This window comes from Lepidochelys kempii, chromosome 14 (assembly GCF_965140265.1).
Source record: "Lepidochelys kempii isolate rLepKem1 chromosome 14, rLepKem1.hap2, whole genome shotgun sequence".
Taxonomy (NCBI): domain Eukaryota; kingdom Metazoa; phylum Chordata; order Testudines; family Cheloniidae; genus Lepidochelys; species Lepidochelys kempii.
Window position 1 is genome coordinate 35771063 of NC_133269.1, and position 63422 is coordinate 35834484.

A 63422-nucleotide genomic window follows, 5' to 3' on the forward strand; every position below is an offset into this window, starting at 1 on the left:
AGGGGATCATCAAGTGATCCATCCCCTGTCGCCCATTCCCAGCTTCTGGCAAACAGAGGTGAGGGGCACCATCCCTGCCCATCCTGGCTAAGAGCCATTGATGGACTGTCCTCCAGGAACTTTTCTAGTTCCCAGTATTGTTTGGGGGAAGATTTTCCTACAGTTCTCTGCTGGCTGTAATCTGACTGGTGTGTCTATGTGCCTGACACGAGAGAGTCTGTGACCTTCCAGGTATGTCCCTAAAAGAGCAGATAAGACAGGACCCTGAGGTTATGTCCACACAGCAAAGAAAAACCTGCAGCTGACCTGTGCCAGCTGACTCGGGCTTGTGGGGCTCGGGCTACAGCATAGGCACCGAATCCGGGGCTGCTCAATACCCACCAGCAGCCCCGTCGATCAGCTCCTCCTCCTCTCACCCAGCGCCTCTCATGCACCAGTGATCGTGACATGCAGGACACGCTGGGGCGGGATGGGGGAGGCGGAACGAGGGTGAGGTGCACTCGGGGGAGTGGGTGGAACAGGGCAGAGCCTTGGGGGAACGGATGAAGTGAGGGTGGGGCATTGGGCAGAGCGGGGGTCAAGCACCCCCGGGGAAACCACAAAGTCAGCGCCACTGGGCTGCAGGGCTGTTTCATTGCTCTGTAGGCTTCTGGGCTCGGGCTGCAGCCCGAGCTCTGGGACCCTTCATTTCTCAGGGTCCCAGATGCCTCCACTTCTCAGGGTCCTAGACCCCCACAGCCTGAGCCCTGTGAACCTGAGTCAGCTGGCACAGGCCAGCCACGGGTGTCTAGTTGCTGTGTAGACATACTCTGGATGACATAGGGAGTGAGAGAGGCTGGGGCAAGCAAACAAACGAAAAAGAATGAAACAAAAGAGAACTCCACAGACAGCTTAACCCTCTAATACATTAACTCTGGAAATCCTGATAGTCGCTCCCAGAGATGCCCAAACACGTAGACATCTAGGGGTGCAAATAACCCAGAAATTCCCGGGCCATCCAAACACAGACACACAGGCCCAGACTGAGCCTGGACTCACAAGATGCCTTGTGCCCCTGGAGCAGATGTGATGCTCCTGGCTGCTCAGGAGAGGGAAAGGAGGCGGCCAGGCCATGACCTCATGCCTGGTGCTAGACAGCCCAGGATCATAGAATCATAGAATATCAGGGTTGGAAGGGACCCCAGAAGGTCATCTAGTCCAACCCCCTGCTCGAAGCAGGACCAATTCCCAGTTAAATCATCCCAGCCAGGGCTTTGTCAAGCCTGACCTTAAAAACCTCTAAGGATCACGCACTGCATCTCTCCCCCTTCCCATATCAGAGTCCAGGGGCATTTTCATCAGCCCAAGTGCAGGACACAGAGTGTCTGCCACAATCCAGCCGGCACAGACGGGACATCCCCAAAGGGGAACATAGAAACACAGGATCTCACTCAGTGACACATGGTCACAGTATGAGACACAGCCTCTCCCATCCCCCACACTACCAGAGTGATTCGCACCCTGGGAGGGACATGCACCTACATGTCCTTGCTGGATAATAACAACCTGATACCTACCAGATGCTCCCAGATTCTTGCCTCTTTGGTCAGTTTCAATCCCATCAGCTTTTCTCTCTCTTCCTTCAGAGTCTGTAATTGGATCTGGAGTTTTTCCTGGCAAGGAAATAATGTTGGGTGTTCAACTTTTTTTCCCTTCTTTGGATAGCGGCGTAGGGAGAATCCAGTCCCTACAAACTATAACCCAGCTTCACGGATATGACTGTATTTGTTTAAATGCTTTGCACCTGATTTAACTCAAAAGGAGAAAATGATTCCACAGCCATGCATAGTTGGCCACCAGGTTTGTCTCCTCCAATTCATTGGATTGTTTTACTGGTTACTGATGTTACAATCTTGGACCTCTGTATAGTCCTTAGCCCCCTGGTCTCTGAGACATCCGCATGTTTGGGAACCAAGAGGTGAGTGATTCCCGTGTCAGGAATAAAAGGAGTGACACAGACAAAGGAAAAGAATGGCCGTTGTTCAGCAAAACACTGAAACACATGCTTTCATTAGATCAGTGGTCTCCAACCTTTTTACGCACAAGATCGCTTTTTGAATTTAAGATCAACCCAGGATCTACCCAGCCCCTTCCCCGAGGCCCCATGCTGCTCACTCCATTCCCCCTCCCTCCGTCGCTCGCTCTCCCCCGCCCTCACTCACTTTCACCGGGCTGGGGCAGAGGGCTGGAGTGCGGGAGGGGGTGCACGTTCTGGGCTGGGGCTGAGGGGTTTGGAGTGTGGGAGGAGGCTCTCGGTTGAGCCTGGATTAGGGGGTTGGGGTGCAGGAAGAGGTGCAAGGTGGCTCCCAGTCAGCAGCATACCGGGTCTAAGGGAGACTCCCTGCCTGCCCTGGCCCCATACCACTCTGGGAAGCAGCTGGCATGTCTCTGTGGCCTGTGGCGGGGGGAGGGGGGGTAGAGGGGCAGGCGACTTCTTGCGCTGCCGATGGCCCCCCACCCCCCCGTGCCAACTCCGCAGCTCCCATTGGCCGGGAACTGCTTCGCTTCACATGTGTGGGTCCCCACCACTCCCTGGGGGTGTGCTAGGGTGACCAGATGTCCCAATTTTATAGGGACAGTCCCGATTTTGGGGTCTTTTTCTTACAGAGGCTCCTATTACTCTCCACCCCCGTCCTGATTTTTCACACTTGCTGTCTGGTCACCCTAGGGTGCACATGTGTGGGTCCCAGCTGCTTCCTGCCCCCCTTATTGAAGCAGGTGTGCAGGGTGACTGCCCTGGGAACTGCAGGGCACCAGTGGACATGGGGCCAGCTGCAGACAGGGGCGTGGGGCAGGGCTAGCTGTAAGCAGGGGGTACAGGGCTGGCTGCAGGCAGGGCAGGGGGTGCGGAGCTGGCTGCAGGCAGGAGGGTGCAGGCTTGGCTGGAGGCAAGGGGCTGTGGGGCTGGCTGGAAACAGGGCAGGCGCTGACTGGAGGTAGGGGCTGGCTGCAGGCAGGGTAGGGGGGTGCGGGGCTGGCTGGAGACAGGGAGTGTGGGGCTGGCTGGCTTCGGGCAGGGCTGCAGGGGGGTGCAGCAGGGGTTGGCTGGAGAAGGGTGGTGTGGGGCTAGCTAGCTTCTGGCAGTGGGGTGTGTGCGGCAGGGGTTGGCTGGAGACAGGGCAGGGGGTGCGGCAGGGGCTGGCTGTGGGCAGGAGGTGCGGGGGTGGTTAGAGGTAGGAGCTGCCTGTGGGCAGAGGGTGCAGGGGTGGCTGGAGGCAGGGACTGGCTGGAGACAGGCGCTGGCTGCGGGCAGGGCAGGGGGTGAGGGGGTGGCTGGAGACAGGCGCTGGCTGCGGGCAGGGCGGAGTGTGCGGGGGTGGCTGGAGGCAGGGGCTGGCTGCGGGCAGGGCAGCGGGTGCAGGGGTGGCTGGAGGCAGGGGCTGGCTGCGGGCAGGGCAGGGGGTGCGGGGGTGGCTGGAGGCAGGGGCTGGCTACGGGCAGGGCAGGGGGTGAGGGGGTGGCTGGAGGCAGGGGCTGGCTGCGGTCAGGGCAGGGAGTGCGGGGGTGGCTGGAGGCAGGCGCTGGCTACGGGCAGGGCAGCGGGTGCGGGGGTGGCTGGAGGCAGGGGCTGGCTGCGGTCAGGGCAGGGGGTGCGGGGGTGGCTGGAGGCAGGCGCTGGCTACGGGCAGGGCAGGGGGTGAGGGGGTGGCTGGAGGCAGGGGCTGGCTGCGGGCAGGGCAGAGGGTGAGGGGGTGGTTGGAGGCAGGGGCTGGCTGCGGTCAGGGCAGGGGGTGCGGGGGTGTCTGGAGGCAGGGGCTGGCCGTGGGCAGGGCGGCGGGTGCGGGGGTGGCTGGAGGCAGGGGCTGGCTGCGGGCAGGGCAGGGGGTGCGGGGGTGGCTGGAGGCAGGGGCTGGCTGCGGTCAGGGCAGGGGGTGCGGGGGTGGCTGGAGGCAGGGGCTGGCTGCGGGCAGGGCAGGGGGTGCGGGGGTGGCTGGAGGCAGGGGCTGGCTGCGGGCAGGGCAGGGGGTGCGGGGGTGGCTGGAGGCAGGGGCTGGCTGCGGGCAGGGCGGGGGGTGCGGGGGTGGCTGGAGGCAGGGGCTGGCTGCGGGCAGGGCAGGGGGTGCGGGGGTGGCTGGAGGCAGGGGCTGGCTGCGGGCAGGGCGGGGGGTGCGGGGGTGGCTGGAGGCAGGGGCTGGCTGCGGGCAGGGCGGGGGGTGCGGGGGTGGCTGGAGGCAGGGGCTGGCTGCGGTCAGGGCAGGGGGTGCGGGGGTGGCTGGAGGCAGGGGCTGGCTGCGGGCAGGGCAGGGGGTGAGGGGGTGGCTGGAGGCAGGGGCTGGCTGCGGTCAGGGCAGGGGGTGCGGGGGTGGCTGGAGGCAGGCGCTGGCTACGGGCAGGGCAGGGGGTGCGGGGGTGGCTGGAGGCAGGGGCTGGCTGCGGTCAGGGCAGGGGGTGCGGGGGTGGCTGGAGGCAGGCGCTGGCTACGGGCAGGGCAGGGGGTGCGGGGGTGGCTGGAGGCAGGGGCTGGCTGCGGGCAGGGCAGAGGGTGCGGGGGTGGTTGGAGGCAGGGGCTGGCTGCGGTCAGGGCAGGGGGTGCGGGGGTGTCTGGAGGCAGGGGCTGGCTGTGGGCAGGGCGGCGGGTGCGGGGGTGGCTGGAGGCAGGGGCTGGCTGCGGTCAGGGCAGGGGGTGCGGGGGTGGCTGGAGGCAGGGGCTGGCTGCGGGCAGGGCAGGGGGTGCGGGGGTGGCTGGAGGCAGGGGCTGGCTGCGGGCAGGGCAGGGGGTGCGGGGGTGGCTGGAGGCAGGGGCTGGCTGCGGGCAGGGCAGGGGGTGCGGGGGTGGCTGGAGGCAGGGGCTGGCTGCGGGCAGGGCAGGGGGTGCGGGGGTGGCTGGAGGCAGGGGCTGGCTGCGGGCAGGGCAGGGGGTGCGGGGGTGGCTGGAGGCAGGGGCTGGCTGCGGGCAGGGCAGGGGGTGCGGGGGTGGCTGGAGGCAGGGGCTGGCTGCGGGCAGGGCAGGGGGTGCGGGGGTGGCTGGAGGCAGGGGCTGGCTGCGGTCAGGGCGGCGGGTGCGGGGGTGGCTGGAGGCAGGGGCTGGCTGCGGGCAGGGCGGGGGGTGCAGGGGTGGCTGGAGGCAGGGGCTGGCTGCGGGCAGGGCGGGGGGTGCGGGGGTGGCTGGAGGCAGGGGCTGGCTGCGGGCAGGGCGGGGGGTGCGGGGGTGGCTGGAGGCAGGGGCTGGCTGCGGGCAGGGCAGGGGGTGCGGGGGTGGCTGGAGGCAGGGGCTGGCTGCGGGCAGGGCGGGGGGTGCGGGGGTGGCTGGAGGCAGGGGCTGGCTGCGGGCAGGGCGGGGGGTGCGGGGGTGGCTGGAGGCAGGGGCTGGCTGCGGGCAGGGCAGGGGGTTCTCGTGGGGAGAGCAGCAGGACGCAGCCCAGGCCCAGCAGAGCAGCCGGGGACGCACCAGACAGCATCTGGAGCCCCAGGGCCAGGGGTCAGGGGAGCGGCAGCATCAGCAACAGGGCTCATGCCCAGGGCCAGGCAGCATCCCACATGGCTCCCGCAGCGCAGCACCCCCGGTGGCCAGAGGAGGGATTACATCACTTCCCGGCTGGATCCCATCAAAGCCTCAGCGCCCCATGCAGGGAAGCGGGTTAATAACCGGTTCTAAAAACTGCTTCGAAATTTAACAACCAGTTTGCGCGAACCGGTGCAAACCGGCTCCAGCTCACCACTGGGCTTGATCCTCCTCGCAGAACAGTTTCAGGGTCTCCTGGTGTTTCTCACACACTCGCTCGCCTCCTGAGCCTTTGGCTGCCTGTAAACTCAGCCGCTTGGCTATTTCGATCATTTTCGCCAGCTCCCTGTTGGGCCTGAAGTTTCTCTGCTGCGCGGTTTCTCTGCACTGAGGGCAGGAGAAGTTGGTATCCGACTCCTCCCAGTAGTCGGTGATGCAGGCCCGGCAGAAGTTGTGCCCGCAGTGGACAGACACCGGGTCTTTGAAATACTCCAGACAGATGGCACAAGAAGCTTCATCCTGGAGACTCTGTACAGGGCTCTCTGCAGCCATGGCTCCCAGCGGGGGAAAGTGACAGGTTTCATTTCACTTTCCTGCCTTTAGACTGCAGCCACAATTGGGTGTTTCTTCACTTAGGGTCTTTCTCATTGGCTGAGCTGGGGGGAAGCCTGTTTGATTTTCAGCCCCTGGAGACTGTGCAGAGAAACGCAAAGCTCTCTGTGAAGGGACCAATATTAAATTCCCCCAGGCAAAGAACAGTGCTGAACTGGGGGGAAGGTGATAAATCTCTGTTTCTTTTGGAGGAAAAACCCTGAGAGAACACTGTAGCTTTTTCAAAATTAAATACATAAATAGCCATTTAAACCTCATGACATATAAGCCCATTGGAGGTTACTGTTTATGGTTTAATATAAGAAACTGACAAACATAAGTTAGGCCCTGATCCTGTTTATACACCAAGGCAAACTCCTTCCAAAACATGGCAAAGATGAAATGCACAGTTAAGGCCATGCAAATAACTTAAGCTCTGCCCCTTCTACTTTATCTCCTACCAACCTTCCACCTCCTCTCCCACCATCCTTTCTGTGTCAGTGAGGAAGGGCCCCTAATGAAGGAAGTTTTGAGCGGGATTTCAAAGTAAAATCTTAAACCTGCTCAGTCAATCAGCTGCATTTGCAAAGTTTGCCTTGGGCGTTAAGACTCGGAGTCAGTGCGATCTGTGCCCACAGAGGCACACAAAGTGGTAGTGAAACATTCAGTGATAATTAAGGCTATGATTTTTCCACAGAGGTTGCAGAAGTAACGGAATCTGTGACTTCCAGCGACCTCCATGAATTTAGCCCTGTTGGCTGGGAGCTGCAGCTCCCAATGGCCATGGTTGAAGGGGGCCCCTGGAGTTCCCAGCTGCTGTGGGATGCAGGTCCGCAGCTCCTGGCCGCCATGGGCAGTGGGGGCCCCCACAGCTCCCGGTGGACATGGGCGGTGAGGGACCCCTTGGAGCTCCAAGCTGCTGCAGGCAGCGGGACCCCCGCCACAGCTCCTGGCCAATAGAGGCGGAGGGCCGCCTTGCAGCTCCCAGCCTCCACAGGGGGTAGGGGACCCAGGAGCTCTGAGCTGCTGTGAGCACTGGGGGGTCCTTCAAAGCTCCCAGCCGCTGCATCTGGCGGGGGTACCCTAGAGCTCCGAGTGGGGGGACCCTGGAGCTCCAAGCCCCCTCAAGCAGAGGGGGCCCCCAGAGCTTGGAGCAGCGCCTGCAGCTGCCTAACCTCTGCAAGCAGTATGGAGACCCCGCAGCTGGGCTCCCCATTGTGTCAGGGATATTTTTAGAAAAAGTCACAGATAGGTCACAGGCTTCCCTGATTTTTTTTTATTGCCCATGACCTGTCCACAACTTTTACTAAAAATATCCATGACAAAATCTTAGCCTTCATGAGAATACATCAGGCGTTTGGGGAAAGCCAATGATCCCCCTTCCCCGCATCTCCTGCCCTGAAGAATTATTGCAGAGGCCAGACAGCAGGAGCCGCGGGTCTCACCACAACCCGCATGGATCCTAGGGGATGCCCAGGAAAGCAGGGCTATCCATGTAATGTCCCGGGGCCCCTGCACCAGATCAGACCCCCCAGGCTGGAAACAATAGGGATCTCCCTTGGCTACAGCTGCCCACAGACACCCAGATGGCGCGCTCAGTGGGAATGGTACCGTAGCCCGGAGCTGTACGTTCTCCATCAGGTAAGTTCTAAAGGCCACAGTGGAGCTGATATGCATTCCCAGCCAGCTGGCCACAGCTCCACCTCGACCCCCTTGTGGAAAATGCTGATTTTTGACAAAATTTTGATTAAAAACAAATCATGAAAGAAAGCAAGTTGCTATGGTTGAAATATTTCATTTTGACCTTAGGGGAATGGAACATTTTGATTTTTTGATTCAAAATAGCTATTTTTGTTTAGAAATGTATTTTGTATTATATCATAACTTGCAGTGCAATATAATGTAAAATAATATCCAATACTATTAAAATAACAGAAAAATAAAATATCACAACATCAAATATAAAAATCAAATACAAAATAATACAAAATAAAATTTAAAAAGTCAAAATTGAAACACATTTTATTATTTTGCATCCGGTCCATCTCTGCTGTATACCAGAAAGGGAAAAAGAAATATTCCTGACCATCATTTGCTAATCGCCTTGTGCCCTGAAACATGTTGGTTGATAGCTCCTAAATACACTAGCTTGGGTCAGTTCAGGTGTGATTCCCACCTTCCAACAGATTTCTTACCATCTTGATAAGCCACTGATCTGTACAACACCCTCAGTTCTGCATGTCCTGAAATGAAGTGGATTTCACTTACCCCCCTTTTAAACTTTGGCAGAAAATTTTTTTTACAATTCACCTCCAAAATCAAGCCTTTGGGGATCATTTACATGAATGAGGGTTGTAGCAGTTGAAAGTGAGTAAGGACTGCAGGAATTTCTTTGATTCTTATCTGCAGTGTGCTAAATGGGCCAGATAAAATGTAAAGTGTTTCATAAGCTTGACTAATTACATCACTGATTATTAATTGCTAATCACTATTATGTAACTGATATTCTTAATAACTACTGTTAATGATATTGAGCCATTTAAGTCTAATTTTTGCAGGGCAGATTTATTTTCTATGCTGGAAATGTAGGCTGGACTTTTCAAAAGCAGAAAAGGGAGTCAAGTGCCCAACTCCCATTACCACACTTTGGGGGGTTGGTGCCTAATTCCCTTAGGCTCTTTGGCTCCTGTCAGGCTCTGTTTCAATCTCACCACTGCAGCTGGTCACGATTTTCCATCTAACACAATTTGGACAAAAAATGACTTTTTATCCCAAAAAAATTCAGGAAAATTTTATTTTCTGCAACAACTGAAAATGTGTTGGTGAAAAGCTTTTCTGGGTTTGGTAATAATGTTCAGTTTTTGAAATATGATTTTTTAACAGAAAGATGAAAATTTCTATTGAAAGAAGGTTTCTATACCAACATATTTTCAACAAAAGTAGTTTTTGGAAAGTGAATTTTTTCATATATTTTTTTCAACAAGCCGGGGGAAGGAATTCTTTCACAGGAAATTTCAACAAAAATGAAAATTTCTCAAAATTTCCATCAAACTATAATTGCCTTTTTGAACTAGCTCTACTCAGCACTGAATCTCTGTTCAGAACAGCCCTACACCACCGCTTAATGCAGGGGTTCACAATTTTTTTTTCCCTGAGGCCCACCTGTGCTGCTGATGAACCCGAGCACAGCATTGTCCCTGGGAGGCCTGGGGGGCCGATAATCCAGGGAGCCCGGCAGCCAGAGATTGTGGGGGGTGGCAACTCGGAGCAGGAATGGCCGCAAACCCTCCAGCCTCCTCCAGCTGCCCTGGGAGTCGCCACCTCTTGTGGCTGGCCCCTTCTTCTCGCTCGCCGCCTATCGCTTGTCATCGCCGCTTCACCCTCAGCTGGCCGCTGGAGGTGCTGAGCTCTTCCGGCCCTGGGCGGAGGCCATTGCTGGCCACCACGCCATCACTGTCCGCTTCTCAACTCCCTCTTTCCCCCCATGTCTGTGCCAGCAGACCACCCAGGACTGTGTCACGGCCCACCTTTGGGCTGCAGTTCACAGTTTGGGAATCCCTGGATTAATGGAATAACAACAGCTCTGCTAGCAAGGGAATCTGCACAGCTGCATGCACATCCTATACAGCACTTTAGAAAGATGGGAAAGCATCATTATCTTAATTCTACTAAAGGGAAACTGAAGCACGGATAGGGGATGTGACTTGTCCAAGGTCACACAGCAGGCCAGTGGGAGAGCCAAGAATAGAACCCAAGAGTCCTGATTTCTTCCCTTCCTCAGTAACCAGGGATCAGCTTTTCAAAAGGTCTTAAGTGACTTAGGAGCAAAATCCCACTGAAAGTCAGTGGGATCTGTGCAACTGCATCACCTCGATGTGCAGTATCTTCATGAATGATTGAGATAATGGCACACTTGTAAAATCTGAGGTCCCGGTGACCTCTCAAAGTCCCTTCCGGCCCTATGTTTTTATGATTCTCTGGTGTCTCACAACGGGATTCAAAAAAGTCAGCGTGCTCGGTGGCTCCTCGCTGAAGCTAGCCAATGGGGGAATCCAAGAAGAGGGTCATGTCTTAAGCCCCGCCCCACTCCTTGAGATAGGCGCCTGTGTCCAGGATGTGGGGAGGTGCCTCCCTTGGGCTGGGATTCTCAGCTGCAGCCTCTCTCTTGGTGTTTGGTGCCTATGGTGTTATCGCAAGAAGCCAGACAGGGGGCGGGGGGAGTAAACTTAACATAAATTTTAGCTCAGTGGTTAGGATATTCACGTGGGATGTGTGAGACCCCGTTTCAAGTTCCTTCCTTCCTCAGGGGGAGTAGCGGATTCGCTACCTCCTAGGTTAGTGCTCTTATCACCAGGCTGAAGAGTCATCCTCATGCTTGGTCTCTCTCTCTCTCCCCCTCTGGCCCACGGATTCTTTCATTATTTATTTACCTATAGGAGCCTAATCTGGAAGGTGAGCTCCGAGTACGCTTACCAGATCGGGCTCCTCAGGCTGGTTAGATGGAGGAAGACTAGCTTCCCCTATTTTCTGCATCACTGTGGGCTCAGATGTCCAGATACCTGGCATGAGACTGCAGCGCTCATGCTCAGAGGCAGAATCATAGGTGCCTAGGGAACTTTTTCCTGAAAAAAATTAGGTTCCAAGCAAGTTGAGGCACCCCCAGGGTTTGGCGGCAGCTGAGCAGGGTTTTGTGATTCCCAGTGGGGCCTGATTCTGGGATTTAGGTGCCTAACATGGCAGATAGGCACCTAAGTTCTTTAGTGAATCTAGCCCATGATTGCCTAATTCTCATATTTCCCATTGAAACATTTTACTTTGGAAGGTCTCTAGGGGGCAGAGACTGGCTCTCACTATTTATTTTTTTCTACTTTGCCAAGTCATGGGGGGTTCTGATCTCATCTGATGCCTAAAGGTGTTAATGTAATAATAATAAATAATAATTAATAATCCAGCTAATGTTGCCCCACAGTTAGTAGAGATGAGAGAGTCCTGCTGTGCCATTTGTTCAGCTCCTTCCACCCATTTTTTCCATTGTGATTTCTCCTGTAGAATCAATCTTTCAGTGGCTAACACAGATTGTTCTCCCACATTACATAGTTCATTGCCATCTTTGCATTATGGTCAAGGGCCACGATTGTCCCCTACAACCTGTTTTTCATTGTCCAATGCAGACTGGCTGCTGCAGTTATATATTCCATTGCCAACTTCCCTTTGCAAGTACCACACAAAATCTGTGTTAAAACAGAGATCATGTTTTACATCAGTAAATTTGGGTAAAAAGCGTTGCAGGGATGTTGTAACTATACAAAGTTAAGTGTTAAAATCCAAGAACTTCCAAGTTAAGGTTAACTTAAATCCAAACATATTAAGGAATGAAAATGCACAGTTAAGCCACCAAAACAACCTTAATTCTGCCCTGTCACAATTTCTTCCAACTTCCCATCTAGTTAAAACAATTACACATTGCAAATAGGAAATATATGAATAATCTTTTTTTTTTATTTTTGTATGGTTCATAGCAATTTTCCCACCATTGTCCTTCAAAGTTACACTAGCAGCAGTCATTAAGATGGAGTCAAGGTTTAGAGAACATGTCCTTAATTTAGGATAGAATACATTCCAAGGGTTAATTTTCCCCCAAAAGCCCACAGGAAATTCAAAATTAAAGTTAAACAATATCCATATATGTTACAGCAAGAAATGATATTAGGGCACTCAAAGAAACTTAGCACTGCCCTGTAGTGACACCCTGAAGGGGAAAAAATGAGGGGAGAGGGGATATCTAATGTTTACTTAAAACTCTTGGAGTCCAAAAAGCCAAAAAGATTTTAATCATCATTTTAAGGGGTTTTATGTGTCTTTTTTTTAATTCATGTCCTTTCATGGAAGAGTTTTCTGTTCAGCAGTTTCTACAGGGCAAATTTCACCTCCTTGGGAGGTGGATAGATCTTGCGGTTCAGAATTGGGGTGACAACATTGTATATGTGGACGACCATAATGTTCCTTTCAGAGGAGACCCCAGGGGAGGAAGTCATGTAGTTGCCAAGGGTTGGTACATAGCATGGAGACACCATCAGGGGGTGGGAGGTGCAGGTAGAAAAGCCATTGGTCCTGCTTTCCCATGATTGTCCGGAGGAAGGAAATTAAGTAGAGGTACAGCAGGAAGCTGGGGACAAAAGAACCCAGTGTGAAGCTCCCAGTGATGATTTTGAGGAGGCTCTGGTTGAGGCGGGTGCTGCAGCAGGCCAGGCTCAGCAGGGGCTTGATGTCACAGAAGAACTCGTAGAAGCAGCTGAGGCACTAGAAACACAGCCAGGAGGTCCCATGACTGTTGCATCAGCATGTTCAGGGATGAAGTGGCCCAGGTGGCTGTGTGTTTAGTTGCCAGCTTTGAATACAAGCCAGAGTAGAGATTTCGACTGAAAGAAATTTGATTTATGATGAATAATGAGAGGAAACAAGAATTACAACTAATACATCAACGAATATTCAAACGTGGCCTATGTACAAAATTTCAGTGTGTTTTAACAATAAGAGAAGTTTGAAGAGTCTGTGACAGGGCAGAGTTAAGGTAGTTTGTGTGCCTGATCTGTGTATTTGCGGACCTTAACAGGGTTGGATTTTTTTTAAGTGAACTCTTAACCCTCAATTTCCAAGGTTTGTAGCACTTGGTTTTGGAATCTATGCAATATCTCTGTAAAGTAGGTCAATGTCAATTAATCATATGTACTGTAAACCTTTATACCAATTTTCTTTGGGAATAATATTTAATATTAATCTTCAAACATTTTCCCCCGTAACAATTAGAGATGAAGAAATCCTGGGAGGACATTTTTCCATCTCCATCTTCGTCACTGCAAGAATGTCTCCTACAGTCTATTTTTCCAGGGGATAAAGAAGATAGATCCCCTACATTATAATTCCCTTGGTCAACATCTCTCCTTTTCACTCAAAACAAGAAGCAGTCATTTGATTCAGTTCCTTTCAGGGAAGAGTTTTCTAGTGACAAATTTCCTGGTGGCATATTTCACCTCACTGTTCCTCAGGGTGTAGATGAAGGGATTCAAAGCTGGGGTCATGACACTGTACACTAGCGTGATGATCATCTCTTCTCCTTTGGAGCTTCCTGAAGAAGGACCAATGTAGGCGAACATCACTGTCCCATAGTACAGTGCTATCACGGTGAGGTGGGAGGTGCAAGTGGAGAAGGCCCTTCTCCTGCTTTCCCATGACAGGACCTTCAGGAAGAGGAAGGAGATGATGTAGAGGTAGGAGAGGAGCCTGATGATGAACAGACTCATACCGATAATCCCAGTGACTATGTGGAGGAGGCTCAGGTTGAGGCGGGTGCTGCTGCAGGCCAGGCTCAGCAGGGGCTTGATGTCGCAGAAGAAGTGGTGGATACGGTTGGGACCACAGAAGTGCAGCTGAGAGGTCATGACCGTGTGCATCAGGGCATACAGGAAGCCAGTGGCCCAGGTGGCTGCTGCCAGCAGCAGGCAGACCTGTGGGCTCATGACCAGTGTGTAGCGCAGTGGGTTGCAGATGGCCACGTAGCGGTCGTAGGCCATGACAGCCAGCAGCATAGCCTCACTGCTGCCCAGGAAATGGAAGAAATGGAGCTGTGCCAGGCAGCTGGTAAAGGAGATGGTCTGGCGCCCCGAAAGGAAGCCGGCCAACATCTTGGGCACAGTGACTGTGGAGTAGAAGATGTTTAGGCTGGAGAGATTTCCCAGGAAGAAGTACATGGGGGTGTGAAGCCGGGGCTCGGCCAGTACCACAGCCACAACGGCTCCATTCCCCAGCACGCTGGCCATGTAGAGCAGCAGGAAGAGGGCAAAGAGATAGCACTGCAGACCCCTCACATTGGTAAGGCCCAGGAAAATGAACTCGCTCACCTCTGTCTTATTCTCCATCCCTGCAGGAGGAAGAGGACAAAGCAGCAGAAAGTAAAAGCAGCTTCAAGTTCCACTTCCCTCTATGTTGCAGACCCTGTTCCCAATGCAATGCATTGGGTTGGAGTCAGACATTTTGTGGTAGACTGTTTTCTTTCTGCAGTCATAGGTACATTCTGTACCCAGATATAATTGTATAGTAAAAAGAAGCAAAATAATTACTGAATTTTGCATTTCTTTGTGAAGCTGAGATAGATAGATAGATAGATAGATAGATAGATAGATAGATAGATAGATAGATAGATAGATAGATAGATGATAGATAGATAGATTTCTTTGTGAAGCTGAGAGAGAGAGAGAGCGAGCGAGAGAGAGAGAGATTTGATTTTCTATCACTGCAGGTGTAAGAGAAATGTGTAAAAGTAGACATATTAATCATACTACTTTGCAGTTGAAAAAGCATCTTCCATCCCATGTTGAAATGGGACTGCAAAGTGCCCTACTCTCATGCATTAAACCTGACCATGGTCCTTGATAAATTTATTTTCAGCAGTTCCTAAAAGGTGAAGGTTCTTCCATAAACACTATGCATATCTGATATTGGGGCAATAGCCACATGGAAAGAAGTCATTCCAGCAAAGCACAGATCTCAGGGTGTTTTAGATTTTTTGCAAAAGGGGTCCCAATCCAGATATTTTAATTGAACTACCATGAAAAAAAATCAAATATTGTTCAGAGTTTACATCCCACTGGTTTTCATTGCCCCTTCTGTGAGATTTTTGGGGGGAAATGTTTAATACTCCTGTTGTTATTATTACTATTATTAATTTATTTCTATTACCCACCACTCTCACTGGAACGAATGGGAGGGGCATGTAGAGAAGAATGGACATGCTAAGAGTAGAACTGGGGATCACCTGTAGCATCTAGGATTCATTGTTGCAGTTCAGGGCCACTGCACCTGTATTCTCCCCTGGTGGTCCACTCAAGGCCTCATTTTGGGCTCCTGGCTCCTCAGCTGTCACCTTTCTTAGGTAGAGAACCACGTCTCTCCCCTTCATGGCCAGGCTTTTTCCAGGCTGAAGTTCTCTGCCTACACTGGGATATTCCCAGCAAGCCAGACTGCCTAAACATGCCAGCTCCAGTGCTTTGTTTTCTCTCCAAAGGCTATGAACAGCTTAATGGCTCACACTTATGTTACCAGAGTAGCAGCCATGTTCATCTGTATTCGCAAAAAGAAAAGGAGCTCACGAAAGCTCATGCTCAAATAAATTGGTTGGTCTCTAAGGTGCCACAAGTCCTCCTTTTCTTTTTGTCATTACATAATTATTGTCTAACCCCCGCCCTATAAATTTCCCACAGCTGTGAACATTTAAATTGATAAAAATGTTTACAAATAAACATTGATATTATCCATCAAAAATATATTTTAAAAAAAAAACAAAATATGATTTTTTCCAAGCCTAGTTATACAGGATGTCAGACTAGATCATAACAATGGTCCCTTCTGGCTTAAAAATTCATGAATCTATGAAACCTATGCCACCTTCTTAAACATGTTGTGTTTTGAAACTCCTAGTCTAGAAGCCTACCTTAATTTACTGGAGGATAGACAAGTTTCCCAAGCATTGGCTGTTAGGGCGACTTGCATTTCTGGAGTCAGAAGCTTTTCAAAAGGCGTCTGAGGCAGTTTGAAAATCCTACCCTTGGCAACTCTCTCGTGCTGTTCCCTCAAAGCTCAGCCATGGGCCGCTTTGGTCCTCTTTGTAATGGAAACAATAACAGTGACTGGAGTCAAAGGGCGCTGAAGAGAACTAGCAGGAATATCTGTCTCTTCAGAATAGAAGAGAGATGCAAGCTCCTGTTGAATGAACTTCTGGACGGTGTGCTGAATCTGTTGAACAAATGAACCTTTTTATCATATTCACAGTCTGAATCACAGGGGGAAACCAATTTCCATTCTCTAGATGGCTCCTCTGGGGCAGAATCACTGAACCATGTGAGGGTTACTGGTCTGTGCATAACAAGCCAAGACTTCCCTACAGAGAACAAAGTCAAGCATTATTGTGTAGACAGGAACTGCTGGGAAAATAAATAAATAAAGCAGAAATCCTAAGGGAGTTAGGCACTCAGCTTGCTTTCAATACATTTGAATATCCCAGCCTAAAAAAATAAAACCCTGGTTAGCAAATATTGTTGTTGGGTTCATTTATTTTTTATTGTTATTTTTACTAAAACCACGGAACTGTTCCACCATGATTCTGAATTTGGTTGACTGTGATTAATCGTTCCATTAGACCGTGAAGGGTTAAAACAGATTTAGCAAATTAGATGCAATTTTGCAGGGGGTATAGTATTTATGAACAGAACCAAAGCAACTCAGAGCATCGGTGTGGCAAAGAAGTGAGCAAATTGCCGCAGTCTACCATGTTTTGGTAATGACTTGTACCTGGAAGACTTCATCCCCTACAGACATGACTGAGAATGTGATGGAAATTTTTCAGATGAAAAGTAGAAAAATGGCCTTTGTTACGCCCTCACTGAAGTCCACTGGAGTTTTTTCAAGATTTTCCTATTCAAACTGCTAATCTGTCAACCCCCAGATACCAAAGCCTTGTTGGAGGAGTTGAGGAAGATTCTAATATGTGTCTGACATGGTGATGACATTCAGAAGACTTCATTGTGTTCGGAGACTTTGACACCATTGTTGCGATTCCCTCCAAGACCTTTCCACTTGGCTTATCCAGAACACCTCATCCAGTTCTGGGAGAACGCTGTATCCAGTTCTCTGGGATCCAAAAAGACCCACCTCATTTCAACTCCAACGCATCACTAAAGTTTTCTTATTAGGCATGTAAAAGCTCTTTGTCCATGCTGGCCAGGCCCAGATGCAAGGGGTTTAGGTACAAGGTGATACCACAATTCCAATTCATATCACACACTACACAGTTAAGATACAGCTTTCCTAGCTACTAACATCTATACGTCTTGTATGTAAGGACCAAGAACTTTGCAAATTTTGTACACACCAATCACTTTGCAGATTGTCTAAGGCAATCTTACCAGTTCAGGGCGTTCCTGACTGCTTTATTTATTATTAACATACCCACAATAGTTAGTTTAGTTAGCTTCTGCCTCCCTCATTTACTATAAACATATTCACAATAGTTATATAAGCAATGACTTCTTCAGACTTAACCAAAGAGGAGTCCTTGTGGCACCTTAGAGACTAACAAATTTATCTGGGCATAAGCTTTTGTGGGATATAACCACTTCATCAGATGCATGGAGTGAAAAATACAGTAAGCAGGCATAAATATACAGCACACGAAATATGGGAGTTGCCTTACCAAGTGGGGGGTCAGTGCTAATGAGACCAATTCAATCATGGTGGATGTGGCCCATTCCCAACAGCTGACAAGAAGGTGTGAGTATCAACAGAGGGAAAGTTATTTTTTTGTAGTGACCCAGCCACTCCCAGTCTTTATTCAGGCCTAATCTGACGGTGTCAAATTTGCAAATTAATTCCAGTTCTGCAGTTTCTCGTTGAAGTCTGTTTTTGAAGGTTTTTTTTGAAGAATGTCCACTTTTAAATCTCTTATTGAGTGTCCAGGGAGATGGAAATGCTCTCCTACTGGTTTTTGAAAGTTACAATTCTTGATGTCTGATTTGTGTCCATTTATTCCTTTGCGTAGAGACTGTCCGGTTTGGCCAATGTACATGGCAGAGAGGCATTGCTGGTACATGATGGCATATATCACATTGGTAGTTGTGCAGGTGAATGAGCCCCTAATGGTGTGGCTGATGTGGTTGTGTCCTATGTCGGTATCCCTTGAATAGATATGCAGTCAGAGTTGGCAACGGGGTTTGTTGCAGGGATCGGTTCCTGGGTTAGTGTTTCTGTTGTGTGGTGTGTGGTTGCCAGTGAGGAATTTCTTCAGGTTGGGGGGCTGTCTGTAAGTGAGGACTGGCCTGTCTCCCAAGATCTGTGAGAGTGAGAGATCATCCTTCAGGATGGTTGTAGGTCCTTCATGATGCACTGGAGAGGTTTTAGTTGGGGGCTGTAGGTGATGGTTAGTAGTGTTCTGTTACTTTCTTTGTTGGCCTTTCCTGTAGTAGGTGACATCTGGGTACCCTTTTGGCTCTATCAATCTGTTTCTTCATTTCCCCAGGTGGGTATTGTAGTTTTAAGAATGCTTGATAGAGATCCTGTAGGTGTATGTCTCTGTCTGAGGGACTGGAGCAAATCTGGTTATATCTTAGGGCTTGGCTGTAGACAATGGATCGTGTGATGTTGTCTGGATGAAAGCTGGAAGCATGTAGGTAAGTATAGCGGGCAGTAGGTTTCCGTTATAGGGTAGTGTTTATGTGACCATCATTTATTTGCACTATAGTGTCCAGAAAGTGGATCCCTTGTGCGGACTGGTCCAGGCTGAGGTTGATGGTGGGGTGGAAATTATTGAAATCCTGGTGGAATTCCTCAAGGGCCTCCTTTCGATGGGTCCAAATGATGAAGATGTCATCAAAGTAGCACAAGTAGAGTAGGGACGGTAGGGGATGAGAGCTGAGGAAGCGTTGTTCTAAGTCAGCCATAAAAATGTTGGCATACTGTGGGGCCATGCGGGTACCCATAGGAGTGCCGCTGACTTAAAGGTATAAGTCATCCCCAGATCTGAAATAGTTGTGGGTGGGGACAAGGTCACAAAGCTCAGCCACCAGGTTTGCCGTGACATTATCAGGAATATTGTTCCTGGCGGCTTCTTTGTGTGGAATGTTGATGTAAAGAGCTTCTAAATCCATAGTGGCTAGGATGGTGTTTTCTGGAAGATCACCACATAGCTAGAAAATCCTGCTACCAGAATGCCAATGCCTGAGATGATAGGGCATCTAGGATTCCCAAGTTTATGGATCTTGGGTAGTAGGCAGAATACCTCTGGTCAGGACTCTAGGAGTTTGTCAGTGTAGGTTTGTTACTCTGCTTCTTCAGGGAGTTTCTAGAACAGATGGTGCTTTTTCTTTTCGTAGCTATGAGTGACATTAATCTATTGAGAGATCTTTCCTGTTAATATAGCCAAAAAGGAGACTGTACTAGTTAAATGAATGAACTGAGTTCTTCTTCTTCTTCTTCTTCTTCTTCCTGTTCTTAAGGGGTTGAATAAAGAAGGATTGAGGGGTAGAGTAATGTGCCTTTTAAGCACATTAGGTCAGTTTGTGAATGAAAGTAGCAGATCTGGAAAGAAAAAGAAATGGTTTTTATTAGCTCATAACAGATTTAAGGCTGGAGTTGACTTGTAGTGTCTAAAGCAGAGAGGTGGGGATGATCCAAAATGGATCATGATGGGGTTGATCCCCTCAGACACTCTGACACTGCACAGACAGTGGCTTATCCAACCTAGTTTCCTTTAACATGTTATGGGCTGTGCATGTTATGGGTGTAAATGCTCAAAGTTGTGATGGTTCTTGGAGCTTCCAGACACATTGACCAGAATTTTCAGAAGGTCTCACACCCACCACTAGAGCCAGGGTTTCAGAAGAACTCGGCTCCCAGTTAGGCACTAAAATCTTTCACCAGATTTTCAGAAGGGCTCAATACACTGAGTGCTGAGTTCTTTTGGAAAAAAGCTTGTCAAGATTGTGGGAGCTGCTTTCTTGTCTATGTGGCCCACATTGCTGGAGTTTGAGGTTCACCATTGTTTTCTCATCATGCTGTGTCTGTATTCTGCCTCAGCTCTGGTGTCCATCTTTTATTCTCATAAGAAATCAGCAGGGAGACTAAAACACCATAGAACTCACAGGGCTCCCGGAAACCTGCACATTTGGCTCAGGGTGAATGTGTAGACAAATCATCTGTGCTGTAGAAGGGCTCTGGGAGTTGAAAGAGTTGTGAATTTAACCCTGTAGGTCTCAGGCGTAATCTGAAACTGTTTCAAAACCAATTCCTTAAAGATACCATAGTTTGAAGCATCAACAATAGGCATCTTATTGAATATGTCCTGAGCTCTCCCTGGCAATTTGGCAACCAAAGTAGCCATCGTCTGATCCTCAGGAATCGCATGGAGAGGGCACAATCTCGCAAAGGTGATGAAATACTTGGCAACATCACTGGATTCGTTATATGGTGGACATAACTGTTCCCATGTATGGATCTTTGGGGAAGTGGAGCCAGTTGCTGAAGGGTTCTGCCTCTTCCACTCCATTACAGCCAGTTCACGCTTTTGGGTCCCAATTTGGGCCTGTATTTCTTGGTCTTTTAACTTCAGGGCTTGTTGCCTTTCTCTCTTTCCTTCTCCTCCTGAGCTTCCTGCCTCTCTTCTTGAGCAGCTTCTTGGGCTAACCTCTGGCCTTCCATGGCTCTTTCGTGAGCAGCTTTTGTCCCCAGGCAAATTGCGCATCAATCTCCATTTCTCTTAATTCCATCTGTCTTTTATGTTCATTTTCCTTCTCAGCAATCTGCAACCTGTGCACTTCTAGCTTCTTCTCAGCCTCACTCTCACTCATTTTGCTGATTTTCCTGCCTCTATTTCCCTTCCCTGAAAGAAGCAAACACAAAATAACAAACCAGTAGCCACTTTGTCTGTTCTCCAGCCAGCACATGTAAAACTCACTTAAAATCATTACCAGTGTCTCAAAGCAATCAGCTGTATAAATATCCTGGTCTACTACGCCATTGTGATGGGTTCGCTCACAGAGATCCCCTTAGGACTGTCACCTGATGTGCTGAAATTACCTCTGAGCCCATTTTCCCTGCCAGCTTGGGACTCCAGAACCCTGCCTTGTTGAGCCAAACATGCTAGCCTGCTGCAACACAGACCCAGGGTCTGGCCCACACCCCCAAAGCTGCAGACTTTAACTAAAAACAGCTCAGCACCTGTCTCCAGCTCCCAGACACCCAGCTCCCAATGGGATCCAAACCCCAGATAAATCCGTTTTACTCTGAATGAAGTTTATACAGGGTAAATTCATAAATTGTTCACCCTCTATATCAGCTCTTTGCTCCTCCAGGTATTAATCACTTACTCTGGGTTTATTAAGAAACAAAAGTTATTTTATTAAGTATAAAAAGTAGGATTTAAGTGGTTTCAAGTAATAACAGACAGAATAAAATAAGTCACAAAGCAAAATAAAACAAAACACTCAAGCCGAAGCCTAATACATTAAGAAACCAATTACACGTAATATCTCACCCTCAGAGACGTTTTGCTTGGGTTCAGGTTGTGATACTGAGCACAGGGGTTCCTTCACTCTCTCTTCTTGTACCTTCTATAGTGGGGAATTGATCAGCTTCCGAAACTGTAGAGAAAGTAGCCTTAGAAAGCCAAGTGGAGCTGACTGAAAACTGCAATAAACATTCAGGTTCACCCTAGATCAATATCCCCACCCCCCCCCACCCCAATTTTCTCGGTGAAACAAAACAAAAAAATCATTTTCAGAAGAACTTAACTCCCATTCAGGCACCAAACGCTTTTGCAAGATTTCCAGAAAGGCTCACCACACTGAGTGCTGAGCTATTTTGGGGCAGGGTGGGGGGAAGCCAGTACCAACTGTGAGCGCTGGCTGTTTGACTATGTGCGGGAGTTTGAGGTTCGTCCTAAAGCTGAGTGTCTGTATTCTGCCTCTATCCTATATCTGACCACCTTTTTATTCCCCTAATACGTGAGCAGGGAGACTAGAACACCTCAGACCTCACAGGGTTCTAGGAAACCTGCAACTTTAGGGTGATTGTGTTTAAAAACCAGATGTGCTGTAGTTGTTGAAAGAGAGATGCCGTCTTGGTGTCCCTGAGCGGCTCATCAAATATTGAAGGAAACTAGGGTGGAGAGAGGACTTTTTTTCCATAGTGTCAGGATGGCTGAGTAGTCTAAGGTGCCAGACTTAAGGCTCTGTCTTTCCTGTACTTGGGTTTTCTGGTCTCCCTATGGAGACGTGGGTTCAAATCCCACTCCTGACAGAAGCTCTTTATTCTACCTGAAGAAATGGCCTTATTTCAATCTCTCTCGTAACATTTGAAGAGCGCTTGCTTAGGATTTTTGTTGGAATACCAGCAAGAGAAGTTAGAGGGAATTTTAAATACCTTCAGAATCTGTTTGCTAGCTGGAGAGTGAAGGAACCAGGAAAGAAGGCAAATGTCAGAAAACGAACCTCAGTGGGCAAAGAAACTTCCTCAGTGCTCCTTCTTCACTCTCTGTGCCTTCGAGAAGCTTTCTTGCCCAGCCCGACTAGCTCAGTCGGTAGAGCATGAGACTGTAAAATGCCAGTGTCGACAAGCCCTGAGGCTCTATTAAATGTGCCTTCTCAGTCCTTTTGTCTTCTTTCAGTCCATTTCCTTTCCTTTCTCAAATACATCCATAAATTCTATGCTTGCTTCCTCTTTATTTTTCCTTTCATGAAACTTTAACGTCTAAAGGAGGGAGTTAGCCTGCATTCTGGGGAGAGGAACAAACCATCATTTGGGAGATTACCAGCTACTTAACCGATATGAGAATAGAAGAATCCCAGCCCTTTGTCCTGCATATATAGTTCCCAGCCAGCAGTTTTCTCTCTGTTTTGTTTCTTTTGAGATAACTACAAACAACCTCATGTCCCTTTTTCATGTCAGAGAAATCTGTCGACTGATTAGCACATTTCCCTTCCTTTCCTAGCTAGGCAGGGTCGGGGTGTGAGGAATGAGAAAATAACAATTAGAAATTTTTAAGCCAGCCTTTTAACACACAACACCACTTTCCCTTTTGAAATAACATTATTTCCTTAGCCCTTTTTAACACTCAACCTCTTCTTCTTCTTCTTCAGGTGATGTTACCACAAACTCTGAGCTACTAATTTCCTTAATGTGCCCTGGATGTTTTTAGCCCAGTAAATTCGTACAAAATAGAAACAGAAAACAAATTAAAACCATTTCCAATATTATAAATTGAGGATACGTCTTTTTTCTTTTTTTAAACAAAATAGTTTTTTTGCCATCTTGTTTTACTTTCCAACGGGTTTTGGTAAAATCATCACAAATTCCGTGAGGGGGGTTAGAGACAGGTACAAGGAAGCCATACAATGTGGTCCAGCCGATAAGCGGAGGGCTCATATGTCCAACTCGAGGCTTGAACTCACAACCCTGACATTAAGAGTCTCATGCTTTACGACTGAGCGAGAGCACTCTTGAGAGGCACGCTCACAGTGCAGAAGGAGCCCTAAGGAAGTTTCTTTGTGAGCTGAGATTCTTTTTCCAATGTTTCCCTCCTTTCTTTGTTCCTTTGCTCTCCAGCTAGCAAACAGGGGCTATTAGAAGGCTGGTTAGATGCTGGTTTCTAGACCAGAGAGCTGGGGTTGATTTACCAGCTGGTCAGAGAAACCAGCGCAGGAGGGTGGAATTTAGTGTTCTCCTACCAGCGGGAGGTGCTCTTTCACTCACATAGTGAGGGAGAGTCAGAAAAAGCTTCTCAGCTCCTAGAGAGGGGGCAGACAAGCCAGTTCCCCCCAAGCCACACAGGCATTTCTGCAGGACATCAGACCCCCTGCGCAGAAGCTCCTCAAAGGAAATCTCAAAGAAGGGAACAACTGTTCGCCTTAAGAGGTGGGTGAGCTGGACCTCAGGAATGGAAGAGGCAAATGGTCAGTTTCTCCCTGATGGTTACTTCCAAATTCCATGGTCTATAAAGTGGAATGAAAGGTTTGGGATGAATATTTGATGGACTGAAATGTTTTGGTTGACCCAAAATAATGTTTTGGTTTTGTTTCAACAAGAACATTGGAAAAAATATTCATCTTGGGTCAAGCTGAATGTCTCTTATTGTCATTGTAAATGTGGTTAGGCTAGCAAGCAAGGGGAAGAATGATTTGCACGTCTATGTGTGTAAAAGGCCATGCAGCCTGGACTTCGAGGTGCACAGTGGAAACCTGCCCGCATTCTGCTGCTAGTCAGTGGGGAGCTTTGATTTTTATATGGTCACCAAAGCCCTTCCCAACATCATGTAGAAGAAGAGGGAATCGGGAAACAAATGTGGATTTCTTCAATTTGCAAGTGAAGAACAAACTAAGATTTTTTTACTGTGAAATTAACTTCCCTGGCTGGAAATTAATTTCCCTGGCTTCTTCAAGGTTCATATTTGTTAAGTAGCTGGCAATCTCCCAAATGAGTCTAGTCCTTCCCTCAAAATGCAGGGTAAACCCTCCCATCAGACCTTAACATTTCATGAAAGCAAAAAATAACAAGGAAGAAAGCTTGATAAAGGACTTGGAAAGAAAGAAAACACAAAGAATACGAAGCAAAACAAGACATTGTTTCTGCCCGGTTTCGAACCGGGGACCTTTCGTGTGTGAGACGAACGTGATAACCACTACACTACAGAAACCACTTGAGGCAAGCATTTGGCCCATTTCATACAGTTTTCTTAGTAGCCACTGCATCCGCTATCATTGTTTCTCTTTGAAAAACAGGAAAATAAAGTACACCAGTAGCTTCTTTTTTAACTCAAACAACTCAAACTGCAATAGCTCCTCCAATTTCCCCTTCTCACAAGGAGACAAAACACAGGAAAGCTCCCAACCAAGAAAGCTCACTTTCACTTCACTTTCCCATGGACATTCCCTGTCAACTCCCAGGCATAACAATGCAACACTCCTAAATGCACTACAAGAAAGATGAGGGAGGGAAACCTGCAGGTACTTAGATCCCTCCAGCTTCGAATGAAACCACTTCTGGGGAAGGGTCTGGCTTACCCAGGAGGACAAGGAGATGAAACATGGACTTGCCTGTGCTGTGCAAAATAGCATGATCCCGGAGCCCAGGTGGGGCCAGGCTCAGCACTTTGCCTGCTTCCTGCCTGCACAGAGTTGACAAACTGGGGGCAGACAAAGCTGAGAGCCCCGATATACGGTTTGAGAACTGCAAAACTAAGCATCTCTGATGGTATCTTCTAGACTGAGCACTGAGTCCCATTGGGTAGATAGAAAGATTAACCTCCATAATCTATACAGAATATATAATCTATATTTATATAACCCCATAAAATTGGGTCCCTAATCCATGAACTATTGGAACTCATTTACAAAACGTTTCTTAAACATTCCATGAATATATTGTCTCCTACTATAGAATTAGAATTTATCATCCCTATTCTGTGATGAGAGATCTTTGAGCTATAATGTATCTTAATTAAAAATATCTTTAGAGAGGTTTTTTTCCTCAAAATGCATTTTATCCAAAAAAATCCAATTTAAATAATAAAATCCAATTTTTTAATTTTATTTTTTTTTAATCATTGATTTTTATCCACCCTGGAAAGTAGCCTTAGAAAGGGTAGAGAAGTTGACCAAAAAAAAAAATCCCAACTCACGTCCCTTATGGTCTACTACAGAGGTAGTCAATTATTTTTTGTCAAGGTTCAAATTTCTTGGTCAAGGTATAGAAAAGGTCCAGACTCCAGAGAAAATAATTTTTAAAAATGATAATAATAATAATAAGTAAAGAAAAAGATTTCAGGGTCCATTCAAAAGTGTCTGGTGATCCAGATTTGACCTAGGCCTGGTTAGGGTTCTCTTTGCTGCTGCCTTGGTTCCATCCTCAATCAGAGAAAGAAAATTTTCAACACAATTCTCCTTTCATTCTTCACTGCGAATTAAAAGAAACACAGCCCTTTCCCCCCCAGTAGCTTATTATCTGGCCTTTTTTTTGCCCTGTCCCTTATAAACAGCACAAAAAAGGGCATTTTTAAAAAAGCAAAGATTTTGAGATGGGGGAGAACTGGCTGATTCCGACTGCCCATCTCAATTCACTCGTGTGCATAACTGAATGAATCTCTTTGGATACACAGCAATACTGCAGCATAAATCTGATTCAATGGATATACTAGAAGTGATATTGTCTAAATAACAGAAACAGCAATATCCACAAGAGGTCACAGACTCGTCGGAGATTGGTTTGAGCTGACAAAGAGGCATGGCCCATTTTTCTGCTAGGAATTAAACTTCTTTGTTCCATTTTTTCTGCTTTGAGTCTTATTTCCTCACTTCTCAGGTAGTGTGGTGTCAGGTTTCCTTCCCCACTCTGAACTCTGGGGTACAGATGTGGGGACCCGCATGAAAGACCCCCTAAGCTTATTCTTACCAGCTTAGGTTAAAGCTTCCCCAAGGCACAGATTCCTTTCTTGCCTTGTGATCACTGCCATCACCAAGTGATTTAACAAACAATCAGGGAAAGGACCACTTGGAGTCCTATTCCCCCAAAATATTCCCCCACGCCCTACACCCCCTTTCCTGGGGAAGGCTTGAGCATATATCCTCGCCAATTGGTTACAAAGGGACTACAGACCCAAACCCCTGGGTCTTAGAACAATGGAAAAATCAGTCCGGTTCTTAAAAGAAGGATTTTATTGAAAGAAAAGGAAAAGGAATCACCTCTGTAAAATCAGGATGGTAAATACTTTACAGGGTAATCAGATTCAAAACACAGAGAATTCCCCTCTAGGCAAAACTTTAAAGATACAAAAAAACCGGGATAAACCGTCCTTTGCCTGACTGTTTGTTAAATCACTTGGTGGTGGCAGCAATCCCAAGGCAGGAAAGGAATCTGTGCCTTGGGGAAGTTTTAACCCAAGCTGATAGAAATAAGCTTAGCAAGTCTTTCATGCAGGTCCCCACGTCTGTACCCTAGAGTTCAGAGTGGGGAGGGAACCCTGATATGTGGCTAGCAAACACTCAGGTGGGTGAGATAATATCTTTCACTGCACCAGTTTCTGTTGGTGAGAAAAACAAGCTTTCCTGGGACCTGCATGGCTATAACTACATTGCAAACCCTCATAAGACATGAATGGGTTCTTCTTTCACACTAGAATGCATCACTTTTGGTGTTACGCCAAGAACTATTTATTAGCCCACATAACCATTTCTTCTCTGCATTTTGAGATTATCTTTTGGGTGTAATGCCATCACTGATGAAAATTCCAAATGGCCAATTAGCAACCACCAACATAAAGAACAGACAATTATTAATCTGCCCCACTCCTAGCCCTGCCCTAGATCTCTGCAATGGTTTAGAAAATATTTTCACATAGATATTTGCGTATAGGGAAGTTTTTAATTGTGGCAACTTCAATCTAGAAAGAGGGAGCAGTAAGCTAACTTGCTCAAACACAGATTTCCCCATCTATGTGAAAGAAAGAATTAGAAAGAAATAAAGAAAGTGAATCCAACATCAATGATTTGGAACTTTCCTTTGAAATGCTAGGTGCAATGAATCAGTGAATATTCCCATAAGTAAACTCATGTAAGTGACAGAAAGGAGGGCCTAGGAAAAGGCTGTAAAATGTCATGTTAAACATTAATTCATGAGCAAAGTTGTGTGGCAATTAAATTAAGACCCTAACATTTCATAAAAGGAAAGAATAATGAACAAAAAGTGTGGGAAACGCAGGTGTATTTCAGAAAAGGGCTTGGAATGAAGGAAGACCAAAACTGATCAGTAGAGAGAAAAGGCATTGTTTCTGCCTAGTTTTAAGCCAGGGACATTTTGCGTGTGAAGCAAACATGATAACCACTCCACAACAGAAACCGATTGTGCCCAGCTTTGGATGTCCCCTTCTAAGGCTTTCTCAGCTGCCAGTGTATATCCGCTCACTCAGTTTCCCTTTGAAGAACAGGACAACAAAAAGCTTACTTTCCAAACTCAGTCATCAGAAATGCTGCAAAGTCTCATCCAATTTGCCCTTCTCACAATGAGGCCAAAACGCAGGCAAATCTCAGAATCAAGAAAGCTCACATCCACTCCACTTTTCCATGGACATTTCCCTGTCAGTGCCTAGGGAGCAACCAACAAGACAAGAAACCAAAATGCAGTAAAATTGAGGGCAAGTTTCTCACCATAGGTTTCACTGACTGGGGGGCAGGGTCATTTCAAAAAGTTTTGCCATTTAATACCAGAAGATTTGGTTATTTTCTCCTTCCCTGAACTGGAAAGCAAGGAGATAGGTGTGTGAACAAGCAGTCCTAAGCAAAGGAAACAAGACACCCAACATGGGGCTCTAACCCATCACCATGAGATTAAAACCTGGGCTACACTACACAATTAAGCCAATCTACAGCACCTTAGGTTGTCCTAATTACCTCGCTGTACACACTACAGCCTTGTCCCACCTATGTCAGTGCCCTACTACGCGCACATAGTAACTCCACCTCCTCAAGTGGCGTAGGGCTATCTATTGATCTATCTATCCCCCTAAACCCCGTCTATCTATCTAACTATCTAAAGGCAACTTTTTGCTGTTGTTTCAGGTGGAGCACTCAGTGTGCTGAGTTTTTCTGAAAATCTGGCTCTAGCAAATTCTGGCCAATACGTCTGGAAGTTCCAAGAACCATAACATTATGAAGGAATTCAAGGTCCTTTATTATATTATTAATTATCATTCATTATTATTTGTATAGCAAAGATTAATCTTTCAGTATTTTAGATCCAACTCTACATTGATTCCTGTTGCTATGTGCAATATATCTATATCTATCTATCTATATAAAGACAACCATTTTTTGCTGTTGTTTCTCTGTATTTCGACCCTTTCTTTGTCTTTGATGCTCAAATGTGGAAAATAATACTTACTTTAGTGTCTGATTAGTCGGGATAAATTTAAACGCTAAGACTCAGATCTGCAATGGTATTTAGGTGCCTAAATCCCATTGAAATACCCAGCATCTTTGAGGATCTGGTCTATGTTCTTTTTCAGACAGTAAGGAAATGAAAACTTTGAAGGGTTTCTGTCCAGTTTTAACCTAGGCACTGCTGTGTGATAAGTGAACATCATAATCGCTAGGCTACAGAAACGGCTTTGATACTGCTCCTTAGCTACAGCAACTCCAGGCATGGGCCTCACTGTCCAACCAAGCCGGAAGGAACAAGGATGCTAGATTTTGTATACAATAATCTGTTTCCAGCTGCTTTTTTACTTCTATATTTATCACATACCCAACAAACTTTTTTGTCTGTAGTCATCTGTCAGTCTCTTTATTCTCAAAAGACAAACTGATTCACAAAATAAATGTGTGACTAATTTGGTAAATTGCCTCTGCCACTGTACTGGGACAGGTTACCATTTCAGGCCTGATAGCAAATTATTTCCTTTTTTTTTTTTTTCCTCTCTAAAAACAAAATTGTTTCAAAATGCCAATGTGAATCTAACTCCCATTAGTCACTCAGCTGCTCTCCTTTTCCTCCACAAAACTGGCTCACCTCAAGCAATGCCAAGTCTCTGCTGGAGAAAGGGGTTAGAATTTACCTAACTGGGTGCCCTGAACACCCAGCTTCTGAAGCTATTTAAATTCCCTCCAATTTCTCTTGCAACTACTGTACTAGAAATGCTAAGCCATGGGTGTTGTAATGTTATATGAGAGATTGGACTGAGACCATTCCTTCAACTAAAAGAAAAGGGTTGTGTCGGGAGTGGGATTTGAAGCCCGGCCTCCATCCAGAGATCAGAACACCCAAGTAAGGAGAAAATAAAGCTCTGTGTCTGGCTCCTTAGACCAGTGCTACTCAAAGTGGTGGTCCGCGAGCCAGCGGCTGCCGGTCTGCACGCACATTGGAAAACAAAATTGCCGGTCCCCCACATCAGATCGTTTGAGAAGCACACTGCCTTAGACCACTCAGACACCACCAAAAAAGTGCCTTTGCCCCCTCCTTGTTTTCTTTAGTGTTATGAGCTGTTCCGGGAGGCCAAGAAGCCATTTTTTTTTTCAAATTCTAGGGCCCTTCTACAGCATAGTTCATTTTTATACACAATCACCCTGAGCAAAATTTGCAGGTTTCCTGGAGTCCCTTTAGCGAGGTGTTGTAATCTCACTGCTGACTTATTATGTGAATAAAAGATGTACACCAGGACTGAGGCAGAATCCAGACATTCGGCTTTATGAGAAAGTAATGGTGAACCTCAAACTCCTGCACTGTGGCCCATGTAGTGAAGCACCCACAATCCGTACCAGCTTTTATTCAGAATAGCTCAGCATTCAGTGTGTTGAGACCATCTGAAAATCTGGCTCTAGAGGTGGGTACCAGTGCCAAATCTTCTGGAAATTCTGGCCGATATGTCTGGAAGTTCCAAGCACCATCATAACTTGGAGCATTTGCTAGAACCTGATGAGAAAACCTTCGTTCTACTGAACTCAGGAGAAATTTTCTCCTTTAGTCACAATCACAATGTTGCATCGTGATCACAGGTTTAGGTTTCAAGTTAATTTCTTTTTGGTTTATATGCAATGTGAAACAAACACACCTCTTTATTTGAGCATGAGCTTTCGTGAGCTACAGCTCACTTCATCGGATTCATACCGTGGAAACTGCAGCAGACTTTATATATACACAGAGAATACCTGTGTATATATATAATATATATATATATATATATATATATATATATATATATAAAATAGAATATTCTCTGTGTATATATAAAGTCTGCTGCAGTTTCCACGGTATGCATCCGATGAAGTGAGCTGTAGCTCACGAAAGCTCATGCTCAAATAAATTGGTTAGTCTCTAAGGTGCCACAAGTACTCCTTTTCTTTTTGCGAATACAGACTAACAGGGCTGTTACTCTGAAACACACCTCTGCGGGCATTTGGACAGAGGGCTAGAAATAGATCTGCCCCTAACCCACAATTAAGAGGCTAATGATCCTTCTCTCTAGATGGTTAATTCCAAAGACTTGAATATAGACCTGTGTGAAAGGTTTTTTGGATGAATATTTTATTTACTGAAAGATTTTAGTTTGACCAAAAATCTTTTTTTTTTAGTTTCGTTTCCACAAGAAAACTGAAAAAAATTCCTCTTGGGTCAACCTGAATTATGATGATGATTATTACTATTATTTTATTGGTTTGGCAAGGTAGCAAGCAAAACAACAACTGATTTGCACAGCTCTATTTTTATAAACTGTTCATGGTGGGAGCATGCCTTATTTCTGCTCTGAGGCTCTAGAACAGTTCCCTTTGTTCAATAAATGTTGACAAAAAGCTTGTTTCCCTGACCGGGAATCGAACCCGGGCCGCGGCGGTGAGAGCGCCGAATCCTAACCACTAGACCACCAGGGAGGTGGTGAGGTTGGGGCTTTATCACCATCCTAGGCTTTTTCAGGCAACTTTCTCTTAAACATTCATCTTCAGTCAACCTGAAGTATTACTGTTATTATCATTTTCCTTTGGCTAGCTAGCAAGCAACAAATTAAATCACTTCCACACCTCCATTTCTATAACAGGGGATTGAGGCTCGGATTTAAGGTGAACAGTGGCAACATGCCCACAGTTTGCACAGAGCTTTGCTTTTCACACACTCGCCAAACACCTTCCCAGCATCCTGAAAGCTAAGCGGGAGGCTGAAGGAGCCACATACCTGCTCAAGGTGCTTCTGATGTTCCAGAAGGGAGACAGACAGGAAAAAATATCAATCCACAGTGACACGAATGAGAATGAATACCCAATCGTCTTTCGACGTAACTACTTCGTTAATTGTCAACCTTCCTATCATTATCCCTATCAAATGATGATGATGTACACTTGACTTTATATCCCAGTGTGCCATGGACCTCTACAGGTTGCATTAGCCAATCCAACCATTTGGCACTCAGAGATGGGTAACTCTGTATTGTGCCTGATTCTTGTGCAGCTATACAAGGCTGGTAGATGCAGATACTTTCACCTCTTCTTAACCAACACTAATCCCTCCCCCTTCCCAACATACACACAGGCAACCATGACATTGCTCCTTTTCTCCCCACATGTTGGGGTATGAGGTTTGATCTGGTGAGGAACTGGTTTTAATAATACACATAGACACAGAATATGTCTGATTCCATTCTTAGGGGCAACAGTTGCACAAACGCACAGAGTCTGATTCCAGCCTGAAAGTACAGTATACACACACACACACACACACAGAGTCCTCTACAGTACAAAATTATTTCAAAATTATTCTATTCAAATTTTTTGAAGCGATTTTATACATTCGGTCTTGTGTGTCCCCACTAAAGCACGTGAATTTGGCGGAGTGCATCCACAGTACTGAGGCTAGCATTGAATGTCGGAGCAGTGCACTGTGGGTAGCTATCCCACAGTTCCCGCAGTCCCTGCTGCCCATTGGAATTCTGGGTTAAGCTCCCAGTGCCTGATGGGCCAGAAACATTCTCGTGGGCGTTTCTGGGTGTGTGTCGTCAGTCGCTCCTCCCTCTGTGAAAGCTAGGGCAGATAATCGTTTCGCGCCTTTTTGGTGTGCAGACACCATACTGCTTTCAGCAGATGGTGCAGTATGGTGCACTGCTTCTCTCCTGGTACAATGAACCCACCTCGCATTACCTCTCATCTTTCTATGTCATCTCTCTGAGTACCTACTCTTTCTCTTCCTCATCGACCGCTTCCGCTGCCAACTCTGCTCGGCCATCGTGAACTGAGCAACACAACTTCCGCCACCAACTCTGCTCTCCCGCTCTTGCCGTGCTACCGAGCTTCTCCATGTTGTCTGTCCTGGGCTCCTAACTCTGTGAAAGCTACAGAAGACAACCATTTCACGCCTTTCTTCGGCTATCGTGAACCTAACCAGTGGCTGTGAAACTTTTGTATGCGTAGGGTCACTTTCATGGAACTTTGTGGCTTGCTGTCCCCTGCCCTGAAGCACAAAGACACCAAAATGAGAGCAGCCCTCACAGTTGAGAAGCAAGTGGCCATAGCCCTGTGGAAGCTTGCAATGCCCAACAGCTACCGGTCAGTCGGGAATCAGTTTGGAGTGGGCAAATCTACTGTGAGGGCTGCTGTGCTGCAAGTAGCCAACACAATCATTGACCAGCTGCTATCAAGGGTAGTGATTTTGGGAAATCTGCAGACCATTGTGGATGGCTTTAATGCACTGATGCGAGAGACGGAACGCATATCCCTATCCCTGAAACACTGGGGAGGCCAGTACATAAACCACAAGGGGTACTTTTCCATGGTGCTGCAAACACTGGTGGATCACAAGGGAGGTTTCACTGACATCAACGTGGGATGGCCGGGAAAGGTGCATGATGCTCTCATCTTCAGGAACTCTGGTCTGTTTGAACAGCTGCAGGAAGGGAATACTTCCCAGACAAGAAAATTACTGTTGGAGATGTTGAAATGCCAATAGTTATCCTCGGGGACCCAGCCTACCCCTTAATGCCCTGGCTCATGAAGCCGTACACAGGCCCCCTGCACAGTAGTAAGGAGCATTCAACTATAGGTGAGCAAGTGCAGAATGGTGGTAGAATGTGCGTTTGGATGTTTGAAAGCGCACTGGCGCAGTTTACTGACTCATTAGATCTCAGCACAACCAATATTCCAATTGTAATTGCTGCTTGCTGTGTGCTCCACAATATCTGTGAGAGTAAGGGGGAGACGTTTATGGCGGGGTGGGAGGTTGAGGCAACTCGCCTGGCAGCCAATTTCTCACAGCCAGACAACAGGGCGATTAGAAGAGTGCAGCAGGGTGCACTGCATATCAGAGAAGCTTTGAAAGCCAGTTTCATGACTGGCCAGGATACGGTGTGACAGTTGTGTTTGTTTCTCTTGAAGTTACCTGCCCCCTATATATATGAAAGGAAATAAAGTCACAATTGTTTAAAAACTGTTCTTTATTCTTTGTTGCACAACACACTGAGAGAAATCAAAAGGTAGACCAGGGCTTGGGGCGAATTGGGTTACGGGGGTGGAGGAAGAGGGAAGGACAAGTCCAGAAACCAAATCAAACTTTCGGATATGCCAGCTTTCTGCTGCTTGTGCAATCCTCTGGGGTTGAGTATGTGGGTGCCCGTAGCCGCTCCCCTGCCCCCGCGTTCTTGGGCGTCTGGGTGAGGAGGCTATGGAACTTGCGGAGGAAGGAGGGCGGTTATACAGAGGCTGCAGCGACAGTCTGTGGTTTTGCTGCCTTTCCCGCATTACATCCACCATACAGTGGAGCATGTCAGTTTGCTCCCCCATGAGTTTGCCCATAGAATCCTGCCTGCTCTCATCACGCACGTCCCTCCTCTCTTCATGTACATGTAATGCTTTACGGGACTCCGCAATTGTTTGCCTCCACGCATTCAGCTGGGCCCTATCAGTGCAGGAGGACTGCATGAGCTCGGTGAACATGTCATCCCTGGTTCGCTTTTTCCACCTTCTAATCTGGACCAGCCTCTGGGACACAGTAGATAGGGGCCGCGTTGAAACATTTTCACCTGCGGGAGGAGAAAAAGGGAGGGTAGTATTTTAAAAGATACATTTTAGAGACCAAAGGGGACACTCTTTCTCAGTGAAACAGGCAAGTCATAGTACACAGCACATGTTCTTTCTGTACAAGGCATTTCGCCTCTTATACTGAAGTGCCTGCCATTTTGGTGTGAGTAAGCCACCACACATGGCCGGGCAACAGAATTCAGCTGCAGGCAGCCAGTAAGCCCTAGGGGCATGCGGGGTTCTGCTTCTTCCACATTCATTTCAATGCTTTCAGACTGCCGGGCCCCCTTTTGCATAGCAAGCAATGCCTGGTGGGTTTGCCATATAAAAGGAGGGCCTGCAGGCTCTCTGGGATGATCAATTCATACAACACCCCTCCACACCCTCTCCGCGGCTCAGATGAGACTCTGAGCAGGGATGAGCCATTTAAACTACACTCAAACAGCCCAGCGCAGCTGGGTTTCCCCCCACCCTCCCACCGTGTGGCTCTGATCAGGCTCTCACTCACCAGAAGTGCCTTCTCCAGGGTCATGGTCCGGGAGCCCGCCTTGGGAGTGGGGGGAGGCTGTTGGCTCCAGCGTTAAGACTAGTTCTGGGCTAGGGGCAAAAACGGATTCCCCACTTGCCGCCTGTGTGCTGTCCTCCTCCTCCTCTTCGTCCTCCAAAAACTCATCCTCCTTGTTCCCCTCTTGCAGGTGTCCATGGACAGTGGTGGAGTAGTGGTGGCGTCACCCCTCATAATTGCATGCAGCTCACTGTAGAAGCAGCATGTATGGGGCTGTGACCCAGAGCGCCCATTCACCTCCCTGGCTTTTCGGTATGCTTGCCTGAGCTCCTTGATTTTTGTACGACACTGCTCTGTGTCCCTGGAGTAGCCTCTTTTGTCATGGCCCTGGAGACTTTAGCGTACATATCTGCGTTTCTTTTTTTGGAACGTAGTTGTGCCATAACAGATTCGTCTCCCCAACATGCGACGAGATCCAGCACCTCCCGTTCGGACTATGCTGGAGCTCGTCTGCGAATCCGGGACTGCGTGGTTTCTTGTGATGGTGGACTCTGCATGGTCGCCTGTGATGGTGGACTGTGCTGATGGTCACCTGTGCTGATGCTGACCAAACAGGAAATGAAATTCAAAAGTTCCCGGGGCTTTTACTGCCTACCTAGCTAATGCATCAGAGTTGAGAGTGTTATCCAGAGCGGTCACAAGGGAGCATTCTGGGATAGCTCCCGGAGGCCAATAACGTCGAATTGCATCCACAGTACCTGTAACCCAGAACTGCGATCTCAATTTTAGCGCTACTCCACTTGCCGAGGTGGAGTACAGAAATCGGATTAAAGAGCTCTTTAAATTGAAAAAACTGGTTTGGTCATGTGGACGGAATCAGTTTTATTTCGAATTAACTCGGCTAATTCCGAAATAACCGCGTGTCGTAGACCAGGCGTCAAACTTGAGACAGGCAACCAGACACCGCAAGTGAGGCAGCAGCGTCCATGCCTAGAGGCAGAAACATAAGCACTTAGGGGAATTTTGCAGCAAAACTTTAGGCATTGAGTGAATTAAGGCACTTACAGGTTAGGCAACAGCTAAGTGGGGGCTTTGACGACCTCAGTGGTGCCTAAATTTTGAACTTAGGTGTCTAAAGTAGTAGTGTTGTGTTAATTAAGATGGACTATGTGGGCCCAAAAAGTCAAAGGGGTTATCATAATCCAGTCACTGTCCAACATCAAACAATGTTAAACAAGGTTCAGGGTTTGATACACACAGGCCTCAGCCTGCTTAATCCTATGGCAAACACCCCATTAAAATCCTTTTAACCTTTTATTAAAGATAAAGAAAAGAAGAAAGCACAATTAAAGGCCACCCCTGCATTAGGCTATTGAGAAATGCTAGTTTCAGAAAGAGTTTGGCCACATTTTCACTTTCCTTACATTCTCCTTCTCCAGTTCTTCCAGCCGGGCCAGCAGGACTCGCTCTTGTTCCTCCGGAAATTGCCACAGTTTCTCAAACTCAGACACAATCTTCTGCCTCCCAGCCCATCTTTCTATGTAAGGAACAGACAAAATCCAGTAGGGAACGGGCAGCTATCAGGGATAGACAGAGTCAGGGGATGTTTCACAGAGCCCAGTTTAGCAGGGTGAATTTCATTGAAACTCTCTAAGAATTCAGTGATGGATACCATTCTTGTGAATGCTCATTCTCCAAAAGTCTTGCCTGGGGCCAGATTTCTCCCCCCAAAATTCAGCTGGAGTCTTTCATTAGTCAGTGGTGCTATAATTCTGGGCTGTATAATACACAGAGGGAAAACAGCTCTGCTAGCACTGATTCGGCTCCATGAGTAGCAGCATCGTTGGAAGCCCAAGTGTAGACAAGAAACAGCAGACTTTTTTGTTGTGGCTGATATATACTTAAAAGGTTTGCCTATGTCAATTAGGAATTTGGAGAGAAAAAAAATCAGTCCTAACTAACATGGCCATGTCAGCAAAAGCCCTACTGTAGGTGCAGTTATACCAGCAAAAAGGGCCTTTTTGAGGTCTCATGACTACCATGAAATTGCTTCTGCTTTTGGGGAAGTCCTTTCTATACTGCTACCCCTTTTGACCCAAGCATTTAGCCAATGTTTGGGGTGTTATGGGTTGCTGCCAGTCGGAGGAGAAATTGACAATGGAGTCAGTTCTTTGTGTTTTCAATCATGCACCCTGTTTATTTACAAAGCATGGACAAAGTCCTGTTTCCCTGAACAGAGCAGGAATCAAACAACAGGAGATTTTCTTGTCTCACAATTCCATACCTCTTTCTAGCCAGCACTCTGCTCAAAATCTCTCTCTCTGTTTTTTTCCTAAGGGACACAACACTACGTGTGTATCTTTGGCTGCATCCGGGGCTCCTTTGCTGCTTTCGTTGAGTGTTTCTGTGGTGTTTCTGCTGCATCTCTCTCTCACACACACGTTCATCCAACTATAACCAGCTTTCCTGCATTTGTGTTCCAACCCCCAGTGAAACCCGTCCACCCACATCATTCAGATCCCTATCTATAGCCTGTGCTTTGGGTGGAGGCTCCTATTGTTTCAGCTCTCTTATTCCATGAAGGAGCTTTGTGTTCTTGACATCTCTCCTGCATGAAGGATGGCCTGTTATACCCACCAGCTTCAATGGGGTTTCACCCAAACCCGAACATAACCATAGACGCCAACTCCATGGGTGCTCCGCGGCTGGAGCAGCCACTAGAAAAAAATAGTGGGTGCTCAGCACCCACTCGCAGCCCTGTCAATCAGCTCCTCTCCCTCCCCTCAGCGCCTCCCTTCCATCATTGATCAGCTGTTAAGAGGGGGGCAGGAGATGCTGGGGGGAAGGGAGAGGAGCGGGGCCAGGAAGAGGCGGAGCGAGGGCAGGGCAGCGGTGGGAAGAGGCAGGGTGGGGCCTTGGGGGAAGGTGTGGAGTGGGGGCGGGTCCTGGGGCAGAGCAGGGGTCAAGCACCCCCCGGGGAAATGGGAAAGTCGGCGCCTGTGAAACATAACTATAAATGTAAGAGATGTGCATCATTAGACATCAGCATAGCGTGTATGTGTGAGACTCTGATGCCAATGTGCAAGCACAATCTCATATACCCAAGTTAGCTGTAGACACCCCACAATCCCATATAGACAGGTTAAATACCTGCATGCATCCAGAAGGTGAATTACATTTTCCCCACCTTGTATATGGGAATTTTTCTAACTTCTGTCGTTTTCTTTCACTCCCATGTTTGGAAGTTTCGGACATTTTTCCTGTTCCAATAACATCCATCTCGCTGCAACGAGGTGGAGAACATACACTTTCAAACCATGTTTTGGATCATTTCACTGTCTCATCTCTGTAGTGTGTTGGTAGCTCACATTCATGAACTCATTTACCCTCACAGGCCCTCTGCGAGTTTAGGAAGGTGTGCAACCCCGACACTCCTGATGAAGAATCTGTGGCCCCGAGTGGTCTAATGACTCACTTCAAATTACACAGGAATCCTGAGGCAAGACCAAGAAAGGAGCCTGCATCTCCTGAGTCCAAAGCTAACACCTGAACTACGAGGCCATTCTTCCTTCTTTTGTTTGAGCTAGAATAGCAGTACATTGAAATCCAAGGGATTCCCGCCCCCCTGCCCCCAATCAATCTCCAATCTGCTGCTTGCTCATCCTGGAGGTTCTTGATTGCCACTGGGACACAAACTTTCACCTGTTTGGATGTCTGTGTTGCAAAAGATCGGGGGGGGGGGGGGGTGGGGGCGGGTGTGTTAGAGCTCTGCCTTAATATATCAGACACAACCAGCTCCTGTCCCCCAGTGAAGAGATAGTGCTGTGTTTGTGCAAGGGCTCAGAATCAGTCTCTGCTAACAAGCGTGATGCATGCACGGCCTTGTCTACACACAGCTTTTCACTGGCTTAACTAAAGGGGTGTTGCTTGAAACGGATTCATTCACACTGATGCAAGCCTCCATGTAGTTCTCAGGCAGTGCTTTACAACCAAGGATCTCAATTCACTTTCCAAAGGAGGCCAGTATCAGCCCCATTTCTGAGATGGGGAGAGAGAGGTATAGAGCCGTGCTCAAACTCCCCCAACAGGCCAACAGCTATGCTGGAAATGGAACCCAGGTCTCCTGAATCCAGTGCTGTACCCCCTAGGCCACACTGCCTCCCATATGAATGGCTCATTGCAATTTCACTTACTCCATTTTTTTTTTCCTTTTTAAACCCACCAGGAGAGACAAAAGGGCCCTTGGGGACTTTACAATTCACTTTAATACAATTATTCCATGGATCATAAGAATGTAGAATCCATTTGCTTTTTTAAAAAATGCACCTGTAAAACCCCATTAAAAGCTGGAGATTATTGATTGTCTCCCTTTCAGGTTCATTTCTGCAGTATCCACCTCCTCCCCGTTCCCCTCTACCCCAGTTACCCTTCTCCAATGCCCCGTTTCTGGCTCTGGTTGCCCCACCCCAGTCTATGTCCCTGTAAACTGCTGTAATCCTGCAGCATCAGTGTTGGGACAAACAGACAGGTCGATGCCTTTTCCCCCTTCTCTTGGGTTTGACATACACAAATACACTTTGGCCTCCAGGACAAACTGTGCCATGTGAGGCTAACCATGTGTATTTCTAAGGCTCTATATTATACCCTGTGATGCAGGGACACAATCTGAACTGGGATCCTCTCCCCAAACACAGTAAAGGGAGGATTTTTTCTCCAGGGACAGAGGCCGGTGGGAAAGTGAAGATTGGGGCCTCATTATCGGCATCAAAAAATGCCACCCGCCCCTCTTCACAGTCCAGATAAATCCCGATCGTCCTGGGCCGTTCAGCAAGGGAGAGGGGGATCTTGGGGGAGGTGAGAGCCAGGTACTGAGTCCCACATTGACCCACGGCCCAGATGCCCTCCTCCGGGTTAACATTGACCCGTCCCTTCCTCCTCACAGACTCTCTGGCCACCCCTACAGCCCAGGCTCCCCCGTCCTCCACCTCCACCTCCCAGTAATGCCTCCCCGAGGAGAAGCCCTCCAGGCCCAGCACACAGCGAGAAGAATCAAATCTCTTGGGATTGTCGGGCATGTGCTGGCGCGTGTCTTCCCATCTCACGCTTTTCCCATCCTCAGACAGGACAAGGCGGGGGTGAGCCGTGTCTGGATCCAGAGTCACATCCGCTGGGGGGGGACCAAGAGAGAATCAGAGCGTTAGGGGCAGAGCTCAGCCCTGGGGGCGGCTGGGACCATTTCTCACACTCCCCAGCAGCCCCGTCCCGGCTGGGACCCTCCCTGATTTCCTGCCTCTCCGTCCCGGATCTCAGCAAGCTGCCTCTGCTGGGGCTGAGCAGGGATTTCACCGCGATTCCCTTCTCCCGGGCACTAGAGATGCTGTTACAGCTGTAGTTTTGGCTCCAGATTCTGCCTTTCTGTTTCCCACCCTGCTGCCCCACTCCTAGCCACAGCGCTGGGGAGAGTGGAGGCAGAACCGGCCTTAGAGGTGGGTGGGCTGGGCCGCTGCCCAAGGCGTGGTATTCAAGGGGACGCTGCGCTGGTACCTCCTACCCACTGACCTGCTGACAGCCAGTGCTTAATTTGTGCCGGGGCTGAGCCCCGGCACCTCTTTCAATACAAATTAAGCCCTGAGGGGAGGCGGTGGGGCCTGAATGAGGGGGACCAGTGGGGGTCAGGGGCTATAGGGTGGTGGGGCGCCTGTGGGGGCCAGGGGCACCAAAATACAAGTTCGCCCAGGCATGGGTGGTGAATATCAAAAGCCAGGGGAGACTAAGCCTCCCCTATCCCAGGCTGTGGCCCCACCCGTGCTCCATCCCAAGGCCCTACCCACGTTCCCCTGAAGCCGGCAGGGACTCAGCTCGGACTGGCGGCCAGGGGCTGGGCCGGCTGAGGCAGCTTGGGCCGGTGCAGCTGGAGTGCTCGGGGCTTCAGCAGTGCAGGGAGGGCTTGGGGCTCCAGCAGTGCAGAACCCCAAAGGGTGGGGTTCACCTGCCACCCGTGCACCCAGGCACCATTTTCTCTAAGGCCGGCCCTGAGTGGAGGGACACCAGCATCAGCAGCCTGGGTGGGTCCCTCAGCCAAGAGGGAAAAGAAGAGAAGAGGTAGAAGGAGAGAAGAGGATAGCCCGGGGGGGGGGGTGCAGGGTGAAAGGAGGGATCAGGGGTGGTAGGTGAGGGCATTAGGGAGGATAGAACTGCCCACGGGAAAAAGAAACCTAGATAAGACTTACGAATTATTTGTAAAGAAACATTTTCAAAATTAAGTGTGTGAAAGAAAAAACACCTCCCACTTTCCAACAAGCTCTCATCCTATGGGCTAGTCCCAAGGAATCTCCTCTAGTGCAGCATTTCCCATACTGGGGGGTCCGACCCAAAAGGGGATCGCAAGACTATTGGAAGGGGGGGTCGCGAGAGCAGTGGCTGAGGCTCCCAGCTCTGAAGGCAGCATTGTCGCCAGCAGCACCGCAGAAGTAAGGAAGGCGTGGTATGGAGGGGGTCCTCACTTTTTGAGGGGGGTCGTCACAGCCTGAAATATTTTCAAAGGGGGTCCTATCCAAAATAGGTTGAGAACCTCTGCTCTAGGCCCTTACAGAGTTCAGTAATGATAAGATCATTGTTTACTCTTATTGTCTGGACTTTACATGAGCAGCTAATTGGCCCATCTCCTCCCACTGACATATGTCAAGTTCCCTTCTTCTCAGATCCCTTCTCCGTACCTTGGAATTTCCTCAGAGTCTCCTTTAGCGCAATAGTTTTATGAGAGATGCTGCTGGGGGTTTTCTCCGGCTCAGGAGAAACCTCCTCTGGTTGCGGGACCTTCCCCAGCTCACACCTGGATAGAAACAGACTCTTCTAATTCATTAGTTAGTTTATTCCTTATTCTCCATTGTTTGTTTGCTGTTTTTAAAAAATCATCTTTCCCCATGACTTTCATGCTAAGGAACCCTGCTGTCCTGATCGGACTGGGGTAAAACCCTGACCCCAGTGAAGATCATGGCAAAATTTCTTTTGACTTCAGTGGGGCCAGGATTTCACCCCTTTGTATACCCCAGCCTCAGGGTACGTCTTCTCTACCAACATTAAAGCACGGCTGTGGCAGCCCTTTAACCTGGCTGTGTAGTCACGGTTCCAGCTACAGCTCTCTGCCAGCACTGTAGGAAAACCACCCCCCCCTTCCCCCCGAGGGGAGTAGCTACCAGCGCTGGGAGTGCTATAGATTTTGTCTGGTCCATCGATAAAGCACAGGAATAAAACTCTGTTAGGGAAGCTTCCACTGAGGGTTTGTCTACACTGCCACTTTAGAGCTCTGAAACTTGCATCGCTCAGGGGGGTGTTTTTTCACACCCCGGAGCTGACAGTTTCAGCGCTGTAAGGTGGCAGTGTAGACAAACCCTCAGTGGAAGCTTCCCCAACAGAGTTTTATTCCTGTGCTTTATCGATGGACCAGACAAAATCTATCTGAACCCACGGCCAATTCGATCCTTGGCTTTCCTGCTGCGATTAACCAGTAACAGGCAAAAAATATGACTTCTGTGCTGTACATCTTTGTGATGTGGCCCTTTGAGCGCTTGGAAGCGGACTGAGAGAACACCACAGCTCCAGCTTGTCTCACGCATCACCCAAAAGTCATCAGATCGCCAAGAATTTTGCTCTCAGCCAATAGAGATATAAACATAGATAAGTGGAGATCATCAATTTTTTTAAAATCTTCTTGCTCTATGTTCACATCAATCTTGTTTCACTATGAAAGCTGCTGTATGTTTGGAAATTCACTCCGCCTTCCCTCTAGGAGGAGGAAAGCACCCAGGTCTCCTCGTTCGGGGGGGCCTGCAAGGTAAGGCTTTCTGGAGCTTAGGACAGCTACGCTTGTCCTAGTCAAAGGGCAAGGAAGGAGGGATCCTTTCCCAGTGAGATGTATGGCAGGACAGGCACTGGCTTCCTCTTTTCAGCAGGGGTCTCAACCCAAGCTCTGCCCCAGGCCCCGCCCCACTCCATCCCTTCCCACAAGACCCCACCCTGCCCTGCCTCTTCCCACCCCGTTCTGCCCCCTCTCTGGAGCACGCCCCATCCTTGCTCTGCCATCTCCTCCCTAGTGCCTCCTGCACGTCGCTGAACAGCCGATCCGCAGCGGGCGGGAGGCGCTGGGAGGGAGGGGGAGGAGCTGATCGGCGGGGCCACTATTTTTTTCCGTGGGTGCTCCAGCCACGGAATCAGCACCTATGGCATGGAGCGTCTGTTACGTTTTTGTCCATTGCCTAGCATAATGGAGCCCCATGGGTCTGTGGTTTGGGGCCCCTAAACACGACCACAATACAAACCGATCATAAGAACAGCATGGAAACTTGTGAGTGGGAGTGAGAAGGTGCCACGTACCTGCTCAAGGTGCTTCGGACATCCTAGAAGGGGAAGGGAGAGAAGGAACCTGAGTGAAATCAACGAGATGCAACACAGACCAATCTCGGTAGCCGTTTAGATGATTTCAGGGTATAACCGTAGGGCTTTTCTTTGTACCTAACTGCTTAGTCCGTTGTGCCCCTGCCTTTGAGTGGGGTAGAAGAGAAGTAAGTTGAAATCCATTCTTTAGGCCAGTGGTTAGGGTGTGTACCTCTAAGGTGGGGAACCCCATCACATCTCTTCTTCTCATCAGGCAGGGATTGAACCAGGATTTCCTATCTCCCAACTGAGGACCCTAATTACTGAGCTAAAGGTTACAAGGGCGAGTCGGCTCTGCCACCAGAGTGGCTTTGTTTGGCACTAGTTACCCACCTGACTCATTCTCACAAGAACGATTTAGGCACCAGAAGCCACCAGGCTCCAAGTAAGGGGTTCCCATTTGCGGATCACAAGCAAGAGCCAGGCGCCTCCCCTGCAGCCCGGATTTGGGCACCTTCCTTTGTAAGAGTGGCAGGGCTCGGGACACACTCCTCTCCTTGGCATCTCCCATCGGCCAGCTTTGGCAGCTCCTTGCCTGGCATTCTGGTTTTTGTGGCTCCTGTTCTTCGGTGCCTAGATCTGCCTGTGCATTGTGTAGGGAGCCTGGGGGCCTAACATTGTGGATCCCACTGTTGTCCTAGTGATGTTCTAGGAACCTGAAAGTTAGGCCTTGCAATCCCAAGACCCTTTGGGATCCAGGTTTCTTTGCCTCAGTCCCCCGCATCTGTAAAATGCAGGTAATAATCCTTCCCTAAAAAGAGGATCAATGCATTAATTTTGGGGAGGCATGTAGATCCGATGATCATGGGGGTCATTTGAGTACCTACATAGATTATATTTGATTTAAAATACCCAGGTTCTCCGAACAATGAAACCAATAATAATACTAATGGTTAGAAACAGAAAAAAATTATATTTGAGCTGCATAACCTGTGAGTTCTACTCTGGCATTTGACTCCTGGACTCCAAGGCTCTTGCATATCAAGGATCCAGTATCTCACCTGCAAGAATTCACTCGCTGGCTGCTGGCACTTCCCCTCTAGCTCACTGATCATGTCATTTAGACAGGAAAGCTCCTCCAAGAGTTTGGCAATGTTCTCATCCCTTCTCTTCTCAATCTCCTTGTCCAGCTCTTCCAGCCGGGCCAGCAGGAATCGCTCTTGTTCCTCCAGGAACTGCCGCAGCTGCTCAAATTCAGACAGAATCTTCAGCCTCTCGGTTTCTACCTGCTCCTGTAACGAGGAAGGGAAAGGGCAAGGCCCACAGAGTGAGTCACCTGGGGCCAGATCTTCAGCTGGTTTAATACCATGAGTGTCAAGGCAGCTCTGCCAATTCAGGCCAGCTCCAGATGAGACCCTGGGTGCTCAATGGGGGTGGGGGGTGGAGGGGGTATTTTACTGCAACCTTAAATAGCGCTTGAGGGAAACTTTCCCATAAAAACATAAGAATGGCCAGATTGGGTCACACCAAAGGTCCATCTAGCTCAGTATCCTGTCTTCCGACAGTGGCCAGTGCCAGGTGCCCCAGAGGAAATGAACAGAACAGGGGACCATCAAGTGATCCATCCCCTGTCGCCCATTCCCAACTTCTGGCAAACAGAGGTGAGGGGCACCATCCCTGCCCATCCTGGCTAAGAGCCATTGATGGACTGTCCTCCAGGAACTTTTCTAGTTCCCAGTATTGTTCAGGGGAAGATTTTCCTACAGTTCCCTGATGGCTGTAATCTGACTGGTGTGTCTATGTGCCTGACACGAGAGAGTCTGTGACCTTCCAGGTAGATCCCTAAAGGAGAAGTTAAGACAGTTAAGTTAAGACCCTGAGGTTATGTCCACACAGCAAAGAAAAACCTGCAGCTGACCTGTGCAGCTGACTCGGGCTTGTGGGGCTCGGGCTGCAGCATAGGCACCGAATCCGGGGGTGCTCAATACCCACCAGCAGCCCCGTCGATCAGCTCCTCCTCCTCTCACCCAGCGCCTCTCATGCACCAGTGATCAGTGGCATGCAGGACATACTGGGGCGAGGTGGGGGAGGCGGAACGAGGGTGAGGTGCACTCGGGGGAGGGGATGGAACAGGGCAGGGCCTTGGGGGAACGGATGAAGTGAGGGCGGGGCATTGGGCAGAGCGGGGGTCAAGCACCGCCAGGGAAACGACAAAGTCAGCGCCACTGGGCTGCGGGGCTGTTTCATTGCTCTGTAGGCTTCTGGGCTCGGGCTGGAGTCCGAGCTCTCGGACCCTTCACTTCTCAGGGTCCCAGATCCCTCCACTTCTCAGGGTCCTAGACCCCCACAGCCTGAGCCCTGCGAACCTGAGTCAGCTGGCACAGGCCAGCCACGGGTGTCTAGTTGCTGTGTAGACATACTCTGGATGACATTGGGAGTGAGAGAGGCTGGGGCAAGCAAACGAACGAAAAAGAATGAAACAAAAGAGAACTCAACAGACAGCTTAACCCTCTAATACATTAACTCTGGAAATCCTGATAGTCGCTCCCAGAGATGCCCAAACACGTAGACATCTAGGGGTGCAAATAACCCAGTAATTCCCGGCCCATCCAAACACAGACACACAGGCCCAGACTGAGCCTGGACTCAGCAGGGATGAGGGGAGAACAGGCTCTTTCTGGATCTCCTGGGGAAGGCCACACAAGCTGCCTTGTGCCCCTGGAGCAGATGTGATGCTCCTGGCTGCTCAGGAGAGGGAAAGGAGGCGGCCAGGCCATGACCTCATGCCTGGTGCTAGCCAGCCCAGGATCACGCACTGCATCTCTCCCCCTTCACATATCAGAGTCCAGGGGCATTTTCATCAGCCCGAGTGCAGGACACAGAGTGTCTGCCACAATCCAGCCGGCACAGATGGGACATCCCCAAAGGGGAACATAGAAACACAGGATCTCACTCAGTGACACATGGTCACAGTATGAGACACAGCCTCTCCCATCCCCCACACTACCAGAGTGATTCGCACCTTGGGAGGGACACGCACCTACATGTCCTTGCTGGATAATAATAACCTGATACCTACCAGATGCTCCCAGATTCTTGCCTCTTTGGTCAGTTTCAATCCCATCAGCTTTTCTCTCTCTTCCTTCAGAGTCTGTAATTGGATCTGGAGTTTTTCCTGGCAAGGAAATAATGTTGAGTGTTCAACGTTTTTTCCCTTCTTTGGATAGCGGCGTAGGGAGAATTCAGTCCCTACAAACTATAACCTGGCTTCACGGATATGACTGTACTTGTTTAAACGCTTGCACCTGATTTAACTCAAAAGGAGAAAATGATTCCACAGCCATGCATAGTTGGCCACCAGGTTTGTCTCCTCCAATTCATTGGATTGTTTTACCGGTTACTGATGTTACAATCTTGGACCTCTGTATAGTCCTTAGCCCCCTGGCCTCTGAGACATCCGCATGTTTGGGAACCAAGAGGTGAGTGATTCCCGTGTCAGGAATAAAAGGAGTGACACAGACAATGGAAAAGAATGGCCATTGTTCAGCAAAACACTGAAACACATGCTTTCATTAGATCAGTGGTCTCCAACCTTTTTATGCACAAGATTGCTTTTTGAATTTAAGATCAACCCAGAATCTACCCAGCCCCTTTCCCGAGGCTGCACACTGCTCACTCCATTCCCCCTCTCCCCGTCGCTCGCTCTCCCCCGCCCTCACTCACTTTCACCGGGCTGGGGCAGAGGGTTGGAGTGCGGGAGGGGGTGCACGTTCTGGGCTGGGGCTGAGGGGTTTGGAGTGTGGGAGGAGGCTCTAGGTTGAGCCTGGATTAGGGGGTTGGGGTGCAGGATGGGGTGAGAGGTGAGGGCTCTGGGAGGGAGTTTGGGTGCAGAAGGGGGTTCTGGGTTGGGCCAAAGTGTTGAGGTGTGGGAGGGAGTGAGGGGTGCAAGCTCTGGGAGGGAGTTTGGGTGCTGGGTACGGGCTCAGGGCTGGGGCAGGGGCTTGTGGGGCTCGGGCTGCAGCATAGGCACTGAATCCGGGGGTGCTCAATACCCACCAGCAGCCCCGTCAATCAGCTCCTCCTCCTCTCACCCAGCACCTCTCATGCACCAGTGATCAGTGGCATGCAGGACACGCTGGGGCGGGGTGGGGGAGGCGGAACGAGGGTGGGGTGCACTCGGGGGAGGGGATGGAACAGGGCAGGGCCTTGGGGGAAGGGATGAAGTGAGGGCGGGGCATTGGGCATAGCAGGGGTCAAGCACCCCCAGGGAAACCACAAAGTCAACGCCACTGGGCTGCGGGGCTGTTTCATTGCTCTGAGGTGTGGGAGGGAGTGCAGGGTCTGGGAGGGTGTTTGAGTGCAGGAGGGGGCTCTGGGCTGGGGCAGGGGGGTGGGGTGCAGGAAGGGGTCCACGGTGGCTCCCAGTCAGCAGTGCACCGGGTCTGAGGGAGACTCCCTGCCTGCTCTGGCCCCGTACCGCTCTGGGAAGAAGCTGGCATGTCTCTGTGGCCTGGAGGCGGGGGGGGGGGGGTAGGGGGTAGAGGGGCAGGCGACTTCTTGCGCTGCCGATGGCCCCCCACCCCACCCGTGCCAACTCCGTAGCTCCCATTGGCCGGGAACTTGCAGGCGCGAGCAGCACACAGAGGCTCGCTGCCCCCTTCCCGCCAGGGGCCGCAGAGACATGCCAGCCCCTTCTGGGAGCGGCGTGAGGCCAGGGCAGGCAGGGAGCCTGCTTAGACCCGCTGCGCTGCTGGACTTTTAGCAGCCAGAGATTGCAGTCGACTGGGCAGAGGCTCCAGGATCGACCGGTCGATTGCAATCTACCAGTTGGTGACCATTGCGTTAGATCCAGGGAATAGTTCCATTGTCTTCATTCAGATAACTCACGCTCTTAAAGTTAAGCTCATGTCTAAGCGTTTTGCTGAATCGGGCCCTGTATTAGCTCCATCCGTTTTATTCAGCTCCTGAACAATGTCACTTTGAACAGAACTATTAGGTAGCAAAAGTTCAGCATCACTTTGATCCAACTCCCAGACGTTATTCGGCAAGAGGTTGAGAGCAGAGATCATTAACATAAGTGTGTCATTTCCTGTCTTCTTCATGCTATGTTTGTGTGTATATATATATATATATATATATATGTACAGGAAATGAGGCATTCAGATGAAACTGGCGAGAAACCTAAATATATGCAAGTCCAGAAATTCACAGTAGAAGATCCCATTCTATGTGATGCTTTACTTATTTAAACTCCTGCCTGTTACAATACGCTAGGCTTCCCTACCTTGTACTCCTGGGCAGCCTCCTCTATGGGAACCACGGTGTGAGATCTGTGAGCCTGGGACTCTCGGCAGATCACACAGATGGGGGCTTGATCCTCCTCGCAGAACAGTTTCAGGGTCTCCTGGTGTTTCTCACACACTCGCTCACCTCCTGAGCCTTTGGCTGCCTGTAAACTCAGCCGCTTGGCTATTTCGATAATTTTCGCCAGCTCCCTGTTGGGTCTGAAGTTTCTCTGCTGCGCGGTTTCTCTGCACTGAGGGCAGGAGAAGTTGGTATCCGACTCCTCCCAGTAGTCGGTGATGCAGGCCCGGCAGAAGTTGTGCCCGCAGTGGATAGACACTGGGTCTTTGAAATACTCCAGACAGATGGAACAAGAAGCTTCATCCTGGAGACTCTGTACAGGGCTCTCTGCAGCCATGGCTCCCAGCGGGGGAAAGTGACAGGTTTCATTTCACTTTCCTGCCTTTAGACTGCAGCCACAATTGGGTGTTTCTTCACTTAGGGTCTTTCTCATTGGCTGAGCTGGGGGGAAGCCTGTTTGATTTTCAGCCCCTGGAGACTGTGCAGAGAAATGCAAAGCTCTCTGTGAAGGGACCGATATTAAATTCCCCCAGGCAAAGAGCAGTTCTGAACTGGGGGGAAGGTGATAAATCTCTGTTTCTTTTGGAGGAAAAACCCTGAGAAAACACTGTAGCTTTTTCAAAATTAAATACATAAAATAGCCATTTAAACATAATGACATATAGGCCCATTGGAGGTTTCTGTTTATGGTTTAATATAAAAAACTGACAAACATAAGTTAGGCCCTGATCCTGTTTATACACCAAGGCAAACTCCTTCCAAAACATGGCAAAGATGAAATGCACAGTTAAGGCCGTGCAAATAACCTAAGCTCTGCCCCTTCTACTTTATCTCCTACTGACCTTCCACCTCCTCTCCCACCATCCTTTCTGTGTCAGGTGAGGAAGGGCCCCTAATGAAGGAAGTTTTGAGTGGGACTTCAAAGTAAAATCTTTGGAGTAAAAGCTCCTCGTGGCCACAGGTGCCAGGGGGACCCCGGAATTTCCTGCCACCATGGGTGGCAGGTCCGCAGCTCCTGGTTGCCGTGGGCAGCAGAGGTCCCCACAGCTCCCAGTGAACATGGGTGGTGAGGGCCCCTTGGAGCTTCAAGCTGTTGTAGGCAGCAGGACCCCTGCCACAGCTCCCAGCCTCCACGGGGGCAGGGGACCCAGGAGCTCTGAGCTGCTGTGAGCACTGGGGGGTCCTTCAAAGCTCCTGGCCGCTGCAGGTGGCAGGGGTACCCCAGAGCTCCAGGTGGGGGGATCCTGGAGCTCCAAGCCCCCACAAGCAGTGGGAGCCCCCAGAGCTTGGAGCAGCCCCTGCAGCTGCCTAACCTCTGCAAGCAGTGTGGAGACCCCGCAGCTGGGCTCCCCATTGTGTCAGGGATATTTTTAGTCAAAGTCACAGACAGGTCACAGGCTTCCGTGAATTTTTTTCATTGCCCGTGACCTGTCCACGACTTTTACTAAAAATATCCATGACAAAATCTTAGCCTTAGTGATAATATATCAGACGTTTGGGGAAAGCCAATGATCCCCCTTCCCCACATCTCCTGCCCTGAAGAATTATTGCAGAGGCCAGACAGCAGGAGCCGCGGGTCTCACCGCAACCCGCATGGATCCTAGGGGATGCCCAGGAAAGCAGGGCTATCCATGTAATGTCCCAGGGGCCCTGCACCATATTAGACCCCCAAGCCTGGAACCAATAGGGATCTCCCTTGGCTACAGCTGCCCACAGACACCCAGATGGCGCGCTCAGTGGGAATGGTACCGTGACCCGGAGCTGTGCCTTCTCCACTGGGTAAGTTCTAAAGGCCACAGTGGAGCTGATGTGCATTCCCAGCCAGCTGGCCACAGCTCCACCTCGACCCCCTTGTGGCTTCAGTACCATGCGGAGGGGCCTCAACAGGCCTGGGGAGAGCTGATGCCACACAGGGTATGCCTACACTGCACACTAAGCCTGGGCTGTGACAGGTTTGAGCCCAAGCCCCCTTTCCGTCCACACACAAATCAGTGTGACTCGGGTCAGTGCGTGTCACGGGCCCCAATAGGGGAACGGCTCAGAGCCCGAGTCCTGCTGTGGCTCTGGTCCAAGCCTTGTCATGGTGCAGTGTGGACACAGCTCAAGCCCCAGACCTGAGCCAGAGGAGACCTGGGTTTACAAGGCGGTGCAGACAGACCTTCAGTGGCCCATGGACTTTCCCAATTGAAACAAACTTCTCCTCTACTGGCGGGGAACGGCCTTTGCCCAGCAGGGAATGTAAATCCTTCTCCAAACCCAGCGCCCGACCCCGAGCTCCTCTGCTGCTGCCGGCTCAAGCCGAGGGCTTTTCATTTATCATTTATTGACGACAGCATGTGAAGTTGGGAGCTTCTTGCTCAGCCCCGTCTCCTAATGGAGAGAACACAGTCCTTTCCGCTGAGTGGCAGGGAGTTTCTGGGGTAACTGCCATGGGCGGCGGGTATTAACGACCAGGGCAGGCTAAGCCTCCCCTGACCCAGGCTGTGGCCCCACCCATGTTCCCCTGGGCGTCCCGCCCTCCCTCTCCCTCTACCCAGAAGCTGGCGGGGGCTCAGCTCCAGCCAGCAGCCTGGAGCTCAGGCCCACCGGCGGCCAGGGCAGCGCTTAGGCCAGCCCAGGAAGGGGCTCAGCTTAGTGGCCCAGCCCGGTGCTCGGGTGGGGCTGGCAGCTCAGCTGGGTGCTCTGGCCAGCCTGGTGCTTGGGGGCATGGGCAGCTTACTCGGGGGCTGAGGCAGGTGGCCTGGGTCTCCTCTGGTCGCAGGGGGGGCATCTCGGGGCTCAGGCTGCCGGGGGCTTGGCCTCAAGGGGTGGGGCTGGTGGGCTAGCCTCCCCAAATGGGAGGTTCACCCACCACCCTGGTAATTGCTTTGGCCTCTTTAATATTGGTAGATAAAATCAGGATGCAGAACCCAGCCCCAACCCAGAGCCTGCACCCCCAGCCAGAGTCCTTACCTCCCCGCACACACCCCAACCCCCTGCCCCAGCCTGGAGCCCCCTCCTGCACCACAAACCCCTCATTTCTGGCCCCATCAAAAGCCTGCACCCCCAGCCCAGAGCCCATAACCCCCTGCATCCCAACCCTCTGCTCGAGCCCGGAGCCCTCCCACTCAGCCCGAACCCCTCATCCCCAGCCCCACCCCAGAGCCCAAACCCCCAGCTGGAGCCTTCACCCCCCTCCCACATCCCAACCCAACCCCCTGCCCCAGCCCAGTGAAAGTGAGTGAAGGTGGGGGAGAGCAAGCAACAGAGGGAGGGGGGATGGAGCAAGCGGGGACGGGGCCTCGGAGAAGGGGCAGGGCAGGGGTGTTCGGTTTTGTGCGATTAGAAAGTTGGTAACCCTAGTCACGCAGAACAAGCCCCACACTCCTCCAAGGTAGTTTGGGGCCTTACTTCCACTGATTTCAATGGAAGTTAGGGGCCTGAATACCTTTAAAAATCTAAGACAGCCCTGCTCTAAAGAGCTTCCAGACTAATTCAGAGCCGGGATAAGAACATAGGAATGGCCAGAGTGGGTCAGACCAAAGGTCCATCCAGTGTCCTGTCTTCCGACAGTGGCCAGTGCCAGCTGCCCCAGAGGGAATGAACAGAACAGGTGATCATCAAGTAATCCATCCCCTGACGTTCTCCTAAAGTGTGGGAAAACGGCTCCAGTTTTCAACAGCTGCATGGAATTCTGGGGACCCGTCACAACCCAAACTGTATGTTAACCACGTTCATCTCCCCAGAAATGTAAAATTGAGAAGAGAAACCTGCAGGGTCAGTCTTCCGGGTGAGCGACCATCCAAGGTGCCGTGGTCAAGAGGCACGGAGCAGGGCAGGCCTGGAGTGCCAGGCTGTGGAAGGGAGCTTGGGGCAATGGGGACTGAGGAGGCAGTGAGGACTAGGGGCGATAGGGGGAGGAAGCCGGGGAGGCAGCGGGGGCCAGGGGCGATGGGGGGATGCATGGGGAGCCCAGGGAGGCAGTGGGGGCCAAGGGCGATAGGGGGATGGGTGGGGGGCCCGGGGAGGCAGCGGGGGCCGGGGGGGAGATGGTTGGGGAGGCAGCAGGGCCCAAGTCCCCACCCACCTGCCACTCCTCTCCGCCTCCTCCCCCAAGGCCCCACCCACCCCCCCACTCACTCCTCTGAAGGAGCAAGTGGCAGGCGGGGGAGGCCCTGGGGGAAGAGGTGGAGCGAGGGCAGGACCTCGGGGGCAGAGCACAGGCCAGCCCACAGCCCAGGCATTACCACCGGTTCTCCAAAGGCAGCGGGCCAGTGCACCCCCGAAGGGAGGTGGCCCGTGCCACATCCACGGCATTTGCCCTCCTGCATGACCAGCTTTTTTGAGGGAGGCACAGCTAGTAACTGACTGGACACTGCCTCTCTGCTACTGACACCAAGCAGAGCTGTGACCGTGGGCAGGGCAGTCACTGGCTGCTGGTGGGGGGCAATAGCTCCCTGTCACGGTGCTCGGGGTGGGGGGGAGATGCTGCTTTCCCATTAGGTGATGGGCGAGGCCCTGCCGCTGGCTCCTGGCACTGGGTGGATTTTACAGCTGGAGCAGGGAGTCCCCATCCTGAGCCCAGGCCGTTGTGTGAACTGCCCCCAGCCAGGAGCGGCCCTGGGTGGGGTGTTATTGGGGGATGTGTTGCGCACACACCCCCTCTGCCCGCTGTGGGGGGGGAAACTGCTGCAGCCCTTCAACAGATCCATGCACCGTCCCCCCACCCGCCGCGGCCAGCTGGATAATACCACGTTGCAGCCATTTCGCCCCACTGGGCGAATTCGCTGGCCTCCGAACCGGCTGCTTTGTTCCAAAATCACTTCCCGCCACTCAGAGCCTCTGCCCGCCAGTTTGCCTCTTCTGCTGCCCGGGCAAATGTTGGGGGCTTTGCCTGGCCTCCGCTCACGGGACCTTCCCATCTCTGCAGCCCATCGCCAGCCTGCCTCTCCTCAGGGCATCGTTGCTGACTCACTGTAGAGCTTCAGTCTGCACTCTGGTCCTCGGTGCTTCTTGGTGCCTTCTGCACAGCTGACGGGCTGGTGAGAGTGTTCCTGTGAAACCCCTGCATGAAACAAGCCAGATGGGCCGAGCTTTTTGTTCACTAAGGCCTCTTTTCAACTTCATCCCTCTGGCAGTGTGAAGGGGCCTTAAAGCGGGCAGTCCCTGACCCAGGGGCTGGTCACTGCATGGGCCAACAGGGAGCCCATGAGCCCAGGAAGCACAGAGCCACCCAGCCCTGCTCTGCCCCCCAGTTCCGCTCCGGCCCGGGCCCCCCAGTCCCTGCCACCCAGACACTAAAAGTCCGCTTACTAACCGGCCTCTGCCACCAGGGGGTGGGAAGACCAGCAGCTGCTGCTGAAGCCTGGAGGAGCACACAGAGACAGCTGGAGGCTCCCTCATCCTGCCGTGAGCATGGCTCCCCCTCCCTGTCCCAGTCACCCCCCAACCCCTGGAATGGAGCTCCCCCTCCCCCATCCTGCCCCATCACCCCCCCACACCCCAGCTCCAGGCGGGGCTCGGACCAGATATGGGGGGCGCAAGTGTAAAAGTTTGGGGTCCACCGCTTTAGGAAGATGGATCACAGGGCCTTAAATAAAGGGCCTCAACTGCAGGATTTTGTGCCACCAAGGCTGATGCCCGTGCCCCTTCCCAGCACGGTGCCGGCGGGGGGCAGGGGGGAGAGTCGGAAGGAGCCACGTGCCTGCTCAAGGCGCTTCCAGTGTCCTAAGAGGGAGGAAGAGAAAAGGAAGCTCATCCCCAAGCTGATAAAAGTGAACAAACGGTGACCATTTACACAGGGCACCACGCAACCACCGGGATGTTCACTGAGCTGCAGCCAGCTTGTCCCTTTGAAGCACAACTCGGTGGCTATACAGTAACACCACCTCTGTTTTGCAGCGGTGCATGTACACAAAGGGCGAGCCATTGGCCTGCACTACAATGCCAACATAGGCATGCCGGTGGCGTCAGGGTTGGCACATCTGCCTTCAAGCAATGCCCTGACTCACAGATGCGTTTCCCCAGGGATGTTCGACCCCCAATCTGCTGCAGGCCCCACCCCTTCACCCACGGCTCCGTCCCGCCTCACCTCTTCCCGCCCCACCTCTTCCCACCCTGTTCTGCCCCCTCCCCCTGAATGCACCCCGCCTTTTCCTGTACCCCCCACCCCCCCAGTCTCCTGCACGCTGTGGAACAGCTAATCACTAACACATCTAATCAATGACGGGCAGGAGGCCCTGGGCAGGGGGGAGGGGGACAAGCTAATTGGTGGGGCTCACCAGTGGGTGCTGCCCACCCACCTTTTTTTTCCCTGGGTACTCCATCCCCAGAGCACCCATGGAGTTGGTGCCCATGCCCGGAGTTCTTTTTGTGTCCAACCCAGAGTGGGAGAGGAAGGCTTCAAAGCAAAGAATTTAAAATATCCATAATCATACCCCTCTCCTAGGACCTTGCCACCCTGACAAATCGCAGCTGGAAAATGAACGAAAATAATGATCCTATAAAGCCATGGAAAACAAGGGAGAGTTTATATTTAACCACCTATAGGTGAGATCTATGAAATTTCAGTCCTATGTGGCTCCTGGCTCTAACCTTCTACCCCTTCTCTATATTTCCCTGCAAAGATCTGAGGTCTCGCCTGCAGGAACAAACTCCCTGGCTACCGGCACTTCCCGTCCATCTCGCTGATCGACTCACTGGGATGGGAAATCTCCTCCGAGAGCGTGGTGATATTTTCTTCCTGTCTCTTTAGGCGATTGCCTCCTTCAGCTCCGCCGGCTGGGCCAGCAGGGGTCGCTCTTGTTCCTCAAGAAAGTGGTGCCTGTTCTGAAACAGAGCCACAATCAGCTGTCTCTCGGCCTCGATCTGTTCCTTGTAGCAAAGAGGAGCAAAAACAGGCAAAAGGACAGTTCAGAAAGACAGGGTGCATGAAAATTGTCATTAAAAAAATGATTTCACATGATTTTTTATGTTGCAGTTGCTGGTTCTTTCCCTTCTTCCCATTTAAACCTGTTAAATTGCTAATGATCATGTGTTGGGCCTCTTTGTTTAGCTTCCAAATTGTTCCTAGAGTTTCAGATTTTAGAGAGAGGTTTTTCCTGGAAGGGCATTTCACAGTTAACACAACACGGAGCCCAGGGCCTCCTTAACATCCTTACAGGAAGAGCAACAAACTCAACCACAAACTGGATAAGCAAGTTTACAACCAGCAAACACCACCTTCCAGGGGATTGAAATGCCTACAGGCAACAAAGCTAAAGCAAGCAGAGGAAGCTACACTTCTCCTCCCAGGTGAGGGAGAGAGGCACCAGTTGTCTCTCTCCCTCCCTTCCCATGCAGGGGGAGGGGAAGAAAGGTACTTTGGGGCAGAAGAAGAAAGAGCACATGGTGGAGAGAATGGGGACCCTGGTGTGTGGGGAGGGGTGCAGCCAGAACTCCTGGTGGAGGGGGCAGGGGTTTAGGGGACCCTGACATTGGAAGGGTGAATGGGGGTGCACCCAGAGCTGCTGGCATGGGGGAGATTGGGGGAGTTGCAGGGAGTCCCTGAAATAGAGGGGGACAGGAGAGTGGCCCCTGGGGAGTGGGGGTGGAGAGATGCAAGGAACCTCTGCTGTGTGCCATGAGCTTCGGACAGAAGCCACAACATTTTATTATAAATTTAATATTAAAATCCAATATCCCCCGTTTGAAGATTAGGTTTGCCAAGCCACAGCCTGATGATTGTAAAATAAAATAATAATTTCCTCGTCGAATCTGTCAACCTTAAGCAATGCCGTTTTGTTAGGGGTGCTGTATCTGGGGAACCGGCAGAAGTAACCTTACATATGGACTACGGCCCCTGTCCTGCAGCCCCATGAGACCAGAATGGATAAAAATCAATTATTTTTTTTAATAAAGAGGAAAAATGGATTTTAATTTAAACTGGATTTTTTTTATTTTGTTAGTTTAAGTATAATATTTTTTTAAAGAAATCTGTATTTAATACAAAATATATTAAGGCCTAAACTTATTATAATTTAGTTGTAAATGTGAAACGAGTGTCAATAAGAGACGTTTATGTAAGGTTGTTTTGTTTTAATAGCAATAAATTCTTTTGTGTGTTTAACTAAATTCCAGTTACCTTCCTAATAAAGCTTGACAAACAACATGTGAACAAAAAGTTAATTAGTTAGTAAATAAACAATATATCAGTCCCCATTTTCTAACACACTCTAAAAATGTACAATTCATAAGAATCTGAAAATACTGAGCTATGCAATTGCATAAATGAATGGACAAAGAGTGCTCCCTCTTAGGTAGCAAAAAAAGGTACCAAATCTAGTGCAAAGGCTCCACTGAGCTATAAATCTACATGTTTTAGTGGTAATCTCAACCAGTAAGAATGCCTCTTTCTTCCAAAAATAAAGTACTAAAGGAAAAGTTGATTCAAAGGGATGGTTTAAAGCCAAGCTTCCCACTTGGTGATTTGAATCAATCCACCCTATATGAGACACACCAAATTTCAGCACAGTCGGAGGAAGCGGACAGGTTTCAGAGCCCATAGAAAAGACTATTAGCTTCTCCAGACTCCAGGTTGCCTATAATACAGCTGAGTGGTTGCTATTATCCTGGGACTGGCCAACACACACAATGACTCCAGACCAACGGTTTTCTATCAGGGGTACACGTACCCCTGGGGGTGCGCAAAGGTCTTCCAGGGGATATGTCAACTCATCTAGATATTTGCCTTAGTTTTGCAACAAGGTTGAAGAGGGATAGCTCAGTGGTTTGCACATTGGCCTGCTAAACCCAGGGTTGTGAGTTCAATCCTTGAGAGGCCATTTAGGGATCTTCTGGGGCAAAAATTGGGGATTGATCTTGCTTTGAATAGGGGGTTGGACTAGATGACCCCCTGAAGTCCCTTCCAACCCTGATATTCTATGAACAGGCTACATAAAAAGCACTAGCAAAGTCAATACAAACTAAAAGTTCATTCCAACAATGACTTGTTTATACTGCTCTATATGTTACATCAGTGTTCCTTAACCTGGGGTCACCATTTATTTTATAATTATATAAGTAAATATGAGAAAGGAAGCAATTTTCCGGTACAAGCGTGCTGTGACACTTTTGTATTTTTATGTCTGATTTAGTAAGCTAGTTGTTTTTCAGGGAGGTGAAACTTGGGGATGGGCAAGACAAATCAGACTCCTGAAAAGGGTACGGTAGTCTGGAAAGGTTGAGAACCACTGCTCCAGACTAATACTCCCCCCCCCCCCGCCCATGGGGAGGGAGGCAAAACAAAGGCCCTACACCCTGGACTGCCCAGAGGGGAGTTCACCACACCCCCCTTGGTGCTGTAGCTAGCTGCCCATGGCTGCTGGAGATCGGACCTAGCCCCAGTGCAGGGGCAGGGACAGCCTACAGAGGGCCATACTCCCATATGCACAATCCCAACAGGTGACACGTGCTCACAGAGACACACACACAATCCCCTGACAGTCTGAGGGTGACACTCACACAGGGGGAGAGCCCCCAGCACCCATGTCCCTGTTGGCTCACAACAATGGGCACCTACCAGGTATTCCTCGCTTCTACCCTCTTCCATATCTTTACATTCCTCCAGCTCATCCCTCTCTTCCTTCAGAGCCTCCAAAAGGGCCTTGATTTCGCCCTGAGCAAAGAGAAAGTGATTTGGGGGCGGCGGGGTTCAGTTGATGGATGTGCGACATGCACTCAAGTTTAGTTTGGAGATTTTTTCATGGGGCGGAGGAAGTTGGTCTCTTTCTCTTGTGAGTCCTGTGCATCAGGGATGACTCCTGCTCTCTGAAATACTAGAGAACGCAATACTGATCAAACCTAAACTGGCAGTGGTACAAGTTCTGTAGCTGCAGAAAAGGGTCTTACCTTTTCTGGGTACAGGAATGGGTGACAGGGGATGGCTCACTTGATGATCTGGGTTGGAGGGATAGCTCAGTGGTTTGAGCATTGGCCTCCTAAACCCAGGGTTGTGAGTTCAATCCTTGAGGGGGCCATTTGGGATCTAGGGCAAAAATTAGGGGTTGGTCCTGCTTTCAGCAGGGAGTTGGACTAGATGGACCTCTTCAGGTTCCTTCCAACTCTGGTGTTCTATGATCACCTGTTCTGTTCATTCTCTCTGGGGCACCTGACATTGGCCACTGTTGGAAGACAGGATACTGGGCTAGATGAACCTTTGGTTTGACCCAGTCCGGCCGTTCTTAAGTTCTTACCTTTTAACCCCGGATGGCCTCCTCCGTGGGAGCCACCACATGGGCTCTGTGAGCCCAGGATGCTCTGCAAACCAGACAGCTGGGAGTTTGATCCTCCTCACAGAAGAGTTTCAGGGCCTCCTGGTGTTGCTCACATCCTCCCTCTGCTTCTGGCTGTCTGGAAACTCAGCCCTTTGGCTATTTTGACAACATTCCCTAGCTCCCTGGTGCGCCTGAAGTTTCTTCTCTGGGCTGTTTTTCTGCACTGTGGGCAGGAGAAGTTTCTACCTGATCCCTCCCAGCACAGGCTGATGCAGGCTCAGCAGAAATTGTGCCCTCAGTATATGGAATAATCCAGACAGATGGAACAAGTCAGCTCTCTTTGGAGATGCTCTACAGTGGCCATGGCTGAGGGCTCCTCCAGGAAGCAGCAAATCTAGCTAGCAGGGGGAATTGTTGGTGAAATTTTCATGTGTTCTGCCTGTTGCAGGAAAGGGGTGTTTCCATGCCTGGGCCAGCCCTGGCTGGCTGGGCTGTAATGGGTCCTGAATAGCAGTTCCAGCCCCAGGGGCGGTGGAAAGACATGTGACCCCTCTCTATACTGGGAACCTTATCATCTTAAATCCCTGGGGGTGACTGTGGGAGGAAGAGAATAAATCTGGTGTTTTGTCGGGGGGCAGGGGGCAGAGTGGGGTTACCACTTGGCCTGTATTTGACCGGCCTGCAATGGCGCTGGAACATGTTTAATAGTGGGGTGCTGAAAGCCAGCTCCCTTACCCCGTCTGCACACACACGCACCCCGCCCCCGAGCTTGGGCCGAGAGCTGGGCCCTGTCTTCAGGAGCGGGGCACCCGGACAGGGGTAAGGGAGCGGAGACTGGCAGCTGGGACCCCTAGAGCAGGGCCGGCGCGGCAGCCAAGACCCTCGGGCGCAGGGCCGAGACCCTGGGCGCGGGGTTGGCAGCAGAGCCCCAGGAGTGGGGCCAGGAGCCGGGACCCCACGTGGGGGGCCAGAAGTGGAGCGTCCGGTGCGGGGCCAGGACCATGTTTGCGGGGCCAGGTACGGAGCCTAGGTGCAGGGCCGGCAGCCAAGCCCCACGTAAAACCTGGGGGTGCTGCAGCCCCCCCCCGCACCTCTAGTTCCTGTGCCTATGCCGGCCTGGGCATTTTTTTTATGCATTTGCTGGTTGCCAGAAAAAATAATCTAATCTGCTGGGTTTCTTTTACGTGCGTCTAAAGCTTTGCATTATTCTCACAATACACTGGCTGTCTAATGAGTACTTGTGGCACCTTAGAGACTAACCAATTTATTTGAGCATAAGCTTTCGTGAGCTACAGTTCACTTCATCAGATGTCTAATGTTAAAAGTTCCATGCCCAGCTAAAGATGCTGCAGTGTTCCCACTGCCATAATTTAAGAGACAATGGATCAACACAGCAGCTGTCTGCCCACCAACACAGGGGTTTGTGTCACGCGAGAGCAAGGAGCCAGGCAAAAAGAAAAAGCTGGCATCAGAAACAGCACATTCAATGACAACTGCCTAAACGAAACAGACTACAAAGACTGGCTGGCAAAATGTGCTGATAAAACAAAGGCCTGTTTGTTATCAGTGATGTTACCAATCTTATCTATATGTGTTCTCTCTCTAGATACTATAAGTGGCTGTTGAAGGGGGGGTGCGAGGTTTCCTTGTGGTTAGGGGTTGAGGTTGCCATGGGTTTGCCTTGTGTGGGGACGGGTGCTGGGTTTTTTCCATTTCAAAGGTGGTAACCCTAGGCCAGAGTGGGGAAGGTTTGCAATATGTGAACAGATCAGGGTCAGATTGGGGCCCTGTGGGTCTGGGTGGACACAGCTGGTAACCGGCCACAGTCGAAGTTTAGGGCCTCTGGAGGTTCCAGATGGGAGTACACATTAACAATGGAGTCCGGTATTTTCGCTGATGTATTTTTGTTTATTGACAAGGGGCGAACAAAGTCCTTTTTCTCTCAACACAGGAGGAACCAGAAACAAAAGGAGATGGTTGTTTCTTTGCTTTCAACCCCCAGCATGGTACCTGGATGCTGGCAGTATGCACTCTCTGGTCTGGTCTACACTACAGAGTTAGGCAGTTTATGTAAGGCTAACCATGGCAGTGTCTACACTAAAATTTCACTCCCACTGATGAAACTGCCCTGCTACGGCAACTTAATAACTCCATCTCCATGGGCAGCGTAGAGTCCTGGCCGATGTAGTTAACTCAATGCAGTGTCAGTGTAGACCCAGCATTGCTTCCGTCAACTGCTACCGGCCTCCAGGAGCTATCCCACAATGCCCTGTGCTGACAGTACAATCGGTACAACTGCTCCCGGTGAGGCCATGCAGTGCTGACTCAAGGAGCAAAGTGCAGTGTAATTGCTGTGTGGGGGCTGTACGCCAACATGAATTAGATCAACTTAATTTTGTAGTGTAGATGTGGCCTCTGCTTGTGCAAACCAAAGGCCCACCTGCCTGGCATGTTCATCAAGCAGACATTTCCAACTAAGAGGAAAATCAAAGAAACTCTCATCTTTCCCCGCTGCTTCATCCCTTTTTCTCTCACTCATCGCACAAAGCTAGACAAATGACCACAAAGGTAGGGGGAGGGGAGGGGCGAACAGGAGAAGGTAGAAAAGTACGGCCTCGTTCTCTGGGGTGGAGCTTAGTTGTGGGCAGGCCACAGACCCACTAAATGCTGCTGGACCTCAGTGTCACCCCTCTGCCCCACCTCCAGAAACAATCTGACTGAGTTGCTCTGGGTTTTACTGCTGTAGCTGCTAGTGGTCTATCCCCCAGGAGACTGGCCACGTCTACACTGCTGGTACCACAGTGGTGCAGCTACAGGGCCATAGCTGGGCCCCTGTAGTGTTGTCATGCAGATGATTCCTACAGCGATGGAAGGGAGTTTTCTGTCACTGTAGGTTAGGCACCTCTCCGAGAGGCAGGAGCTAGTCTCATGACCAGGGCTTGGGGGCTCATAGCCTAATGGTCAGAGCAGTGGCAGTCAGACCTAGCAGTGACAGCAGTGGCGGTCAGAGGCCAAGAACGGCACCAAAGGTCAGAGCCAGAGGCAGAGCAAAGGGTCAGAGCCAAAGTCAGGGACCAGGCGTCAGAGCCAAGAACAGGCGTCCAAGAGCAGGCCAAGAGGCAGGTCCATCACTACGGCTGGCAGGGAAGTCCTGCTTGTTGTGCTGCCAGTTCCTGGAACTCCTCCTGGGCTTACATAGGTCACCGGGGCCACAAGGGAAGCTGTCAGTCTGACTTTCCCAGGTGGTACGTTCTGTGGTGTTTCTCTCCACAGGGTTCATGGGATCACGCACACAGCCCTATCGTAGAGGTGCAGAGAGGCCGGCCAGCCCACAGACCCAGGTGACGGAGGGAGGAGGCGGAGAGGAGTGAGTGGTGGGCTGGTGGGCGGGGCCTCGGGGGAACAGGAGCAGGAAGAGGCAGAACGAGGGCAGGACCTCAGTGGAAGAGGCGGAACAGGGGCAGGAGGAGGCGGAGCAAGGGCGGGGCCTTGGGGGAAGAGGTGGGGCGAGGACTTGCGGCAGAATGGGGGAGGACCGAGGGCGGGGCCACAGGGGGAGGGGGAGGGGCAGTCCGGGCATCGATGGTCATCCCACTTCTAGGGAGCTTCCGGCACTCGTGGTTCTAGTCCCCACAGACCCCCTCCACTTTTAAAAGTGATGGGGCCATGGCCCCTGGCGCCCCTGTTCCAGTGCCCCTGATTGGAAGCCCGCTCACTGCGGGAGCCTGCCCTGAGCTGGGATGCCTTCATTCACTGTAGACGTCTCACAGTGCGCACCCCTGTGGGGTCACGTTGGAGTCAGGCCACCTGCAGAGCTGGAGCCAGCCTCAGCCCTTGCGCAGACATGACCGAATAAAGATCATCATGGCAGCTGTTGCAGGGTTCAAAGCGGCTACAGCCCGTGTGGGTTTGGGACAGAGGCAGCCGGCACCACAGAAACACACAGGCACAGAAAGGGGAATCCTGTTCAGTGCCCTCGACTTGGATCGCACCAACCCGGCCAAGACAACCTGGGCCACTCTCTCCCACTCCACAGCTGTAGTCACCCTTGCCTAGGACCAGGAGCAGCTCTGGCATACAATGAGTGCATCTGCCATTGAACTCACAGGTGCTAGCATCTATTTATTGACTTTGCACGAAGTGATGCCCAGTAACTTATTTGGGATACAAGATACATGGCCTGATTCCACTCTCACTCACACCAGTGTCAATCAGGAGTCACTCCCATTGGAGTCACTGGCGCTGATTCCTCTCTCATTCACACCAGTGTCAATCAGGAGTACTGTGACCGGGGTCCTAGTGCGGGCCAGCTATGGTCACTCAATCAGGGTGAACTGCAAAGAATGGGGCAGACAATCCCCATAAAGCTGGTGGATATTCCAATACTTAGATTTACCACGCCAGCATAAAACAGATTCTTTATTACCTCACTGGTTACTCAGAAGTCCAAACAACACAGTTCCCTTGAAGTGATCCAGCCTCCGGCCTCCATCCAGGTACCCACATCAAATATGTTGAAAATTTCTGTAAATCTTACTTCATCATATAAAACAAAAGGTTCTACCAATCCCAAAAGATTGGACACATTACCTCCCAGGCTAATAATATTCCAGATCTTACCCAAATACACACTACAGCCAATTCTTATTAACTAAATTAAAATTTATTTAAAAACAAAAGACAGAGAGTATGGTTAAAAGATCAATATACATACAGACATGAGTTCAATTTATTGAGGTGCAGATTCATAGCACAGATGCTGAGCTTTGTGGTTGCAAAGAGTTCTTTCA

At 50.1% G+C, this 63422-nt stretch overlaps 1 protein-coding gene, 3 non-coding genes and 1 pseudogene across 4 annotated transcripts; 1 reads left to right on the forward strand and 4 right to left on the reverse strand.

Annotated features, from left to right (window-relative positions):
- Positions 1-13047: 13047 nt before the first annotated feature.
- On the reverse strand, positions 13048-14103 carry LOC140897970 (olfactory receptor 12D3-like; annotated as a pseudogene).
- A 7704-nt stretch (positions 14104-21807) lies between these two features.
- On the forward strand, positions 21808-21916 carry TRNAL-UAA (transfer RNA leucine (anticodon UAA)). The gene is made up of 2 exons: positions 21808-21845; positions 21871-21916. It is a non-coding gene; the product is annotated as a tRNA-Leu (tRNA).
- Positions 21917-24235: 2319 nt separating this feature from the next.
- Positions 24236-24308, reverse strand: TRNAV-CAC (transfer RNA valine (anticodon CAC)). The gene has a single exon. It is a non-coding gene; the product is annotated as a tRNA-Val (tRNA).
- Positions 24309-30957: 6649 nt separating this feature from the next.
- Positions 30958-31029, reverse strand: TRNAE-CUC (transfer RNA glutamic acid (anticodon CUC)). The gene has a single exon. It is a non-coding gene; the product is annotated as a tRNA-Glu (tRNA).
- A 7910-nt stretch (positions 31030-38939) lies between these two features.
- On the reverse strand, positions 38940-48738 carry LOC140897761 (E3 ubiquitin-protein ligase TRIM39-like). Its single transcript, XM_073310775.1, has 6 exons — positions 48321-48738; positions 46116-46211; positions 44098-44328; positions 43037-43059; positions 41380-41495; positions 38940-39830 (listed from the first exon to the last, which is right to left on the reverse strand). Exons 1-6 carry the CDS (start codon positions 48735-48737, stop codon positions 39289-39291), a joined length of 1425 nt encoding a protein of 474 aa, XP_073166876.1. The 5' UTR covers position 48738; the 3' UTR covers positions 38940-39288.
- Positions 48739-63422: the final 14684 nt, after the last annotated feature.

Excerpts from the sequence above, each read along its gene's own strand:
- LOC140897761 (XM_073310775.1), bottom strand. The coding sequence starts at position 48,737 with ATGGCTGCAGAGAGCCCTGTACAGAGTCTCCAGGATGAAGCTTCTTGT. Across the intron at positions 41,496-43,036 it reads GTCCGAAGCACCTTGAGCAG|GTGTGAGCTGGGGAAGGTCC; the intron begins GTACGTGGCACC and ends GTTTCTATCCAG. Across the intron at positions 39,831-41,379 it reads GACTCTGAGGAAATTCCAAG|CGGATGTGACTCTGGATCCA; the intron begins GTACGGAGAAGG and ends GTCCCCCCCCAG.